At 44.8% G+C, this 72089-nt stretch overlaps 1 protein-coding gene and 1 pseudogene across 1 annotated transcript; one reads left to right on the top strand and one right to left on the bottom strand.

The window, feature by feature from the left end:
- The first annotated feature begins 15109 nt into the window (after positions 1-15109).
- On the top strand, positions 15110-21673 carry LOC127312200 (heat shock 70 kDa protein 16). The gene is given in 10 exon segments (XM_051342672.2): positions 15110-16368; positions 16459-16671; positions 17676-17768; positions 17850-17918; positions 18422-18622; positions 18696-18842; positions 20618-20746; positions 21099-21229; positions 21335-21363; positions 21366-21673. Coding segments are annotated over 10 exon segments (2202 nt in total). The 5' UTR covers positions 15110-15207; the 3' UTR covers positions 21395-21673.
- Positions 21674-39377: 17704 nt separating this feature from the next.
- Positions 39378-50011, bottom strand: LOC127315151 (protein ALP1-like; annotated as a pseudogene).
- Positions 50012-72089: the final 22078 nt, after the last annotated feature.

Genomic DNA, 72089 nt, shown 5'->3' with positions numbered 1-72089 from the left:
GACATCTAGATTACAAGCATCATCATATGAATCTCAATCATGTAAGGCAGCTCATGAGATTATTGTATTGAAGTACATAGGAGAGAGATGAACCACATAGCTACCGGTACAGCCCCGAGCCTCGATGGAGAACTACTCCCTCCTCATGGGAGACAACAGCGTTGATGAAGATGTCGGTGGTGTTGATGGAGAAGCCTTCCGGGGGCACTTCCCCGTCCCGGCGGCGTGCCGGAACAGAGACTCCTGTCCCCCAGATCTTGGCTTCGCGATGGCGGCGGCTCTGGAAGGTTTTCTCTGGTTTCGTCGAACGTGGCAGGGTTTTCGCGACGGAGACTTTAAGTAGGCGGAAAAGCGGCGTCAGGAGGGGTCTGGGGCCACCAGACACTAGGGCGGCGCGCCCCCCTCCTGGGCCGCGCCGCCACCATGTGTGGGCCCCCTGTGGCCCCTCTCTGGCGGCTCTCGGGTGTTCTGGAAGCTCCCGGGGATTCTAAGATGCTGGGCGTTGATTTCGTCCAATTCCGAGAATATTTCCTTACTAGGATTTCTGAAACCAAAAACAGCAGACAAAGAATCGGCCCTTCGGCATCTCGTCAATAGGTTAGTGCCGGAAAATGCATAAATACGACATAAAGTATGCATAAAACATGTAGATATCATCAATAATGTGGCATGGAACATAAGAAATTATCGATACGTCGGAGACGTATCAGGCAGCAGGGGGCCGCGAGGCGCGACGCCACAGCGAGGGGCGGAGGACGGCGGCGATCTCCGGGGTCCGGCATGGGGTCCTCCCTCCGGGACGGCCGTGCGAGAGCCCGAGAGGCATAGGAACTCGCCGCCCCCTTCATCGGCGGCGGACGGCTTAGCCGCCGGCGGCCTGATGTCTACGGGTGCTTCTATTCTTGTAGACAGTGTTGGGCCTCCAAGAGCAGAGGTTTGTAGAACAGCAGCAAGTTTCCCTTAAGTGGATCACCCAAGGTTTATCGAACTCGGGGAGGAAGAGGTCAAAGATATCCCTCTCATGCAACCCTGCAACCACAAAGCAAGAAGTCTCTTGTGTCCCCAACACACCTAATAGGTGCACTAGTTCGGCGAAGAGATAGTGAAATACAAGTGGTATGAATGAATATGAGCAGTAGTAACGAGCGCTTGAGAAAGTGCTTCTTTGGCGTGCGATTGATGGTAGTAATATTGCAGGAAGTAAAGATGCGGTAAAGAACAAGTAAACAAGCAGCGATAACAGTATTTAGGAACAAGGCCTAGGGATCATACTTTCACTAGTGGACACTCTCAACATTGATCACATAACAGAATAAATAGATAGATGCTAGACTCTACACCCTCTTGTTGGATGATGAACACCACTAACTGTGTAGGATTACACGAACCCTCAATGCCGGAGTTAACAAGCTCCACAATATTCAATGTTCATATTTAAATAACCTTAGAGTGCATAACAGATCAACATAACCAAACCAAGTACTAACATAGCATGCACACTGTCACCTTCACACTACGAAAGGAGGAATAGATCACATCAATACTATCATAGCAATAGTTAACTTCATAATCTACAAGAGATCACAATCATAGCCTACGCCAAGTACTACACGATGCACACACTGTCACCATTACACCGTGCAGGAGGAATAAACTACTTTAATAACATCACTAGAGTAGCACACAGATAAATTGTGATACAAAACACATTGCAATCATAAAGAGATATAAATAAGCACTTCAGTATGCTACTCTGAATTACTCTCTGGCAAGATAACGAACACTAATTCATCATGTAGGCAAACCTTAAAGATGCATTCCCAAGTACTAATGAACACCCCACGCTGTCACTTTGAGCATTCACAGGAGGTACTAACACACCACAATTTCATAGAGACATCCAACTCAAATCATAACTCAGTGAATAAGTATTCTGTGAAATATAGCCTAAGAGACCCACACGGTGCACACACTGTCACCTTTACACACGTGGGACAAGGAGTCTCCGGAGATCACATAAGTAAAACCCACTTGACTAGCATAATGAGATCTAGATTACAAGCATCATCATATGAATCTCAATCATGTAAGGCAGCTCATGAGATTATTGTATTGAAGTACATAGGAGAGAGATGAACCACATAGCTACCGGTACAGCCCTTAGCCTCGATGGAGAACTACTCCCTCCTCATGGGAGACAGCAGCGTTGATGAAGATGGCGGTGGTGTCGATGGAGAAGCCTTCCGGGGGCACTTCCCCGTCCCGGCGGCGTGCCGGAACAGAGACTCCTGTCCCCCAGATCTTGGCTTCGCGATGGCGGCGGCTCTGGAAGGTTTCTCGTACCGTGGCTTTTTTTCTCTCGAGGTTTTAGGTCAGGGACCTTTAAATAGGCGAAGAGGCGGAGTCGGAAGGGTTACGAGGCGACGACACAACAGGGGGGCGCGGGCCCCCCCTTGGCCGCGCCGGCCTACTGTTTGGTGGGCCTGTGGCCCCCCTCTGGCGGCTCTCGGGTGTTCTGGAAGCTTCATGCAATCCTAAGATGCTGGGCGTTGATTTCGTCCGATTCCGAGAATATTTCCTTACTAGGATTTCTGAAACCAAAAACAGCAGAAAACAGCAACTGGCCCTTCGGCATCTCGTCAATAGGTTAGTTCCGGAAAACGCATAAATATGACATAAAGTATGCATAAAACATGTAGATATCATCAATAATGTGGCATGGAACATAAGAAATTATCGATACGTCGGAGACGTATCAACATCCCCAAGCTTAGTTCCTGCTCGTCCCGAGCAGGTAAACGATAACAAAGATAATTTCTGGAGTGACATGCCATCATAACCTTGATCATACTATTGTAAGCATATGTAATGAATGCAGCGATCAAAAACAATGGTAATGACATGAGTAAACAAATGAATCATAAAGCAAAGACTTTTCATGAATAGTACTTCAAGACAAGCATCAATAAGTCTTGCATAAGAGTTAACTCATAAAGCAATAAATCAAAGTAAAGGTATTGAAACAACACAAAGGAAGATTAAGTTTCAGCGGTTGCTTTCAACTTATAACATGTATATCTCATGGATATTGTCAATGTAAAGTAATATAACAAGTGCAATATGCAAGTATGTAGGAATCAATGCACAGTTCACACAAGTGTTTGCTTCTTGAGGTGGAGAGAGATAGGTGAACTGACTCAACATAAAAGTAAAAGAAAGGTCCTTCAAAGAGGAAAGCATCGATTGCTATATTTGTGCTAGAGCTTTGGTTTTGAAAACATGAAACAATGTTGTCAACGGTAGTAATAAAGCATATGTATCATGTAAATTATATCTTACAAGTTGCAAGCCTCATGCATAGTGTACTAATAGTGCCCGCACCTTGTCCTAATTAGCTTGGGTTAACACTGATCATCATTGCATAACATATGTTTCAACCAAGTGTCACAAAGGGGTACCTCTATGCACTTTGTACAAGGGTCTAAGGAGAAAGTTCGCATTGGATTTCTCGCTTTTGATCATTCTTCAACTTAGACACCCATACCGGGACAACATAGACAACAAATAATGGACTCCTCTTTTAATGCTTAAGCATTCAACAACAGTTAATATTCTCATAAGAGATTGAGGTTTTATGTCCAAACTGAAACTTCCACCATGATTCATGGCTTTAGTTAGCGGCCCAATGTTCTTCTCTAACAGTATGCATACTCAAACCATTTGATTGTAAAAACCGCCCTTACTTCAAACAAGACAAACATGCATAGCAACTCACATGATATTCAACAAAGAGTTGATGGCGTCCCCAGGAGCATGGTTATCGCACAACAAGCAACTTAATAAGAGATAAAGTGCATAAGTACATATTCAATACCACAATAGTTTTTAAGGCTATTTTGTCCCATGAGCTATATATTGCAAAGGCGAATGATGGAAATTTAAAGGTAGCACTCAAGCAATTTACTTTGGAATGGCGGAGAAATACCATGTAGTAGGTAGGTATGGTGGACACAAATGGCATAGTGGTTGGCTCAAGGATTTTGGATGCATGAGAAGTATTCCCTCTCGATACAAGGTTTAGGCTAGCAAGGTTATTTGAAACAAACACAAGGATGAATCGGTGCAGCAAAACTCACATAAAAGACATATTGTAAACATTATAAGACTCTACACCGTCTTCCTTGTTGTTCAAAACTCAATACTAGAAATTATCTAGACTTTAGAGAGACCAAATATGCAAACCAAATTTAGCAAGCTCTAGGTGTTTCTTCATTAATGGGTGCAAAGTATATGATGCAAGAGCTTAAACATGAGCACAAAAATTGCCAAGTATCAAATTATTCAAGACATTTTAGAATTACTACATGTAGCATTTCCCAATTCCAATCATATAACAATTTAACGAAGAAGATTCAACCTTCGCCATGAATACTATGAGTAAAGCCTAAGGACATATTTGTCCATATGCAACAGCGGAGCGTGTCTCTCTCCCACACAATGAATGCTAGGATCCATTTTATTCAAACAAAACAAAAACAAAAACAAACCGACGCTCCAAGCAAAGCACATAAGATGTGACCGAATAAAAATATAGTTTCAAGGGAGGAACCTGATAAATTTGTCGATGAAGAAGGGGATGCCTTGGGCATCCCCAAGCTTAGATGCTTGAGTCTTCTTGAAATATGCAGGGATGAACCACCGGGGCATCCCCAAGCTTAGACTCTTCACTCTTCTTGATCATAGTATATCATCCTCCTCTCTTGACCCTTGAAAACTTCCTCCACACCAAACTCGAAACAAACTCATTAGAGGGTTAGTGCATAATCAAAAATTCACATGTTCAGAGGTGACATAATCATTTTTAACACTTCTGGACATTGCACAAAGCTACTGGAAGTTAATGGAACAAAGAAATCCATCCAACACAGCAAAAGAGGCAATGCGAAATAAAAGGCAGAATCTGTCAAAACAGAACAGTCCGTAAAGACGAATTTTAAAGTGGCACCAGACTTGCTCAGATGAAAATTCCCAAATTGAATGAAAGTTGCGTACATATCTGAGGATCATGCACGGAAATTGGCAGATTTTTCTGAGTTATCTACAGAGAATTCTGCCCAGATTCGTGACAGACAGAAATCTGTTTCTGCGCAGTAATCCAAATCTAGTATCAACCTTGCTATCAAAGACTTTACTTGGCACAACAATGCAATAAAATAAGATAAGGAGAGGTTGCTACAGTAGTAACAACTTCCAAGACACAAATATAAAACAAAGGTACTGTAGCAAAATAAACACATGGGTTATCTCCCAAGAAGTTCTTTCTTTATAGCCATTAAGATGGGCTCAGCAGTTTTAATGATGCTCGCGCAAGAAATAAGAGTTGAAGCAAAAGAGAGCATCAAAAAGCAAATTCAAAACACATTTAAGTCTAACATGCTTCCTATGCATATGAATCTTATAAATAAACAAGTTCATGAAGAGCAAAGTAACAAGCATAGGAAGATAGAACAAGTGTAGCTTCAAAAATTTCAGCATATAGAGAGGTGTTTTAGTAACATGAAAATTTCTACAACCATATTTTCCTCTCTCATAATAACTTTCAGAGGCATCATGAACAAACTCAATAATATAAGTATCACATAAAGCATTCTTATTCACATGCATAAAAGTATCATTACTCTCCACATAAGCATAATCAATTTTATTAGTTGTAGTGGGAGCAAATTCAATAAAGTAACTATCATTATTATTCTCATCAAGTGTAGGAGGCATAGTATCATCATAGTAAATTTTCTCCTCAATGCTTGGGGGACTAAAAATATCATGCTCATCAAAGCCAGCTTCCCCAAGCTTAGAATTTTCCATATCATTAGCAACAATGGTGTTCAAAGCGTTCATACTAATATGTTCCATAGGTTTTTTAATTTTCGCATCAAACCATCCATGTCTTAAATCAGGAAATAGAATAAGAAGCTCATTGTTGTCCATTATGCCTAACTAGTGTAAACAAGAAACAAAAAGATGCAATTGCAGGATCTAAAGGAAATAGCTTCGAGCACACACACAATGGCAACAGAAAAGTACTTTACCTGGGACCGAAGTATGAGAGCCTTTTACCTTTCCTCCCCGGCAACGGCGCCAGAAAAGTGCTTCGTTGCCGGGATCCGGTGTGTGTGTGCCGTTTACCTTTCCTCCCCGGCAACGGCGCCAGAAAATAGCTTGATGTCTACGGGTGCTTCTATTCTTGTAGACAGTGTTGGGCCTCCAAGAGCAGAGGTTTGTAGAACAGCAGCAAGTTTCCCTTAAGTGGATCACCCAAGGTTTATCAAACTCAGGGAGGAAGAGGTCAAAGATATCCCTCTCATGCAACCCTGCAACCACAAAGCAAGAAGTCTCTTGTGTCCCCAACACACCTAATAGGTGCACTAGTTCGGCGAAGAGATAGTGAAATACAAGTGGTATGAATGAATATGAGCAGTGGTAACGGCGCCAGAAAAGTGCTTGCTGGCGTGCAGTTGATGGTAGTAATATTGCAGGAAGTAAAGATGCAGTAAAACAGTAAAGAAACAGCGATAGCAGTATTTAGGAACAAGGCCTAGGGATCATACTTTCACTAGTGGACACTCTCAACATTGATCACATAACAGAATAAATAGATAGATGCTAGACTCTACACCCTCTTGTTGGATGATGAACACCACTAATGTGTAGGATTACACGAACCCTCAATCTTAGGAGTTAACAAGCTCCACAATATTCAATGTTCATATTTAAATAACCTTAGAGTGCATAACAGATCAACATAACCAAACCAAGTACTAACATAGCATGCACACTGTCACCTTCACACTACGAAAGGAGGAATAGATCACATCAATACTATCATAGCAATAGTTAACTTCATAATCTACAAGAGATCACAATCATAGCCTACGCCAAGTACTACACGATGCACACACTGTCACCATTACACCGTGCAGGAGGAATAAACTACTTTAATAACATCACTAGAGTAGCACACAGATAAATTGTGATACAAAACACATTGCAATCATAAAGAGATATAAATAAGCACTTCAGTATGCTACTCTGAATTACTCTCTGGCAAGATAACGAACACTAATTCATCATGTAGGCAAACCTTAAAGATGCATTCCCAAGTACTAATGAACACACCATATTTGTCACTTTGAGCATTCACAGGAGGTACTAACACACCACAATTTCATAGAGACATCCAACTCAAATCATAACTCAGTGAATAAGTATTCTGTGAAATATAGCCTAAGAGACCCACACGGTGCACACACTGTCACCTTTACACACGTGGGACAAGGAGTCTCCGGAGATCACATAAGTAAAACCCACTTGACTAGCATAATGACATCTAGATTACAAGCATCATCATATGAATCTCAATCATGTAAGGCAGCTCATGAGATTATTGTATTGAAGTACATAGGAGAGAGATGAACCACATAGCTACCGGTACAGCCCTTAGCCTCGATGGAGAACTACTCCCTCCTCATGGGAGACAGCAGCGTTAATGAAGATGGCGGTGGTGTCGATGGAGAAGCCTTCCGGGGGCACTTCCCCGTCCCGGCGGCGTGCCGGAACAGAGACTCCTGTCCCCCAGATCTTGGCTTCGCGATGGCGGTGGCTCTGGAAGGTTTCTCGTACCATGGCTTTTTTTTCTCGAGGTTTTAGGTCAGGGACCTTTAAATAGGCGAAGAGGCGGAGTCGGAAGGGTTACGAGGCGACGACACAACAGGGGGGCGCGGTCCCCCCCTTGGCCGCGCCGGCCTACTGTTTGGTGGGCCTGTGGCCCCCCTCTGGCGGCTCTCGGGTGTTCTGGAAGCTTCATGCAATCCTAAGATGCTGGGCGTTGATTTCGTCCGATTCCGAGAATATTTCCTTACTAGGATTTCTGAAACCAAAAACAGCGAAACAAAGAACTGGCCCTTCGGCATCTCGTCAATATGTTAGTTCCGGAAAACGCATAAATATGACATAAAGTATGCATAAAACATGTAGATATCATCAATAATGTGGCATGGAACATAAGAAATTATCGATACGTCGGAGACGTATCACGGCCTCGGGAGGTGATGCGTGTGGTTGGCACGTCCGTTGGGAACCCCAAGAGGAAGGTGTGATGCGCACAGCGGCAAGTTTCCCTCAGTAAGAAACCAAGGTTTAATCGGACCAGTAGGAGTCAAGAAGCACGTTGAAGGTTGATGGCGGCGAGATGTAGTGCGGCGCAACACCAGAGATTCCGGCGCCAACGTGGAACCTGCACAACACAACCAAAGTACTTTGCCCCAACGAAACAGTGAGGTTGTCAATCTCACCGGCTTGCTGTAACAAAGGATTAACCGTATTGTGTGGAAGATGATTGTTTGCAGAAAACAGTAGAACAAGTATTGCAGTAGATTGTATTTCAGTAAAGAGAATTGGACCGGGGTCCACAGTTCACTAGAGGTGTCTCTCCCATAAGATAAACAGCATGTTGGGTGAACAAATTACAGTTGGGCAATTGACAAATAAAGAGAGCATGACCATGCACATACATATCATGATGAGTATAGTGAGATTTAATTGGGCATTACGACAAAGTACATAGACCACCATCCAACTGCATCTATGCCTGAAAAGTCCACCTTCAGGTTATCATCCGAACCCCCTCCAGTATTAAGTTGAAAACAACAGACAATTGCATTAAGTATTGCGCGTAATGTAATCAATAACTACATCCTTAGACATAGCATCAATGTTTTATCCCTAGTGGCAACAGCACATCCATAATCTTAGAACTTTCTGTCACTGTCCCAGATTCACGGAGACATGAACCCACTATCGAGCATAAATACTCCCTCTTGGAGTTACTAGCATCAACTTGGCCAGAGCCTCTACTAATAACGGAGAGCATGCAAGATCATAAACAACACATAGGTAATAACTTGATAATTAACATAACATAGTATTCTCTATCCATCGGATCCCGACAAACACAACATATAGTATTACAGATAGATGATCTTGATCATGTTAGGCAGCTCACAAGATCCAACAATGAAGCACAATGAGGAGAAGACAACCATCTAGCTACTGCTATGGACCCATAGTCCAGGGGTAGACTACTCACTCATCACTCCGGAGGCGACCATGGCGGCGTAGAGTCCTCGGGAGATGAATCCCCTCTCCGGCAGGGTGCCGGAGGAGATCTCCAGAATCCCCCGAGATGGGATTGGCGGCGGCGGCGTCTCAGTAAGGTTTTCCGTATCGTGGCTCTCGGTACTGGGGGTTTCGCGACGGAGGCTATTTGTAGGCGGAAGGGCAGGTCAGGAGGCGGCACGAGGGGCCCACACCATAGGTCGGCGCGGCCAGGGCCTGGGCCACGCCGCCCTAGGGTGTGGCCACCTCGTGGCCCCACTTCGTCTCCTCTTCGGTCTTCTGGAAGCTTCGTGGCAAAATAGGACCCTGGGCGTTGATTTCATCCAATTCCGAGAATATTTCGTTACTAGGATTTCTGAAACCAAAAACAGCAGAAAACAGCAACTGGCACTTCGGCATCTTGTTAATAGGTTAGTCCAGAAAATGCACGAATATGACATAAAGTATGCATAAAACATGTAGATATCATCAATAATGTGGCATGGAACACAAGAAATTATCGATACGTCGGAGACGTATCAGCATCCCCAAGCTTAGTTCTGCTCGTCCCGAGCAGGTAAAACGATAACAAAGATAATTTCTGGAGTGACATGCCATCATAACCTTGATCATACTATTTGTAAACATATGTAATGAATGCAGCGATCAAAACAATGGAAATGACATGAGTAAACAAGTGAATCATATAGCAAAGACTTTTCATGAATAGTACTTCAAGACAAGCATCAATAAGTCTTGCATAAGAGTTAACTCATAAAGCAATAAATCAAAGTAAAGGTATTGAAGCAACACATAAGAAGATTAAGTTTCAGCGGTTGCTTTCAACTTATAACGTGTATATCTCATGGATAATTGTCAACATAGAGTAATATAATAAGTGCAATATGCAAGTATGTAGGAATCAATGCACAGTTCACACAAGTGTTTGCTTCTTGAGGTGGAGAGAAATAGGTGAACTGACTCAACATAAAAGTAAAAGAATGGTCCTTCATAGAGGAAAAGCATCGATTGCTATATTTGTGCTAGAGCTTTGATTTTGAAAACATGAAACAATTTTGTCAACGGTAGTAATAAAGCATATGAGTTATGTAAATTATATCTTACAAGTTGCAAGCCTCATGCATAGTATACTAATAGTGCCCGCACCTTGTCCTAATTAGCTTGGACTACCGGATCATCACAATACACATGTTTTAACCAAGTGTCACAATGGGGTACCTCCATGCCGCCTGTACAAAGGTCTAAGGAGAAAGCTCGCATTTTGGATTTCTCGCTTTTGATTATTTTCAACTTAGACATCCATACCGGGACAACATGGACAACAGATGATGGACTCCTCTTTAATGCATAAGCATGTGGCAACAATTATTATTCTCATATGAGATTGAGGATATATGTCCAAAACTGAAACTTCCACCATGGATCATGGCTTTAGTTAGCGGCCCAATGTTCTTCTCTAACAATATGCATGCTTAACCATAAGGTGGTAGATCTCCCTTACTTCAGACAAGACGAACATGCATAGCAACTCACATGATATTCAACAAAGAATAGTTGATGGCGTCCCCAGAAACATGGTTATCGCACAACAACCAACTTAATAAGAGATAAAGTGCATAAGTACATATTCAATACCACAATAGTTTTTAAGCTATTTGTCCCATGAGCTATATATTGCAAAGGTGAATGATGGGATTTTAAAGGTAGCACTTAAGCAATTTACTTTGGAATGGCGGAGAAATACCATGTAGTAGGTAGGTATGGTGGACACAAATGGCATAGTGGTTGGCTCAAGGATTTTGGATGCATGAGAAGTATTCCCTCTCGATACAAGGTTTAGGCTAGCAAGGCTATTTGAAACAAACACAAGGATGAAGCGGTGCAGCAAAACTCACATAAAAGACATATTGTAAACATTATAAGAATCTACACCGTCTTCCTTGTTGTTCAAAACTCAGTACTAGAAATTATCTAGACTTTAGAGAGACCAAATATGCAAACCAAATTTTAGCATGCTATATGTATTTCTTCATTAATGGGTGCAAAGTATATGATGCAAGAGCTTAAACATGAGCACAACAATTGCCAAGTATCACATTATCCAAGACATTATAGCAATTTACTACATGTATCATTTTCCAATTCCAACCATATAACAATTTAACGAAGAAGAAACTTCGCCATGAATATTATGAGTAAAGCCTAAGGACATACTTGTCCATATGCTACAGCGGAGCGTGTCTCTCTCCCATACAGTGAATGCTAGGATCCATTTTATTCAAACAAAACAAAAACAAAAACAAACCGACGCTCCAAGCAAAGCACATAAGATGTGACGGAATAAAAATATAGTTTCAGGGGAGGAACCTGATAATGTTGTCGATGAAGAAGGGGATGCCTTGGGCATCCCCAAGCTTAGACGCTTGAGTCTTCTTAGAATATGCAGGGGTGAACCACCGGGGCATCCCCAAGCTTAGAGCTTTCACTCTCCTTGATCATATTGCATCATACTCCTCTCTTGATCCTTGAAAACTTCCTCCACACCAAACTCGAAACAACTCATTAGAGGGTTAGTGCACAATAAAAATTAACATGTTCAGAGGTGACACAATCATTCTTAACAATTCTGGACATTGCATAAAGCTACTGGACATTAATGGATCAAAGAAATTCATCCAACATAGCAAAAGAGGCAATGCGAAATAAAAGGCAGAATCTGTCAAAACAGAACAGTTCGTATTGACGAATTTTAAAATGGCACCAGACTTGCTCAAATGAAAATGCCCAAATTGAATGAAAGTTGCGTACATATCTGAGGATCACGCACGTAAATTGGCTTAATTTTCTGAGCTACCTACAGGGAGGCAGGTCGAAATTCGTGACAGCAACGAAATCTGAAACTGCGCAGTAATCCAAATCTAGTATGAACTTTACTATCAAAGACTTTACTTAGCACAACAAAACATAAAACTAAGATAAGGAGAGGTTGCTACAGTAGTAAACAACTTCCAAGACATAAAATAAAAACAAAGTACTGTAGTAAAAACCATGGGTTGTCTCCCATAAGCGCTTTTCTTTAACGCCTTTCAGCTAGGCGCAGAAAGTGTGTATCAAGTATTATTAAGAGATGGTGAATCTTCAGCGGGGTTTGGATTTTTCTCAACCATGCATAGTATATTGGATACATAAGTTTCAGCGGCTCCCTTTTCATTAGTCTTGGGCTTGCTACTCTCATCAAACAAATTTTCAGGAACAAGCCAAGCATAGTTATTTTCTAGCGCTTCATTTATCGCTAGGAGCTTACATGGTATCGGCGCTTTGATCTCCCCACCATCATTAATATTATTAGTGTACTTTATTCTATCCATATCCATCTTTTCAAGGAGACTAACCAAATTGGTATAAGAACCAAGCATATTATATTTAGCAAAGACCTTTCTAGCCTCTCTTGCTATACCACCAAATTCTCTAAGGAGGGTTTCTAAAACAAAATCTTTCTTTTCCCCTTCTTCCATATCACCAAGTGTGAGAAACATGTGTTGGATTCTAGGATTGAGATTAACAAATTTAGTTTCCAACATGCGAACTAAAGCAGCAACAGCAATTTCATAAGTAGGAGCGAGGTCTACCAAGTGTCTATCCTCAAAATCGTCAATGGTACTAACATGGTTGAAAAATTCCTCTATATTATTTCTCCCAACTATAGACCCACGTCCTACCGGTATGTCTTTCGTGGTAAAATTAAAAGGAAACATGATGAATCAAGTAAAGTAAATGCAAGTAACTAATTTTTTTGTGTTTTTGATATAGCAAACAAGATAGCAAATAAAGTAAAACTAGCAACTAATTTTTTTGTATTTTGATTTAGTGCAGCAAACAAAGTAGTACATAAAATAAAGTAAGACAAAAACAAAGTAAAGAGATTGGGAAGTGGAGACTCCCCTTGCAGCGTGTCTTGATCTCCCCGGCAACGGCGCCAGAAATTTGCTTGATGCGTGTGGTTGGCACGTCCGTTGGGAACCCCAAGAGGAAGGTGTGATGCGCACAACGGCAAGTTTCCCTCAGTAAGAAACCAAGGTTTAATCGGACCAGTAGGAGTCAAGAAGCACGTTGAAGGTTGATGGCGGCGAGATGTAGTGCGGCGCAACACCAGAGATTCCGGCGCCAACGTGGAACCTGCACAACACAACCAAAGTACTTTGCCCCAACGAAACAGTGAGGTTGTCAATCTCACCGGCTTGCTGTAACAAAGGATTAACCGTATTGTGTGGAAGATGATTGTTTGCAGAAAGCAGTAGAACAAGTATTGCGATGATTGTATTTCAGTAAAGAGAATTGGACCGGGGTCCACAGTTCACTAGAGGTGTCTCTCCCATAAGATAAACAGCATGTTGGGTGAACAAATTACAGTTGGGCAATTGACAAATAAAGAGAGCATGACCATGCACATACATATCATGATGAGTATAGTGAGATTTAATTGGGCATTACAACAAAGTACATAGACCGCCATCCAACTGCATCTATGCCTGAAAAGTCCACCTTCAGGTTATCATCCGAACCCCCTCCAGTATTAAGTTGAAAACAACAGACAATTGCATTAAGTATTGCGCGTAATGTAATCAATAACTACATCCTTAGACATAGCATCAATGTTTTATCCCTAGTGGCAACAGCACATCCATAATCTTAGAACTTTACATCCTTTGTCCCGATTCACGGAGACATGAACCCACTATCGAGCATAAATACTCCCTCTTGGAGTTACTAGCATCAACTTGGCCAGAGCCTCTACTAATAACGGAGAGCATGCAAGATCATAAACAACACATAGGTAATAACTTGATAATTAACATAACATAGTATTCTCTATCCATCGGATCCCGACAAACACAACATATAGTATTACAGATAGATGATCTTGATCATGTTAGGCAGCTCACAAGATCCAACAATGAAGCACAATGAGGAGAAGACAACCATCTAGCTACTGCTATGGACCCATAGTCCAGGGGTAGACTACTCACTCATCACTCCGGAGGCGACCATGGCGGCGTAGAGTCCTCGGGAGATGAATCCCCTCTCCGGCAGGGTGCCGGAGGAGATCTCCAGAATCCCCCGAGATGGGATTGGCGGCGGCGGCGTCTCGAAGGTTTTCCGTATCGTGGCTCTCGATGACCGGGGGTTTCGCGACGGAGGCTATTTGTAGGCGGAAGGGCGGTCAGAGGCGGCACGAGGGGCCCACACCATAGGTCGGCGCGGCCGGGGCACAGGCCGCGCCGCCTAGGGTGTGGCCACCTCGTGGCCCCACTTCGTCTCCTCTTCGGTCTTACGGAAGCTTCGTGGCAAAATAGAACCCCGGGCGTTGATTTCGTCCAATTCCGAGAATATTTCGTTACTAGGATTTAGAAACCAAAAGCAATGAACAAAGAATCGGCACTTCGGCATCTTGTTAATAGGTTAGTTCCAGAAAATGCACGAATATGACATAAAGTATGCATAAAACATGTAGATATCATCAATAATGTGGCATGGAACACAAGAAATTATCGATACGTCGGAGACGTATCAGGAGGCGACGAGGGAGCAGGGAGGGGCAAGGAGGCGGCGGCGGCGGGCTGGGGTTGGGCTCCCCTGTCGCCTGGAGGAGGGGACCGAGGGGAGCGAGGTCAGTTCCGGAAGATACTCCAAATCTTGCTAGTAGCCTGATCCTGACCTACTGGAGATGCTCTTAGCAAGTGCATTTGGAGCATGCCATGTCCTAGCAAGGCAGGCAAATGCAGAAGCCCGGGCTGTCAGTGACAAGCTGACGACACTGCCCTGAGCCCCTGACAAGCCCGACCGCACCATCTCTGCTCCCCTCGCCCACCCCGCCGCGGCCGGCCCGTACCCTCCGCCGCTCCACCCACCCACACCCACACGCGCACGGACCTGTCCCCCCAAATCCCTTTCCCTCCCTCCCGACCCACCGCATCGATCGCCGAATCCCCCAATCACCACCACCGCCGCCGCCGTCGCCCTCCGGCCGCCGCGATGAGCGTCGTGGGCTTCGACGTCGGCAACGACACCCTGGTGGCGGCGGCGGCGCGGCAGCGCGGGATCGACGTGCTCCTCAACGCCGAGTCCAGCCGCGAGTCGCCCGCCGCCGTCGCCTTCTCCCACAACGCGCGCCTCCTGGGCGCCCACGCCTCCGCCGCCGCCTCCTCCCACGCCCCCTTCTCCAGCCCCAAGCGCCTCCTCCTCCTCGCCTCCCGCCCCGACCTCCACCCGCGCGACCTCCCGCGCCTCCCCTTCCCCATCCACACCCCCGGCGCCCTCGTCCACGCCGACCACCTCGGCCGCCGCATCCCGCTCACCCCAACCCACATCCTCGCCATGCTCCTCGCCTACCTCAAACACCTCGCCGAGGCCGACCTCGAGGCCCCCGTCGCCGACTGCGTGATCTCCATCCCCTGCTACTTCACGCAGGCGCAGCGCCGCGCGTACGCCGACGCGGCCGCTGTGGCGGGCCTCCGCCCGCTCCGCCTCATGCACGACCTCGCCGCCACGGCCCTCTGCTACGGCCTCTACCGCTCCGACCTCGGCGTCGCCGGCGGGCCACCCACCTACGTCGCCTTCGTCGACGTCGGCCACTCCGACACGCAGGCCGGCGTCGTCGCCTTCGACCCCGCGGGCATGAAGGTGCTCGCGCACGGCTTCGACGCCGACCTCGGCGGCCGCGACTTCGACGAGGCGCTCTTCGAGCACTTCGCGGCCGAGTTCAGGGACAGGTACGGGATCGACGTCCTGGGTAGCGTCAAGGCCAGCATGCGGCTCAGGGCCGCGTGCGAGAAGGCCAAGAAGGTGCTCAGCGCCAACGCCGAGGCTGTGCTCAACATTGAGTGCCTGATGGAGGAGAAGGATGTGAGGGGCGTGATCCGGAGGGAGGACTTCGAGAGGCTCTGCTCCGGGTTGCTGGAGAGAGTCGTCGAGCCGTGCAGGAGGGCGATGGCGGACTCAGGCATTGGGCTGGAGAAGCTGCAGTCAGTGGAGCTCGTCGGGTCAGGGTCTCGTGTTCCTGCTATTGCTAGGGTTTTGGCGGGATTCTTCAGAAGGGAGCCTAGTCGCACGATCAATGTCAGCGAGTGTGTGGCTCGGGGTTGTGCGCTGCAGTGCGCAATGCTTAGCCCCACATTCCGTGTTCGCGAGTATGAGGTATGCGTGCTTGCTCTCTGTCTTGTAGTATCTGATGAGTATAAAATCAGCTTAATGTGGTACTTGAAGCATGCTGTCGATGTATTTCAGGTGCAAGATGTAATTCCTGCCTCAATAGGATTTTGCACTGAAGAAGGCCCAGTATCAACAGCGTCAAGCAACGCGGTGTTCCGGAGAGGCCAGCCCCTTCCCAGTGTTAAGATCATCACGCTGCATAGGAGCAGCGGTTTTACTTTGGATGCGTTTTATGTGGATGAGAATGAATTGCCTCCCGGCACCTCAACACAAATCGGTAGTTTTCAGGTATGCTATTAACTCTTTTGACTGATTAAAGATGATCATGTTTTAACCTTTTGCTCCAGATGTCTCGTCTGTTTGATTTATGCCTGGAAAGTGTCAACCATCGTAAGCACAAGTTCTGGTTCTTTCACAAGACAATTGCAACTGTAGGATTACTAGTTTATATCAGAAACTGATTTTCTTCGGGAACTACCTGGCAACTTCATTCTATAAAGAAACCAGAACATTATTTGCAACAACGTATTATGATGTTCAGTTTTTTTCAGGCTCAATAGTTTTCCTGTCATTATTATTGTATTTTAAGTCGTCACATTCACAATGCTGCCAATGTCTCTTCATTTTGCGTGAAAGACTAACATGCCCTCTTAACAAATCTTAATATTCCGTCTTGTAAGAGCTCATCCAGTAACTTGATTGTCGCTGCAAATTATCAAGTTGCTTAGTTCCTGATCATCATTTTGGAAACCATTCCAGACAACTATTGTATTCCTAGCTATTAATTGACCTTAGTGCACTCAAAGATCAGGGTTGCGCTCTCTGGCATTTTATTTATTTTCTCCTGAAACTTCAGGATCCACAGTTTGAATCCATAACTTCTGAAGTTCTGATGGACTGATGGTAGCTCCATATTACTTTTCCATACATATTTGGGCATGGTTCAGTACAGAAGTTCTTTTTGAGTGGGTTGGTCAGGGGTTGTAAGGGCTGGTAGAGGAGGATGTAACACATGCATTTACCTACTGCATTACCTTCATAATTTATATATTGCACCGCATCTTTTGTATGCCCTCTGATCCATAATAACTGTCGTGGTTTTAGTTCAATTTTGAATTAAAACACGACACTTATTATGGCGGAGGGAGTAGCTATTACACGTTTATGCCAGTTGAACCGTGGCAAAAGAGTAATCTAGCCATGAATTGAACGAAGTTACACTTACTGTTAAATGTTGATGTTTTCCAGAATTCTTTATAATTACAATAAGTGTTGTTTCTTGTTTGTTGCAGATTGGCCCTTTCCAAGCACATAGTGAAAAATCTAAAGTCAAAGTAAAAATTCGGTTAAATCTCCATGGGCTGATTTCAGTGGAATCAGCTGTTGTAAGTGTCAACTTTCATAGTCACTACCATATTTTAATTATAAGCTGTTTAATGTTGTTTGTAACCTTTAAACTGTCTCAGTTGATTGACGATGATCAAAGGGATGCAAATTCTGCTGACTCTATGGAAGTTGATTCCAATGATGACATGGTAAGGGGTTGCCAGCTCTCCCTTAGCCTAGATTTGTCATTTGTGTGACATGTGCCGCTCTAACATGTAGCACGTTATGATGACCAAAGGGATGCAAATTCCACTATGTATGCAAATTCAGCTGACTTTCCCTAATACTGTAGTAAAATGAATGCTGTATGAGTATCATTAGCAGCTGGCGTTCTGTCTTGAAATAGGCAATAAACATGCTGTAATAACTCGCAAGCATACGGCCTCCTATATCTTTCATTTCATCCGTAGGCATATACGTAGTATATGATATTTTTCACTACTTAAGATTCTAAATTATGCGATAATATTTTCAATCCTTTGCCCATTGTGAGAAGGTACCTTAGGAGTTAGGATTAGTTGTAGGCCGAGAATTGGAAATGGGGTAGGAAAGTTCCTGCCAGATGCACACCATAAATACATTAAAGCTTTAACTAATCATCTTTCGTTCATATGCCTAACTAATTAGGTTTGTCAACTGTTATTATCTGCAGGATCACAAGTCAAGAAATGTACGGCAAATGCACCGGCAGGATTTGCCAATTGTTGAGTCCATTTATGGTGTAATGAGCAAGCAGGAATTGCTGGAAGCTCAAGAGCAAGAACAACAACTGGCCTATCAGGATAAACTTGTGGAGCGAACGAAAGAAAGGAAGAATGCATTAGAATCATATGTGTATGACATCCGTAATAAGGTGTCAATCTGACTACGTTTTTGCAATTCCTTTCCCAGCCTAAAGTTCTGTTCTCTGATGAATCACTTTCTAGCTTTCTGAGAGGTATCGGAGCTTTGCAACTGATTCTGAAAGGGAAGAAATATCAGTTAATCTACAGCAGACGGAAGAATGGCTTTATGAAGAAGGTGATGATGAGACTGAAGCAGTTTACACTAGTAAACTTGAGGAGCTCAAAAAGGTATAAATGGAACTTTCTGCTATTTTTTTTTTGTCTGTGTCCATGGTCCCTTGTACATCTTTCCTGGTATATGTTTGCTAAGGCCCTGTTTGGAACTGCAGTAACATTTCACACCTACAAACAGTTTGCACTGGTAAATTAGTTGGCACAAGAAATTCCGATCAAATGCAGTGGTAATTTATTCCCATGTGAATGGCGTTTGGATAGACACTTAGAAACTCTGCTGTCTGTTCTGAACACAAGAACGATGGCCGCTGTCACCTGCTACAAGAACAACATGGAATCTGGTGTTTGTTCGAAATCCGCAGTATGGGGCAACCCAACGGCTGCCGCCTCCAGCAAGAACGGCTATACAGTCTACAGGCTGGTAGCTCTGCCGCCAATAGAATAATTCAGCCATGGATCCTCCAGAGCCGCGGAAGAGATGGGCTACCGTTGAAGCCATAGGTTACTGTTGCTGATAAGATCCATGTTCGTCGTGCGGCGCAGAGCTAGGTACTTCGTAGCAGCATAACACTCCGGCATGTCGCTGCAAAAGAGCTGGCTGGCGTCACCTCACCCATGGCAGCGGGCGTCTCCCTCAACATCGTGTACCATGAATCATGCTCGCTGGAGGAGTCCGACTTTCCTTGGCTGCAGGATCTGGCACCGGGTGACTTTGAAAGCCTTCTACGTACACGGTGGCAGGCTGGAGGAGTGCACGGAAGTTGGAGTCACTCCCCTCGCGAGCAGTTGGCCATCTGCATCTGGGCCAACAGTGTTCGGCGGCTGGAGGGAATGCTGGGAGTGGTGTCTCCTTCCACCAAGGCGTCACCACTTTTCATCCCTGATATTCTCTTATTAGAAAACCGACCTCTGCAGCTGATTTTTTATTTCGCGGTGTAATCACCAAACCATTGGATTTGGACCAGCCCAAAACCAGGATTCCAAACAAAATTTTGGTTGCCTGAGTGATTTTTGAGGGTGCATAAATTACAGGTGTATCGTACTCAATATTGCTCTCCAGACGGGTCCTAAGCTATTTTCTTGTCCTTGCTACTATAGTATTTCATGATTTCTCACTTCCATCTTTTGGTTTAACTGGTCTTCCACTTGTATATGTTTTGTATACCTGTTCTTTTTTTGTCCATCGTCCACGTTAATGCACATTGTTATGCTAGTCTTCTGCTTCCATCAATAATGACGTGGTCACTATTTCTTGAAGGTCTATTGTTGCACCAAACTTAGTTTGGAAATATTCCATGTATTCGATGTACTTATACCATATTTAGTAATACGTTCTACTTTTACAGAAGTAAATTCTATATTTCAAAAGACCTCATGCTCTCATGGCAGCCCAACAGGCAACAGCCATCCCCCAACTTTGCATATGGGAAGTAGTAAACTAGATACGCCTAAGAGTAGGCTTTTTTTAATAATGTTTTTTACTCCCTCCGATGGATGTATCTAGACACATTGTAATTCTAGATACATCCATATTAGTGACAAGTAATATGTAATTCTAGACACGTTGTATTTTTCGACAACCTTGGTCAAACTTAAGATAGTTTGAATTAGGACAAACCTAGAACTTCAAATTTTTTTTTTTTGGAACAGAGGGAGAAGTTGCCGGAGGCAGTTGTGCTGTAGTTGGTGATAACTCCCTAGAACTTCAAATTGCTCTTCTGTTATTTACCAGATCCTGGTGTATCATCTGCTTCCAAACTCTAGTTTGTTTGTTTGTCATGCACCTGTTTGTTAGACTATTTTTCTTATGTTCCTGTTTATATATGAAGCTTGTAGATCCCATTGAAAATCGTTGTAAAGATGAGGAAATCAGAGCTGAGGCCACGAGGGAGCTGTTGAAAAGCATTGGTGAGAACAGAATGGCTGCCAAGTCATTATGTGCGCCTGAACAAGAAGCCGTAAGTTGTTTAATCATTAGTTTATCATTTGTGCACTTGTATCATCGACTATTTATGTGTGGTAACCTCAGCACTGCGGTAAGATGATGCACGTTGTAGAGTGAAATTGTTTATGTTCCTTGCAATATGTCAATTTACAAAAATCCCATTTCATTTTTTTTACAAAAATTGAATCCAACAAGAGAAAAGGAATGAAGTTTTTGAATTAATCCTAGGTTACTTAATAGTGAATACACAGTATTAATAATAGTTCAATTTAACTTGTTGGTATTTCTGTCTGCATACTGCATAGCATCGTGCTATACACAGTTCTGTAGCTACTTCTGATTCTGATGATGGGTTTGCCTGTCAGATTGATGATGAGTGCACTAAAGCTGAGCTGTGGCTGAGGGAGAGCTCACAACTACAGGGGTCCTTGCCCAAGAATGTTGACCCTGTAGTTTGGTCCCATGAAATCAAGAAGAAGGAAGAAGAGCTGGACAGGTATTTGACCTTTCTTCTCTTGAAGCCAATTTTTGGCATTTTGAGCTCTCCTAGAAAAAAATGATTGCTGTCCCAGATTATCTAACTGGCTGATTCCACTTGCAGGTCATGTAGCAACATAGTAACTAGTAAGGGGCGGGGCACTCCAGCGACGACGGATGCTAGCAGGGGGTTCAGATGAACTACATAAATCGGATAGAAATATTAGACCTTGCTGAGGTGACGCTGCTGAACTGCTGTGGCTAGGTCTGACATTTTGTAGAAATATAGAGACAGATGAATTTCATCTAACATCGCCATACGATCAACTCTGTACCACACTGCCCGCCATTGGGTCTGCATCTGAATATGCTTATGCGCAGTTTTCACTTGAGAACCTAGTCATGATTGTTGATACTTGTGAATTCTTTTCCCCATAATCAGATAAAGGTTATTTTCTGCTTATGTGTGCTCCCAACAAACAAGAGAAATTGAACATAGTTGTTGAATGGGTCCACTTTCCAAGTACTGTGAGTTGTAGATGCTGTATTAATTTTGTGTAAGATGTATGATGATCAATGAGCAGAGATCATCATGCTTTGAATGCTATGCTGCAGTGAGATTTTAATTTATGAAGAGTTTATTTTTCTTGCAACTTCACTCCCTAGATGAGAAGAAACTCAGAAGATACATCACGACAACCTTTTCTTTTCTTTTATTTGTGCATGTAAACATATGTTTTAATCAATTTGTTTTGTAAGTGCAGAAGCTCTAACTTGGATAAAGAAAAACGGAATGCACATGCAAGGGCAACTGCTTGAGTTTAGACTTTACCTGGTAACACATTTAAAAAGATTCTATTGAAAAATCATTGATGTGTGTCATGTTATAACAGACAACTTACAAAATTTCATGCAAAATCGAATTACGATCAAACTTGTCCTGTACAAAGAAAACATGTGGTTGTTACACTGTTTCAAATATAACTTGAAGATTTTATATTATTTTGTGCAGGGCATATCTGGTCATATTTTAGCACGAGCGTCTTGTGGATGCTCATGTACATTTTACACAGACCCAGGATCATATCGATGTGCATTTTATATATGAATGTTTTGAGAGTTTTTGAAGATGCATAATTAGGTAAACTCTAAACTAAGCACCCATCTTATACATTTTACACAGACCCAGGATCATATCGATGTGCACCTTTTCATTTCGATACCTTTCGTGCCAATTGATTAGGGCAGCAGTGGCCTTATCGCCCTCTTGATCGCTCGATACTCCATTAAACAATTCTCTAGATTGTTTCATATGATGGAAAAACTAAAAAAGAAGTCGACCAACTTACCCACAAATCTTTAATTGGTTCCACCACAATTACTCCCTCCCGCACAAAATATGTTGCATATAAAATTTGGTCAAAGTTAAACTTCATAAAGTTTAACCACATATATTGAAAGGAATATAAGCATACACACCACATTGATATTAATAGAATTATCACAAAATATACTTTCATATTATATCCATTTGATATACTAGTAGATGTTCATATTATTTTCTATGTTCTTCGCCTAGCTTTGCCATGTTGGACTTTTCCGAAATATTATACGCACCATATCATCATGGTTATGGCCTTATAGGCAGGAGGAAATATACTGTGGCATCACAAAAAGCTCTAGGGTTCAGCTGGATTCACATGACACTACCATCGACAGATTGGGGGGCCACAAGGCAGAAATGACTAGGGTGGTTCAAGCTTAAATGATTTTTTAAGAGAGAGAGAGAGAGAGAGAGAGAGAGAGAGAGAGAGAGAGCGAGGGAGGGAGGGAGGGAGGGAGTGAGAGCGGGAGGGAGGGAGGGAGGGAGGGAGAGAGAGAGAGAGAGAGAGAGAGAGAGAGAGGGAGGGAGGGAGGGAGGGAGGGAGGGAGGGAGAGGGAGAGATAGATAGAGAGAGAGAGAGGGGACCGGGTGGAGTCGGATCTATGGGGGACAAATAACTATGAATTAGAATCTTAGAGTTATATACGACAATTCCAAATGATTGGAGCAAAAGCGAAGTAGTCACAATTGAGAAACAAGAGGGAATCAACCAAATTGTATATGCACTTTGTGGTTCCATCAGACATAGTAGAAACATGCTAAAGACACACGCCGGTTTTTTTTTCTTTTGAAAAGGAAGTTGATATGCCTGGTAAAGGTATACATCATGTCATGCATTTATTTGTATCTTATTCAACAAAGAGCTGGTAAGATTATACAATAAAATAATCTGAAGCCACCACACAATACTTATATATCTAACAATGAGAGAAGAAAATATCATCAAGACATTATGCCCTAGAAACATAAAACAACACCCCACTAGCGGACTTCTTATTTTTCGGTGATTGATTTTTGTATCGACCCTCGTTGATCCATAATTTTTAAACATTAAATATTCAGGCTTTAATAAAAAGTTGTATGCATCAATCGATGCAGAGACCGGGATGAACCCCATTTCAAAAAACGAAGCTAAGCTACCGTGAGCAGCCGAGCATCATCTACACACTATGGCGAAAAGGAGCGACCAAGACCTGTGGTGCCAGGTAAATTAGCATCATCTAGTCACACTATCGCGGCCCACTGCTGATCTTGCTATACCCAAGAAGCGTAGAATCACCCGCGTTGGTCTCTATGTATAAACGTAGCTGGAGTACATGTGGCATCCTTGTGCATCCTAATACCTCCCATGCCAAATGAGCGACAAACTAATTAGTTGTTAAATGTATTAACTAACGAGAATTAAGAGTATTGGAAACTTGGAACGGGGAGGTACATCCAATTCGCGAGTGATGAGAAGGGGATGGGAAAGAAAATTGTGTGATACTAAAAACCTCGAAACTATTATAGCATCTCTCCTGGCATATACGTCCACAGATGAGTAGAAAGAAGTAGCAATATATATAGAGAGAGAGATGTGGGTAGCTGACGACATTATATTAAAAACTGCACAACATGGTACATAACGGAGGAGAAGAAGGGAAATGCACTTTGGCTCATAGGAGCATATGCTCCCACTATATGAATCCACATTTTAAAGTATTAAAAAAATTCTAAACTAAATTTTTACATGTATATCTAGACATTTTATGTTGGTACACAAGTTTTCAAAAGGAAAAACATTTTTCTATGCCTCATGTAAAAAAGATAAATTTTGATGTTGTAACACGACTACGTACAGGCCATTTTTTTGTCTTTTTTGTACACACCACACAAAATGTTGTTTTTCCACAAAATCTTGTGAACGAACATAGGATGTCACGATGTATACCAAAAAATTTATATCATATTTTTTTGACATTTTAAAAATTATTTTATTATTATTTTCTATAATAGGTGCATATGCACGCGTGTGCCAAAACGCCATCTCCGGAGAAGAACACACATAGTGTTTTGCCGGCAGGCACACTCGTGCCTTTTCTGTACTCCTCTCGCTTCTCCTTAACGGCCACATGACCTAGGACTTTCGAGAAGCCTGGGCACAAATAAATTAACAACCTAATATATTAAAAATCACCTATCTTCCTCTCTCCCCTCCCGGGTCGCACGAGCGGGTGACCCGGGGTGTGTGTGTGTGTGTGGGGGGGGGGGGGGGGGGACCGTAACCAGACGGTACCTTCCTCAGCCGCCCCCTGGTCGTTGAATGAAGCATGGATGAGGGAGGGCATGCCTAGACGGGCCTACGTCGCGCAGTTGCAGATGTCAACAGGTGGCACTGGAGGCGGGGTGTTGGACATGGCGAAGAGCCTTGGAGCGGAGCCAGAGCGGCGGAGGCCGGTGCTCATAAAGGTTCCGGGTGGGCGTCCTACTGGCGCCATGGGCCTACCCCTCGGGATGAGGTTCTGGTGGCGCCACGACCGCCGGCGACGGCTACTGGAGGCGGCGGAGGCGTAGAGGAGCTGGGGCCGGCAGCCATGGTGGTGGAGATGCGGGCCAGACCTAGGTCCAACAGGGTCCAAAAGGGCACAATTTGGGTCTTTGGGCCTATGCCGTTTCGTAGCTGTCCGGAGTGCGACAATTGCGGCGCGACAAACCCTTGACCTACAGGAGGTGGAAGATGGAGGAGGCCTGCGGGTGCTCGGCCATGTCGGAGGAGGAAAGGGGGTGCTCACGTCCGTGCGGGTTGCGGGTGTTCTCTGACACTTCGACCATGATGATGAGGTGCTGCGGTGGCATTGGTGTGAACAATGTGGACACTTGCCCCATTCCGGTGGATTGAGAAGGAGGTGTGCGGCGATACGGACAGAAGTCTTGCCCGTCTTCGGTCGGTGCAAGCGACAACTACGCCTGCGGGTGTCGTTCCCCTCCTTGGAGGCGACGACGGCACATGGCATTCTTCACGGCTCGACAGTGCAATGAAGACCTTTTCGACATTGCGATGAAGACCTCCAGCGACTCTTCGTCCTCCCGTGACGACTCGACAATAGGGTCGGACACCAGGTATGATGACGATAGGAACGACCTATGACCGGCCAGGAGGAGAGGCAGAAAGCGGAGTTGGCAGCGCCGCCTCCATCCTCGCTCTGAGTGCCTGCAATGCTTGGTAACTGGACACATACCTATGCCGGCGACCCATTGTTCCCATAGTTTTAAATAGCCCGCTATAGGATATAGCCGCGACCTGTGAAAAAGGCTATAGCCAGCTATAGCCACCTTTTAGCACGTGGACGCATTTAGCCGCACCTTGCTCCAAAGGCTATAGCCGGGCTATAGCGGGACTATAGCCGGCTATTTAAAACTTTCCTCTAATATTTTAGCCATTTTTGCAGGTATAAACTACCGGTGGCCCTCGCTGAATTTATAGACGATCCAGCGGTGGCTGGAAGGCAGCTAAATGGCGGGAAAAATTAGCTAGAAAGATAAAGGAAGCACGAAAAAATCACACACGGTTTGACTGAAAAATGAGTCTGCAAAGATAAATGGTACACACGACTTACACATGGCCAATCATTTGCGTTATGGGGCATACGGTTTACTCACATGTGACCCTGTGCGATCTCCTCACTGAGCGGGCTGGTGGCGGAGCGACAAACGATACGCTTTTTCGGTAGTCAGCGTTCGACCACACAACACACGGAAAGGGCATTATGTGTGCCACGAGGTCCTTCAAAGGCCGGCCCGATCTGTGCCGGTGTGAACAACTCGAGCTAGTACAATTTAATTATCTCCCAAAAGTTTGATAGAACTCAGCTGAAAAACCGTCCACACCCGAGGCTTTATTGTGTTGCATTTGGAAAACCGCTTTTTTTTTTTTACTTCCTCCTCAGCATAAGGTGCAGTAAGGTGGGTGTTTCCCTCGTTGGAGACTTGCGAATGTCATCCGTTCGGGATTCACCCATCAAGAAGTTACCTTCTTCGGGTTCCCCAAACAGGGTTTTTGTGGTATCTTATAATATAAGTTTTGAATTGATCATATCCTTCGATTGTACCCTCGTCTTCAACAAGAGAGTAAATAAGTTTCTTCTGCCATTAGCAACACCATGGTAATATCTTCAATCTCCTTCCAAAATTAAATTGGGATTTTGATCTTTGATACCATTTGAGATCCTCTTCGCGAAGAAGACCACGCATTGGATTTATTTTTATTTCAATCTCTTGCGTAGATGGCGGTTGGATTTCAGCAAATGCCTCTAATTCATCAATAATGGATGTTAAGCAAAGCTTGTTATCTTTATAGCTGCCCTACCATGTGCCTAGCCCATCCACCAATGTCTCTCGTATGTAGACTCTGGAAGGCTATTAGCCCAGGTGGACCGTGGACTGGGTTCCTATCATTGACACCTCTCTTAAATTAAGACTATCAATCACAATATTGAATAGATAAGCCAAAGGGTTGTCAAATCTACCTTTCTTTTCTCACGTGAGAATCTTAGCAAATTAAAATCTCCTCCTATAAGAATAGGATATGGATTATCTTTTGCCAAGTTAACCAACTCAATAAGGAATGCAACTTTATATTCATCATGGGCTGCTCCATCCACATCGACCAGGCTCCATGTGAAATTATCGACTTTGTTGCGGATATTGGGCTTTATATGAAAGTAGGCACCTCAACTAGCCAACACATCCATGGTGTCTTTTCTAACGCTTAGTAATAAGCCCCCGGATCTACCACATAGCGGGCAAGAAATCCATGTAAAATCCACACCACCGGAAAGGCGGTTTAGTGGATCACCGAGAAATCACGTCTTCGAGTTACCAAAATTGCCACAAATCCAACTTATGATCCGGAACATAATCACTAATATGTAAATGTTTATCCAAGTCACGAAGACCTCTTCTATTAAAAAAAACATGCCATTCATTGACAAATAATTGGAGATTTACACACTTTCGCCTTTTTGATTGTTTTTTAAGGAGGTAAATTTAGATTTTCGGCTGGACGCTTGACCTGAGATGAGCACCGTCTCATCAAAGCCAATCTCCGATACCTCGTCAACTAGATGTGAAAGAAGTTGACAATCAACGGTGGCATGCAACTCATCCTCATCCATGGGTGGTATCCAACTTACACTCTACGCTAATTTAAATTGTCAGGGCAAAAGTAAAGTAGTGAGAAACTACCGGGGAGCAGTAAAGACCAAAATTTACACGCATCGGTAGCTCGTGGTTCCGTCAGACATAACACATGTTAAAGGTCTGGGAAGGGAGTTAAATTAGTCGCGTAACCCACACTCTGCTGATCTTGCTGTACCCTACTGTATCTTTTTAAATAGAAGGCCTCAGGCTCGGCTTTATAAATAAAGCCCCACATGGCTGATCATTTTTGAGCCCTACTAGTGTGCACCGGAATGTATAAAATCACTCGTGCTGGTCCCAATGTATAAAATCACCAGGTACCCCTGTGCATCCCAATACATCCAATACCAAACGAACGACAAACTAATTCATAGCAAATGTATGAACTGGCGACAATTAAGAGTATTGGAAGTTTGAAACGGGGCCATGCATCCAATTCGCTAGTCAGGAGAAGAGGAACAGGAAGAAGATCCAGGGATATTAAAACCTTGAAATTGTTAAAGCATATCTCTCTTGGCATATAGTACGTGTTACCAAAAAAGTTAATGAATAAGTAGAAAGAAGTAGCAACATATAGAGGTTACAAGAGGGAGTGCCAATACTAGAGACGGTAAAAATAAAAAGAAAAAACTAAGAGCATCTCACCGGGGCGCTTCAAATAGGCGTAGGCACAATGCTATTGGCATCCGGTACCACTTCCTAGGTATAGGACCGCCGCCCCACACCGGTGAACTCAATTTAAAAAAATCTATTTCTTTTTACCAAATTACGATATTTCGCATAGTTTTAGACAACAATTCAAGCAATATTACATTGTTCAAACACATAAACAGTTCCACACAATAATCCAAACATATAAATTGAAGTATTGATACAAATAATTTAAATAAATTGCAATTCAACTTGTTCAAAAATCATGTGACATTTTATTTTCCTCTCCCACAAATGCTCGACTGGATCATTCTGCAGTTGAGTATGAACTTGTGCATCTCAGATTTCTTGATGTATAGCAATGAAAGAAGCTAACTCGGCTGGTACCTGATCAAGTTCGGCAAGTGGCCTTTGATGATCAAATGGATGGTCATCATCCACGGGTTTCGCCCACTCACACTTTATGATCATATTATGCATGATCACACGCCAGTTTACCACCTCCCACATCTCAGGCTCCAACTAAGTAAGATCAGGGTACCGAACAATGGAAAAATACTGTTAGAGCACACCAAAAACACACTCGACATCCTTCCGACATACCTCCTAGCATTGAGCAAAATAAGTTGTAGCAGGATCAGAAATTATCTTCACAAATGTAGCAGGCGGTCGATAGATACCATCCGCTACATAGTACTACTTGTTGTATGTGTGGATATTGATCTCATAGATGATGGTCGGAGCATGTCCCTCAGCAAGTCTTGTAAACATCGGAGAGTACTGCAACATTGTTGATATCATTATGACCAGCTTCAATTATCACACTGCACTCTTCTCTTTGCTAGTGCAAGTCAAGTTGGACTAGCAGTGTGGTACCAAAGGTAGGAGGGTCATCTTAGATTGCTGGGCAACAATGCGCATGGCAAATAATTTCAGCTATTTAACCATATATACCACGAACTTTCAAAAAACCTTAGTTTTCAAGTTTAAAATAATCCTCTCCTCATAGGCACATTCATCATTTCAAGTTGGGAAACTGATAACCTAATCATACCATCAGTCAATTACCCAAACTGAGACCAAAAGTTTGGCAGCTCAGCTTTACATCAATGTAGGGAAGGGAAGAAATTGATTTTGTTTGTTTGATATCCATGTAAAACAACTTTGCTTATTAGCTGCAGTTAGACAAAGACTTTTCCCTTTGTTGAAATATACTCAGAGAGACAGCATAAGATCTGATTTCTGTGCAACAATTCACGGACCGACACTGCACTAGCACTTACTCCCTCCATCCACAAATAAGTGGACATCTAGCCTTCTAAAGAAATCCATAAATAAGTGTCATCTACATTTCTTGGTATATTTTTTGGTTTAACCCCTAGTGCATGCCTTGATCCCAGCCCCCATTTAATTATTTTTGGTTTTTCAATGTTGTTTTATTGGTTACTAGCATGCATAATATTTATTAGCGCCTAAGTCAAATCATCTTCTTGGTTAATGAGCAGATTGATTGAATGAATGGGAGATTTTTTTACAAAAATATTAAGATCTCTTGAAAACAGCGTGCGTCCACTTGTGGACGGAGGAAGTAGTGGTAAACGAAGCAGATACATTTATAACAAGCGGAAATACGCACTGGCATCCGGGTTCCGGAGTACCCAAGTTACTGTAGCGGTACAAAATTCCTATTTCTAGCGTTTCAAAAAATTTGAATTTTTTTTTTACATGTAGAGGACACACGTATGTATGTGCGCGCCTTTTTTCATACTTAAATTCGAAATTATGTAGCTTAGGCGAAAATGACAAGTTTTAAATGAATAGTATGAAGGAAAACTCCTCCTCTCGAAATTTGTATAATTTAGTGATCGGGAAACTATGTAACTTAGTGGCGAAGTAAGTTTAATCGGATTTACCAGGTGCTTTAACAAGATTGTTTCTATGGATCATAGAAACTAGGATCTCACCGGGTAGATGCGAGGAGAGAACTACCAACGATACCAGGAAATGAAACAATATCGGTTCTGCCACCAAACAACTCTATACTCTAATGATTTTTTTTTTTTTGAAACAATACTTTAATGAAATTTCATCTTGACTGACATCATCTTTTCAACGGCTTTTTGTGTCTCTGGTCGGTGATCAGAATAAAGTACGAGATATTCGGTGGAAGGATAGGAACTGGTTCTTGCAATAACCACATCATCTAAACCAAGCACGGCCTGTTGAGCCGTAGTTTGAAGAAAAGGTGTGAACAGCAGCTTTGTCTATCCCAGTACCTCCCATGCCGAACAAAATGATCAGCTAGCAAGACGGTCAAAATAATGTAAGTATGTAACCGAAGAAAATAGCAACCTATACAAGTTGCATCTGTGTGCGCGTGCGTGCACGCTTGGTGTTTGTTTGACGCTGGAAGAGGAGGCGGCAGCGGTAGTGTACCATGCATGCTTGCAGTGAAGTAAAGTAGCTATGGTACCGTACTTTAAGTGATAGAGTGAATGAGAGAAAACTGAGTACTACTACCTCCTATCGCTTTTAATCAACAAGTCAAGGTCTGGATCTGATTCATGCCTCACTGGCGCAGCGGTGCAAGTACACTTGCGTATGTAGAACGAGGCACGGGCCAAAATTAGTCTGTTGTTTGGTAGGTCGGGTTGTATCGGCTGGGCCAAAAAGAACTTTCTGTTTGTTTTCCTGCAGCCAATCCCAATTCTCAATGGAGATGAGATTAGTCATACTTGGTACCATGCAAGCATGCCTAAGGTTACCTCTTCTCTACAACAGGTAGTCTTACCATGCTCTCACACTAGTAGAAAACCTCTCATCAATACCGGTTCCAGAGGGGCATTCGTACCGTTGTGCAACCGGTATAAATTATCCGGCACTAAAGGCCCCCCCTTTCGTACCGGTTGCTTACGAACCGGTATAAAAGGGGCCTCCACGTGGGCCACCAGGATAGCTCAGGGCCAAGGAGCTTTGGTACCGGTTGGTAATACGAACCGGTACCAAAGGTTCCCACCCGCAGCAGAGAATTTGCCCGAATCTCTGCCGCGGCAGAGAATTGAAGTTTTAGGGTTTTTGGAGGGGTTTAGGGATATCGGTTTGTTTCATATCGCGTCGATGCACCAGAAACGCGTTTGGGTTTAGGTAGTACATGAAGATCAAGATGATGCATAGCAAGTTGGTGCATATAATATAACACACATGTAATTGCATAAGATCGCAAATTAAGTAGCACTATGCATGAAGATCGATCTTCATGCATAGTGGTACTCTCCGAGGCGTACTCTATATATGTCTATTACATGTAGCATAGTGGTACTCTTCGAGTCAACTATATATGTAACATGTACATCTTCATTCATAGTGGAACTCTGCGAATGGTGGTATGACGTCTCGAAGGAAAAATCCCGCCAATTCCTCGCCTATTGCTATGAAGCGGTCATCGATTGAGAGCTTGTTCCGCTTTCTTGCCAATTATAAAAAAGAAGAGGGGCTCACCGAGGTGGTACCGTGCCGGCTAGGGGACGACGCTGGCGATCGACGGCGGTGAGGACGGGGATGATACTAATTAAAACCTACAAAACATACCATAATTTCAGCTCAAATTGCATATAAAAAAATAAAATCCCTAACTTAGGCATTTCATCGAACACCTTGCTAGCACTAGAAAAATAGTACGAGTTAAAACTACCAAAGAAATGAGCTAAATTAGGAACGCCGGAAGGAAGGATGATATTGCTAACCCTTGGATAGATGTATGCCGTTAATCTTGTTAAAATGGTGGAGAAAAATGAAGATTATTGGAGTGTGAGAGGTGCAAAATATTTGGAAATGTGAGAGAGGATGAGAAGGAAATGAGATGCAGGGAGCTCGGGCGGGGCAGCTGATGTCTACGCCCCCTCCTTTTCCTGTAGACAGTGTTGGGCCTCCAAGAGCAGAGGTTTGTAGAACAGCAGCAAGTTTCCCTTAAGTGGATCACCCAAGGTTTATCGATCTCAGGGAGGAAGAGGTCAAAGATATCCCTCTCATGCAACCCTGCAACCACAAAGCAAGAAGTCTCTTGTGTCCCCAACACACCTAATAGGTGCACTAGTTCGGCGAAGAGATAGTTAAATACAGGTGGTATGAATAAGTATGAGCAGTAGCAACGGCACCAGAAAAGTGCTTTGCCCAGGACAGTAAACAAGCAGTAGTAACGCAGCAGTAGTAACGCAGTAAAACAGTAAACAAGCAGCGATAGCAGTATTTAGGAACAAGGCCTAGGGATTAGACTTTCACTAGTGGACACTCTCAACTTTGATCACATAACAGAATAGATAAATGCATACTCTACACTCTTTTGTTGGATGATGAACACCATTGCGTAGGATTACACGAACCCTCAATGCCGGAGTTAACAAGCTCCACAATTCAATGTTCATATTTAAATAACCTTAGAGTGCATGAAAGATCAACACGACTAAACCAAGTACTAACATAGCATGCACACTGTCACCTTCACACTATGTAGGAGGAATAGATCACATCAATACCATCATAGCAATAGTTAACTTCATAATCTACAAGAGATCATAATCATAGCCTACGCCAAGTACTAACACGGATGCACACACTGTCACCATTACACCGTGCAGGAGGAATAAAACTACTTTAATAACATCACTAGAGTAGCACATAGATAAATTGTGATACAAAACACATTGCAATCATAAAGAGATATAAATAAGCACTTCACTATGCCATTCATAACAGTGAATAAGTATTCTGTGAAATATAGCCTAAGAGACCCACACGGTGCACACACTGTCACCTTTACACACGTGGGACAAGGAGTCTCCGGAGATCACATAAGTAAAATTCACTTGACTAGCATAACGACATCTAGATTACAAGTATCATCATATGAATCTCAATCATGTAAGGCAGCTCATGAGATTATTGTATTGAAGTACATAGGAGAGAGATGAACCACATAGCTACCGGTACAGCCCCGAGCCTCGATGGAGAACTACTCCCTCCTCATGGGAGACATCAGCGTTGATGAAGATGGCGGTGGAGATGGCAGCGGTGTCGATGGAGAAGCCTTCCGGGGGCACTTCCCCGTCCCGGTGACATGCCGGATTAGAGACTCCTGTCCCCCAGATCTTGGCTTCGCGATGGCGGCGGCTCTGGAAGGTTTCTCGTACCGTGGCTTTTGGTCTCGAGGTTTTAGGTCGAGGGGGCTTAAATAGGCGAAGAGGCGGCGTCAGAAGGTCAACGAGGCGACGACACCATAGGGGGGCGTGGGCCACCCCTAGGCCGCGCCGGCCTATGGTCTAGTGGGCCTGTGGCCCCCCTCTGGCGACTCTCGGGTGTTCTGGATGCTTCCGGGGATTCTAAGATCTTCGGCGTTGATTTCGTCCGATTCCGAGAATATTTCCTTACTAGGATTTCTGAAACCAAAAACAGCAGAAAACAGCAACTGGCCCTTCGGCATCTCGTCAATAGGTTAGTTCCGGAAAATGCACAAATATGACATAAAGTGTGCATAAAACATGTAGATATCATCAATAATGTGGCATGGAACATAAGAAATTATCGATACGTCAGAGACATATCAGCATCCCAAGCTTAGTTTCTGCTCGTCCCGAGCAGGTAAACGATAACAAAGATAATTTCTGGAGTGACATGCCATCATAACCTTGATCATACTATTTGTAAGCATATGTAGTGAATGCAGCGATCAAAACAATGTAAATGACATGAGTAAACAAGTGAATCATATAGCAAAGACTTTTCATGAATAGTACTTCAAGACAAGCATCAATAAGTCTTGCATAAGAGTTAACTCATAAAGCAATAATTCAAAGTAAAGGCATTGAAGCAACACAATGGAAGATTAAGTTTCAGCGGTTGCTTTCAACTTGTAACATGTATATCTCATGGATAGTTGTCAATGTAAAGTAATATAACAAGTGCAATATGCAAGTATGTAGGAATCAATGCACAGTTCACACAAGTGTTTACTTCTTGAGGTGGAGAGAAATAGGTGAACTAACTCAACATAAAAGTAAAAGAATGGTCCTTCAAAGAGGAAAGCACCGATTGCTATATTTGTGCTAGAGCTTTGATTTTGAAAACATAAAGAGAGCATAAAAATAAAGTTTTGAGAGGTGTTTGTTGTTGTCAACGAATGGTAGTGGGCACTCTAACCCCCTTGCCAGACAAACCTTCAAAGAGCGGCTCCCATTTTATTTTATTTTTGTGTGGCACTCCTTCCAACCTTTCTTTCACAAACCATGGCTAACCGAATCCTTCGGGTGCCTGCCAACAATCTCATACCATGAAGGAGTGCCTTTTTATTTTAGTTTTATTATGATGACACTCCTCCCCACCTTTGCTTTCTCAAGCCATGGCTAACCGAATCCTTCGGGTGCCGTCCAACAATCACATACCATGGAGGAGTGTCTATTTAGTTTAATTAATTCGGGACTGGGAATCCCATTGCCAGCTCTTTTTGCAAAATTATTGGATAAGCGGATGAAGCCACTAGTCCATTGGTGAAAGTTGCCCAACAAGATTGAAAGATAAACACCACATACTTCCTCATGAGCTATAAAACATTGACACAAATCAGAGGTAATAAATTTTGAATTGTTTAAAGGTAGCACTCAAGCAATTTACTTTGGAATGGCGGAGAAATACCATGTAGTAGGTAGGTATGGTGGACACAAATGGTATAGTGGTTGGCTCAAGGATTTTGGATACATGAGAAGTATTCCCTCTCGATACAAGGTTTAGGCTAGCAAGGTTTATTTGAAACAAACTCAAGGATGAACCGGCGCAGCAAAACTCACATAAAAGACATATTGTAAACATTATAAGACTCTACACCGTCTTCCTTGTTGTTCAAACTCTTTACTAGAAATTATCTAGACCTTAGAGAAACCAATTATGCAAACCAAATTTTAGCAAGCTCTATGTATTTCTTCACTAATAGGTGCAAAGTATATGATGCAAGAGCTTAAACATGAGCACAACAATTGCCAAGTATCACATTATCCAAGACATTATAGCAATTACTACATGTATCATTTTCTGATTCCAACCATATAACAAATTAACGAAGCAGTTTCAACCTTCGCCATGAAAATTAAAGGCTAAGAACACATGTGTTCATACGAACCAGCGGAGCGTGTCTCTCTCCCACACAAGCATTTATTCAAACAAAAACAAAAACAAAAGCACACAGACGCTCCAAGTAAAGTACATAAGGTGTGACCGAATAAAAATATAGTTTCAAGAGAAGGAACCTGATAATTTGTCGATGAAGAAGGGGATGCCTTGGGCATCCCCAAGCTTAGATGCTTGAGTCTTCTTGAAATATGCAGGGATGAACCACCGGGGCATCCCCAAGCTTAGACTTTTCACTCTTCTTGATCGTAGTATATCATCCTCCTCTCTTGACCCTTAAAAACTTCCTTCACACCAAACTCAAAACAACTCATTAGAGGGTTAGTGCATAATCAAAATTCACATGTTCAGAGGTGACACAAACATTCTTAACACTTCTGGACATTGCCCAAAGCTACTGGAAGTCAATGGAACAAAGAAATAATCTGTCAAAACAGAACAGTCCGTAAAGACGAATTTTATTGAGGCACCATAGTTGCTCAAATGAAAATGCTCAAATTGAATGAAAGTTGCGTACATATCTGTGGATCACTCACGTAAATTGGCATAATTTTCTGAGTTACCTACAGAGAATTTTGCCCAGATTCGTGACAGCAAGAAATCTGTTTCTGCGCAGTAATCCAAATCTAGTATGAACCTTACTATCAAAGACTTTACTTGGCACAACAAAACACAAAACTAAGATAAGGAGAGGTTGCTACAGTAGTAAACAACTTCCAAGACACAAATATAAAACAAAGTACTGTAGCAAAATAACACATGGGTTATCTCCCAAGAAGTTCTTTCTTTATAGCCATTAAGATGGGCTCAGCAGTTTTAATGATGCACTCACAAGAAATAGTATTGGAAGCAAAAGAGAGCATCAAGAGGCAAATTCAAAACACATTTAAGTCTAACATGCTTCCTATGAAAAGGAATCTTGTAAATAAACAAGTTCATGAAGAGTAAAGCGACAAGCATAGGAAGATAAAACAAGTGTAGCTTCAAAAATTTAAGCACATAGAGAGGCATTTTAGTAACATGAAAATTTCTACCACCATATTTTCCTCTCTCATAATAGCTTTCAGTAGTGTCATGAGCAAACTCAACAATATAACTATCACATAAAGCATTCTTATCATGCATAAAATTATTACTACTCCCAACATAAGCATAATCAATTTTATTAGTAATAGCGGGAGCAAATTCAACAAAGTAGCTATCAAATATAGGAGGCATATTGTAATCATAATCAAGTTCATCCTCCATAACAGGTGGCAACAAAAGACTACTATCATTATAATCATCATAAATAGGAGGTAAAGTATCATCAAAGTAAATTTTCTCCTCAATGCTTGGGGGACTAAAAAGATCATGCTCATCAAAACCAGCTTCCCCAAGCTTAGAATTTTCCATAGCATTAGCAACAATAGTGTTCAAAGCATTCATATTAATAACATTCCCATTAGCATGCATATAAAGTTCCATGGGTTTTTTAATTCTCTTTTCAAACACATCATGTCCCAATTCAAGATAAAGTTCATAAAGATCTCTCATATTTTTGTTGTTTTCCATTATGCCTTACTAGTGTAAACAAGAAACAAAAAGATGCAATTGCAGGATCTAAAGGAAATAGCTTCGAGCACAAACACAATGGCGCCAGAAAAGTACTTAACCTGGAACCGAAGTATGAGTGCCTTTTACCTTTCCTCCCCGGCAACGGCGCCAGAAAATAGCGTGATGTCTACGCCCCCTCCTTTTCCTGTAGACAGTGTTGGGCCTCCAAGAGCAGAGGTTTGTAGAACAGCAGCAAGTTTCCCTTAAGTGGATCACCCAAGGTTTATCGATCTCAGGGAGGAAGAGGTCAAAGATATCCCTCTCATGCAACCCTGCAACCACAAAGCAAGAAGTCTCTTGTGTCCCCAACACACCTAATAGGTGCACTAGTTCGGCGAAGAGATAGTGAAATACAGGTGGTATGAATAAGTATGAGCAGTAGCAACGGCACCAGAAAAGTGCTTTGCCCAGGACAGTAAACAAGCAGTAGTAACGCAGCAGTAGTAACGCAGTAAAACAGTAAACAAGCAGTGATAGCAGTATTTAGGAACAAGGCCTAGGGATTAGACTTTCACTAGTGGACACTCTCAACTTTGATCACATAACAGAATAGATAAATGCATACTCTACACTCTTTTGTTGGATGATGAACACCATTGCGTAGGATTACACGAACCCTCAATGCCGGAGTTAACAAGCTCCACAATTCAATGTTCATATTTAAATAACCTTAGAGTGCATGAAAGATCAACACGACTAAACCAAGTACTAACATAGCATGCACACTGTCACCTTCACACTATGTAGGAGGAATAGATCACATCAATACCATCATAGCAATAGTTAACTTCATAATCTACAAGAGATCATAATCATAGCCTACGCCAAGTACTAACACGGATGCACACACTGTCACCATTACACCGTGCAGGAGGAATAAAACTACTTTAATAACATCACTAGAGTAGCACATAGATAAATTGTGATACAAAACACATTGCAATCATAAAGAGATATAAATAAGCACTTCGCTATGCCATTCATAATAGTGAATAAGTATTCTGTGAAATATAGCCTAATAGACCCACACGGTGCACACACTGTTACCTTTACACACGTGGGACAAGGAGTCTCCGGAGATCACATAAGTAAAATTCACTTGACTAGCATAACGACATCTAGATTACAAGCATCATCATATGAATCTCAATCATGTAAGGCAGCTCATGAGATTATTGTATTGAAGTACATAGGAGAGAGATGAACCACATAGCTACCGGTACAGCCCCGAGCCTCGATGGAGAACTACTCCCTCCTCATGGGAGACATCAGCGTTGATGAAGATGGCGGTGGAGATGGCAGCGGTGTCGATGGAGAAGCCTTCCGGGGGCACTTCCCCGTCCCGGCGGCGTGCCGGAACAGAGACTCCTGTCCCCCAGATCTTGGCTTCGCGATGGCGGCGGCTCTGGAAGGTTTCTCATACCGTGGCTTTTCGTCTCGAGGTTTTAGGTCGAGGGGGCTTAAATAGGCGAAGAGGCGGCGTCAGAAGGTCAACGAGGCGACGACACCATATTTGGGCGCGGGCCACCCCTAGGTCGCGCCGGCCTATGGTCTGGTGGGCCTGTGGCCCCCCTCTGGCGACTCTCGGGTGTTCTGGATGCTTCCGGGGATTCTAAGATCTTCGGCGTTGATTTCGTCCGATTCCGAGAATATTTCCTTACTAGGATTTCTGAAACCAAAAACAGCAGAAAACAGCAACTGGCCCTTCGGCATCTCGTCAATAGGTTAGTTCCGGAAAATGCACAAATATGACATAAAGTGTGCATAAAACATGTAGATATCATCAATAATGTGGCATGGAACATAAGAAATTATCGATACGTCGGAGATGTATCAGCAGCGCGCGCTGATATAGCACAGACCCTTTAGTACCGGTTCCTTATATGAACCGGTACTAAAGGTACAGCCCTGGCCCCACCTCCGCCTGGAAAATGGGCTCAAACCCTTTCATACCGGTTCGTAACACGAACCGGTATAAAAGGGTCTTAACGAACCGGTATTGATGTCCCATGCATGGAACCGGTATTAATGCCGCCTTTAGTACCGGTTCGTAAGGGAACCGGTACTAAAGGCTTAGATGGATGCCCATTTTTCTACTAGTGTCACCTCCCATCACACATAAATCACAATTCATGACTGTTGCAAACTTACGAAGCATAGCAGTTCACGAAATCAGTCCTAGCTATTACGAATGGTAGTTCATAACACGATGCTCCCTGGCTACTACGAATGGCAGTTTATCATCATAGGGTAGTTTAACATATGTGGATCAAATTTGGGTTTGAGAAACAGGGGATCAAAGAGGGGTTCTTCTTCACTTCTTCTCAGATGGTGGTGTTGCCTCTGTCTTCCCACATTGCGTTTGCCCACTCTTGCCTCTTCACCTTCCATGCATCATTGTCATCTGCTTCCACGCCATGGCTGGTCTCTACTTTATCAAAATTGACAACCTCTTCGAAGAACTCATCCTCGTCCCAAGCTAGGATCCAGTTATGAAGAATACAACAAGCAAGGACCAGCTTTACTTGAGTGTCAAACGTGTGGAATGGTTTGGTCAAGGACCTTGAATCTGTTCTTCAATGCAGCAAATGCCATCTCAATGGTGACTCTAAGGCTTGAGTGTCTCAGATTGAACAACTCTCTTGCATTCAGAGGTCGGTGCTTCGCAGAGAACTCGTTGAGATGGTACCTTGTTTTCCTGAAGGGGGGTAGAATTCTAGATCGGCATGCATATCCAACATCTCCAAGGTAGAACTTACCGTCAGGGATTTGCAACCCATCAGGCCTTGACAACCTGTCGGCCAGGATGCTCGCATCATGAGCTGAACCCTCCCACCCAGCAAGCACGTAGGTGAATCTCATATCAAAATCCACAGCTGCTAGCACGTTATGACTGGTGTAGTGCTTCCTCCCGCGGAATGCTGCAGACATTGATCTCAGTACTTTTGCAGTGACATGAGTACCATCAATAGCCCTAATGCAATCCTGTAAAAAAAATAGCACAGTCATGTTTTTGACAGTACCACATATCTGATAGGTACAAGGAACATGATTTTGTACTCACCCTGAAATAGGGGAACCACCTATAGCTGTTACTGATCTTGGCTGGTGTGTTCGTTGATGCTGGCTTGATCATTTCACCTCTAAGCTCTCCAATTGCGTACATCACCTGCTGTAAGTACCGAGAGATAGTCTCCGTGGATCGCCTGAAAGTGCTATGGATGACTCTGAACCTCTGGTTATGACCCACGACATGAAAAAATATTGCGACTTGTTCTTCGACAGAGGTGTGGATGCTATTGATACGCGTACATCACGCGTCCGTTGGGAACCCCAAGAGGAAGGTGTGATGCGTACAGCGGCAAGTTTTCCCTCAGTATGAAACCAAGGTTTAATCGAACCAGTAGGAGTCAAGAAGCACGTTGAAGGTTGATGGCGGCGAGATGTAGTGCGGCGCAACACCAGGGATTCCGACGCCAACGTGGAACCTGCACAACACAAACCAAGTACTTTGCCCCAACGAAACAGTGAGGTTGTCAATCTCACCGGCTTGCTGTAACAAAGGATTAGATGTATAGTGTGGATGATGATTGTTTGCAGAAAACAGTAGAACAATTGCAGTAGATTGTATTTCAGTATAGAGAATTGGACCGGGGTCCACAGTTCACTAGTGGTGTCTCTCCCATAAGATAAATAGCATGTTGGGTGAACAAATTACAGTTGGGCAATTGACAAATAAAGAGGGCATGACCATGCACATACATATTATGATGAGTATTGTGAGATTTAATTGGGCATTACGACAAAGTACATAGACCGCTATCCAGCATGCATCTATGCCTAAAAAGTCCACCTTCAGGTTATCATCCGAACCCCCTCCAGTATTAAGTTGCTAACAACAGACAATTGCATTAAGTATTGCGCGTAATGTAATCAATAACTACATCCTCGGACATAGCATCAATGTTTTATCCCTAGTGGCAACAACACATCCATAACCTTAGAGGTTTCTGTCACTCCCCCAGATTCACGGAGACATGAGCCCACTATCGAGCATAAATACTCCCTCTTGGAGTTACTAGCAAAAACTTGGCCAGAGCCTCTACTAATAACGGAGAGCATGCAAGATCATAAACAACACATAGATATAAATTGATAATCAACATAACATAGTATTCTCTATTCATCGGATCCCAACAAACACAACATATAGCATTACAGATAGATGATCTTGATCATGTTTGGCAGCTCACAAGATCCGACAATGAAGCATAATGAGGAGAAGACAACCATCTAGCTACTGCTATGGACCCATAGTCCAGGGGTGAACTACTCACTCATCACTTCGGAGGCGACCATGGCGGTGTAGAGTCCTCCGGGAGATGAATCCCCTCTCCGGCAGGTGCGGAGGCGATCTCCTGAATCCCCCGAGATGGGATTGGCGGCGGCAGCGTCTCTGGAAGGTTTTCCGTATCGTGGCTCTCGGTACTGGGGGTTTCGCGACGAAGGCTATTTGTAGGCGGAAGGGCAGGTCAAGGGGCATCGCGAGGGGCCCAGGAGACAGGCCGGCGCGGCCAAGGCTTGGGCCGCGCCGCCCTACCTCCTGGCCACCTCGTGGCCCCACTTCGTTGACTCTTCGGTCTTCTGGAAGCTTCGTGTGAAAATAGGCCCCTGGGCGTTGATTTCGTCCAATTCCGAGAATATTTCATTACTAGGATTTCTGAAACCAAAAACAGCAGAAAACAGCAACTGGCTCTTCGGCATCTTGTTAATAGGTTAGTTCCAGAAAATGCATAAATATGATGTAAAGTATGCATAAAACATGTAGATATCATCAATAATGTGGCATAGAACATAAGAAATTATCGATACGTCGGAGACGTATCAACATCCCCAAGCTTAGTTTACGCTCGTCCCGAAGGTGTAAACGATAAAAAAGATAATTTCTGGAGTGACATGCCATCATAACCTTGATCATACTATTGTAAGCATATGTAATGAATGCAGCGATCAAAACAATGTAAATGACATGAGTAAACAACTGAATCATATAGCAAAGACTTTTTCATGAATAGTACTTCAAGACAAGCATCAATAAGTCTTGCATAAGAGTTAACTCATAAAGCAATAATTCAAAGTAAAGGTATTGAAGCAACACAAAGGAAGATGAAGTTTCAGCGGTTGCTTTCAACTTATAACATGTATATCTCATGGATATTTTCAACATAGAGTAATATAACAAGTGCAATATGCAAGTATGTAGAAATCAATGCACAGTTCACACAAGTGTTTGCTTCTTGAGGTGGAGAGAGATAGGTGAACTGACTCAACATAAAAGTAAAAGAATGGTCCTTCAAAGAGGAAAGCATCGATTGCTATATTTGTGCTAGAGCTTTGATTTTGAAAACATATAGAGAGCAATAAAAGTAAAATTTTGAGAGGTGTTTGTTGTTGTCAACGAATGGTAGTGGGTACTCTAACCCCCTTGCCAGACAAACCTTCAAAGAGCGGCTCCCATTTTATTTTATTTTTGTGTGGCACTCCTTCCAACCTTTCTTTCACAAACCATGGCTAACCGAATCCATCGGGTGCCTGCCAACAATCTCATACCATGAAGGAGTGCCTTTTTATTTTAGTTTTATTATGATGACACTCCTCCCCACCTTTGCTTTCTCAAGCCATGGCTAACCGAATCCTTCGGGTGCCGTCCAACAATCACATACCATGGAGGAGTGTCTATTTTTATTAATTAATTTGGGACTGGGAATCCCATTGCCAGCTCTTTTTGCAAACTTATTGGATAAGCGGATGAAGCCACTAGTCCATTGGTAAAAGTTGCCCAACAAGATTGAAAGGTAAACACCACATACTTCCTCATGAGCTATAAAACATTGACACAAATCAGAGGTAATAAATTTTGAATTGTTTAAAGGTAGCACTCAAGCAATTTACTTTGGAATGGCGGAGAAATACCATGTAGTAGGTAGGTATGGTGGACACAAATGGCGTAGTGGTTGGCTCAAGTATTTTCGATGCATGAGAAGTATTCCCTCTCGATACAAGGCTTAGGCTAGCAAGGCTATTTGAAACAAACACAAGGATGAAGCGGTGCAGCAAAACTCACATAAAAGACATATTGTAAATATTGTAAGACTCTACACCGTCTTCCTTGTTGTTCAAACTCAATACTAGAAATTATCTAGACCTTAGAGAGACCAAATATGCAAACCAAATTTTAGCATGCTCTATGTATTTCTTCATTAATAGGTGCAAAGTATATGATACAAGAGCTTAAACATAGGCACAACAATTGCCAAGTATCACATTATCCAAGACATTATAGCAAATTACTACATGTATCATTTTCCAATTCCAACCATATAACAATTTAACGAAGAAGAAACTTCGCCATGAATATTATGAGTAAAGCCTAAGGACATATTTGTCCATATGCAACAGCGGAGCGTGTCTCTCTCCCACACAATGAATGCTAGGATCCATTTTATTCAAACAAAACAAAAACAAAAACAAACCGACGCTCCAAGCAAAGCACATAAGATGTGACGGAATAAAAATATAGTTTCAGGGGAGGAACCTGATAATGTTGTCGATGAAGAAGGGGATGCCTTGGGCATACCCAAGCTTAGACGCTTGAGTCTTCTTGATATATGCAGGGGTGAACCACCGGGGCATCCCCAAGCTTAGAGCTTTCACTCTCCTTGATCATGTTGTATCATCTCCCTCTCTTGATCCTTGAAAACTTCCTCCACACCAAACTCAAAACAACTCATTAGAGAGTTAGTGCACAATCAAAATATACATGTTCAGAGGTGACATAATCATTCTTAACACTTCTGGACATTGCACAAAGCTACTGAAAGTCAATGGAATCGAAAAATTCATCGAACATATCAAAACAGGCAATGCGAAATAAAAGGCAGAATCTGTCAAAACAGAACAGTTCGTAAAGACGAATTTTATTGAGGCACCAGACTTGCTCAAATGAAAATGCTCAAATTGAATGAAAGTTGCGTACATATCTGAGGATCACTCACGTAAATTGGCATAATTTTCTGAGTTACCTACAGAGAATTTTGCCCAGATTCGTGACAGCAAAGAAATCTGTTTCTGCGCAGTAATCCAAATCTAGTATGAACCTTACTATCAACGACTTTACTTGGCACAACAAAGCAAAAAACTAAGATAAGGAGAGGTTGCTACAGTAGTAAAAAACTTCCAAGACTCAAAATAAAATAAAGGTACTGTAGTAAAAACATGGGTTGTCTCCCATAAGCGCTTTTCTTTAACGCCTTTCAGCTAGGCGCAGAAAGTGTATATCAAGTATTATCAAGAGACGAAGTGTCAACATCATAATTTGTTCTAATAATATAATCAAAAGGTAACTTTATTCTCTTTCTAGGGAAGTGTTCCATACCTTTCTTGAGAGGAAATTGATATTTAATATTACCTTCCTTCATATCAATGATAGCACCAACAGTTCGAAGAAAAGGTCTTCCCAATATAATGGGACAAGATGCATTGCATTCAATATCCAAGACAACAAAATCAATGGGGACAAGGTTATTGTTAACGGTAATGAGAACATTATCAACTCTCCCCAAAGGTTTCTTTGTAGAATGATCAGCAAGATTAACATCCAAATAACAATTTTTCAATGGTGGCAAGTCAAGCATATTATAGATTTTCTTAGGCATAACGGAAATACTTGCACCAAGATCACATAAAGTATTACAATCAAAGTCATTGACCTTCATATTAATGATGGGCTCCCAACCATCCTCTAGCTTCCTAGGAATAGAAGTTTCGCGTTCTAGTCTCTCTTCTCTAGCTTTTATGAGAGCATTTGTAATATGTTTTGTGAAAGCCAAGTTTATAGCACTAGCATTAGGACTTTTAGCAAGTTTTTGTAAGAACTTAATAACTTCAGAGATGTAGCAATCATAAAAATTCAAACCATTATAATCTAAAGCAATGGGATCATCATCCCCAATGTTGGAAAAATTTCAGCAGTTTTATCACAAGCAGTTTCAGCAGTTTTAGCAGTTTCAGGCAGTTTTTCGCGCTTTGCATTAGAAGTGGAAACATTACTAACACCAATTCTTTTACCATTATTAGTAGGAGGTGCAGCAACATGTGGATCATTAGCATTGCTAGTGGTGGTAATAGTCCAAACTTTAGCTATATTATCTTCTTTTTCATTTTCTTCTCTTTCCCACCTAGCACGCAATTCGGCCATCAATCTTATATTCTCATTAATTCTAACTTGGATGGCATTTGCTGTAGTAACAATTTTATGATTATGATTCTCATGAGGCATAACTTTCGATTTCAAAAGATCAACATCAGCAGCAAGACTATCGACTTTAGAAGCAAGTATATCAATTTTCCCAAGCTTTTCTTCAACAGATTTGTTAAAAGCAGTCTATGTACTAATAAATTCTTTAAGCATGGCTTCAAGTCCAGGGGGTGAATTCCTATTATTGTTGTAAGAATTCCCATAAGAATTACCATAGCCGTTGCCATTATTATAAGGATATGGCCTATAGTTCTTACTAGAATTGTTCCGGTAAGCATTGTTGTTGAAATTATTATTTTTAATGAAGTTTACATCAACATGTTCTTCTTGTGCAACCAATGAAGCTAACGGAACATTATTAGGATCAATATTTGTCCTATCATTCACAAGCATAGATATAATAGCATCAATCTTATCACTCAAGGAAGAGGTTTCCTCGACAGAATTTACCTTCTTACCTTGTGGAGCTCTTTTCGTGTGCCATTCAGAGTAATTAATCATCATATTATCAAGAAGCTTTGTTGCTTCACCAAGAGTGATGGACATAAAGGTACCTTCAGCAGCTGAATCCAATAGGTTCCGCGAAGAAAAGTTCAGTCCTGCATAAAAGGTTTGGATGATCATCCAAGTAGTCAGTCCATGGGTTGGGCAATTTTTAACCAAAGATTTCATTCTTTCCCAAGCTTGTGCAACATGCTCAGTATCCAATTGTTTAAAATTCATTATGCTACTCCTCAAAGATATAATTTTAGCAGGGGGATAATATCTACCAATAAAAGCATCCTTGCATTTAGTCCATGAATCAATACTATTCTTAGGCAGAGATAGCAACCAATCTTTAGCTCTTCCTCTTAATGAGAAAGGGAACAGTTTAATTTTATAATGTCACCATGTACATCTTTATACTTTTGCATTTCACATAGTTCAACAAAATTATTGAGATGGGCAGCAGCATCATCAGAACTAACACCAGAAAATTGCTCTCGCATAACAAGATTTAGTGAAGCAGGTTTAATTTCAAAGAATTCTGCTGTAGTAGTAGGTGGAGCAATAGGTGTGCATAAGAAATCATTATTATTTGTGGTTGTGAAGTCACACAACTTAGTATTTTCAGGAGTACCCATTTTAACAGTAGTAAATAAAGCAAACTAGATAAAGTAAATACAAGTAACTAATTTTTTTTGTGTTTTTGATATAGAGTGCAAGACAGTAAATAAAGTAAAACTAGCAACTAATTTTTTTTGTATTTTGATATAATGCAGCAAACAAAGTAGTAAATAAAATAAAGCAAGACAAAAACAAAGTAAAGAGATTGGGATGTGGAGACTCCCCTTGCAGCGTGTCTTGATTTCCCCGGCAACGGCGCCAGAAAAAGAGCTTGATACGTGTACAACACGCGTCCGTTGGGAACCCCACGAGGAAGGTGTGATGCGTACATCGGCAAGTTTTCCCTCAGTATGAAACCAAGGTTTAATCGAACCAGTAGGAGTCAAGAAGCACGTTGAAGGTTGATGGCGGCGAGATGTAGTGCGGCGCAACACCAGGGATTCCGACGCCAACGTGGAACCTGCACAACACAAACCAAGTACTTTGCCCCAACGAAACAGTGAGGTTGTCAATCTCACCGGCTTGCTGTAACAAAGGATTAGATGTATAGTGTGGATGATGATTGTTTGCAGAAAACAGTAGAACAGTTGCAGTAGATTGTATTTCAGTATAGAGAATTGGACCGGGGTCCACAGTTCACTAGTGGTGTCTCTCCCATAAGATAAATAGCATGTTGGGTGAACAAATTACAGTTGGACAATTGACAAATAAAGAGGGCATGACCATGCACATACATATTATGATGAGTATTGTGAGATTTAATTGGGCATTACGACAAAGTACATAGACCGCTATCCAGCATGCATCTATGCCTAAAAAGTCCACCTTCAGGTTATCATCCGAACCCTCTCCAGTATTAAGTTGCTAACAACAGACAATTGCATTAAGTATTGCGCGTAATGTAATCAATAACTACATCCTCAGACATAGCATCAATGTTTTATCCCTAGTGGCAACGGCACATCCATAACCTTAGAGGTTTCTGTCACTCCCCCAGATTCACGGAGACATGAACCCACTATCGAGCATAAATACTCCCTCTTGGAGTTACTAGCAAAAACTTGGCCAGAGCCTCTACTAATAACGGAGAGCATGCAAGATCATAAACAACACATAGATATAAATTGATAATCAATATAACATAGTATTCTCTATTCATCGGATCCCAACAAACACAACATATAGCATTACAGATAGATGATCTTGATCATGTTCGGCAGCTCACAAGATCCGACAATGAAGCATAATGAGGAGAAGACAACCATCTAGCTACTGCTATGGACCCATAGTCCAGGGGTGAACTACTCACTCATCACTCCGGAGGCGACCATGGCGGTGTAGAGTCCTCCGGGAGATGAATCCCCTCTCCGGCAGGGTGCCGGAGGCGATCTCCTGAATCCCCCGAGATGGGATTGGTGGCGGCGGCGTCTCTGGAAGGTTTTCCGTATCGTGGCTCTTGGTACTGGGGGTTTCGCGACGAAAGCTATTTGTAGGCGGAAGGGCAGGTCAAGGGTCGTCGCGAGGGGCCCAGGAGACAGGCCGGCGCGGCCAAGGCTTGGGCCGCGCCGCCCTACCTCCTGGCCACCTCGTGGCCCCACTTCGTTGACTCTTCGGTCTTCTGGAAGCTTCGTGTGAAAATAGGCCCCTGGGCGTTGATTTCGTCCAATTCCGAGAATATTTCCTTACTAGGATTTCTGAAACCAAAAACAGGCTTGAAAACAGCGGCTCTTCGGCATCTTGTTAATAGGTTAGTTCCAGAAAATGCATAAATATGATGTAAAGTATGCATAAAATATGTAGATATCATCAATAATGTGGCATGGAACATAAGAAATTATCGATACGTCGGAGACGTATCAGCTATCAACTAGCAGTTCTCTCTCGTTGAACGTTATAACAAGTGCATAGAAAGGGGCTCTTCTCATATGAAGCATCTGGATAGCCTCTACATCGTTGCAGTTGTAGATGTAGTTTAGGTTGGCAATCCTCTCCTGATCTCGTTGTAACATAGGACCGTAAGTCACACGAGGAAAAGCAGCATGCCTAACTGTTCTCTTGTGCACCATCAGGATCCATGATTGTATGCAAACGATGAGTGTTGCGGCGTGATGCACAAGCTGAAGATGGTCGATCTACTCAAACAAGATCTATGCATTATGAACGGTCTTATCGAACCCAACTAGTTCTACCAACATGAATTAAACACTAGAGTAGAGCAGAGGAGTTTCCCCTTACTTCCGTCATGGCGGATGACGGACACGGCCGAAAGCCGCCGCAGATGTGCGCAGGCTCCACCACGGCTGGAAAAGAGAACACTAGGCCGACGTCGGAGACCGAAGGGAGATGCGCGGTGCCAGATCTGAGTCGACGCCGCCGCCGCCAGTGCGAAAATTGGGGGAACGCAAAATTTGGGAGGGGGCTGGAGAGGGTAACCGAAGAGGGAGGTTACCCGTACCATTTCCACGCAACACCGCTGGGACTTCAGCTTCTCCCACCATGCCGAGACGAAGCTCCCGCGCGAACGGCGTTGTCGATTTTCGTCTCGCCAGGGCCTGGCCCTGGAGAAACTGTCAAACCGGGCGTTCCTCCGAGGCCTGTCCCAGAGGTGCTTTAAGACCCATGTTATACAAGAACGCGAGCTAGTCCAGGAAACCAAACGGCCTGAAAAATGCTGGGCCGATGCGAGCCAAGGAGCGTCCAGGCTACCAAACGTGCCCCAAATAGCCTATGCATGCATGTATGGTAGCGGTTGCCGGCGTCAATTAAAGTCAATCGGAGGGAGTAATTTGAAAGCACCCTCTGAAAGAGAGATAATAAATGAACTTCGAATACATGTTGCGATCAGTTGCAAGAAAATATTTCAAATGTCCTTTGAGATGCCTGAAACACACCACTACAGTGACGTCAGAGGTAGCGAGGTACAAATAATGCATGCCATCTGAGGTATAGGTGTGAGGACTGAGGTAAGATTGAGTGGTTGGCCTTTGATGCGCAATTTACTTTCGTGTTATAAAATCAGGGAGGTGGTGGTCCGCTGCAGTTGGAAATTTCTCCTGCATATGCACTTTACCGGTGCATGAGCATGCTTTCTATTTTCATCTAATGATAAAATTCTCAAGGCTAAGGCCCCAGAACTTAAATTTAGATCATTGATCTGATTTTTTTTCCAAAAAGTAGGAAATTTGTACAAAGAGATTTAGGATAGAATTATTTTTCCTGGTTTAATTACTTTAGGGCAAGGTGCCAACTTGGTTCAAAATGCTCCACCAGATCATCGCGAAGTTGAACATGAACTTTCTCGTCACAATTTCTTGATGCATGTCGATGAAAGCTCCAAACTCGGCCGCCACCTTGTGATCAACTTCAGCAAGAGACCCTTGACTCTTGAAGGTCATGTCCTATCCTCCAAATGAGTGCGCTCACTCTCGATGATCATTTTGTGCATGATCACGCATGCATTCATCACCTTCCACATATGAGAATTAGACAGTTAGAGCTGACAATAGCAAAACGAGCTTGCAACATATCAAATGCCCTCTCCACATACTTCCTACAAGCTTCTCAGTAAAGTGGGTGGAGATTGTCACGATAATATGCCATCGGTCAAGTAACATCCTTTGTTGTACATGTGGCCATTGATCTCATAGTTGACCGCAGGAGACTGACCTTCAGCAAGTCTACCAAACGCTAGTGAGCACTGGATCACATTGATGTCATTGTGCGATCTAGCTATGCAAAAAAAAAAGCATGCCAAATCCATATATCATAGTCACCCGCAGCTTCAAGCACGTCACTGCACTCTCCAGTGTGAACCTTGTACATCCGCTGCTAACCAAACGAGCATTTCTTTCAACCCAATGCATGTAGTCGATGATACCAAGCATACCTGGAAATCTCCTCGCTGCATTTTGAGCCAATATTCGAGTTTTGTCCACTTCATTGGGTGCCCTGAGATAGTGCGGCACAAACACTGCCACCAACGCCCATCAAAACCTGTGCATGGTCTCAAAGGCCTTGGACTCAGTCATGCGTATGTAATCATCTTGCGCATCTGCTGGAGATGTGAAACCATATAATTAGGTGCAATCTTTATTGCATAGGATATGGGTATCATAATGCCACACACCTTGCATAATCTTTCGGAATGTTCCTTTCTTCATTCGAAAGCGGCGCCGAAAGTTTTGGGGCCATGTGTCACGCCGTCCTTGAAATAGTCATCTTCAAGCATCTCGTCTCCGGCCATCCAGTGGTGGTCCATGTTCTTTCTCTTCCCCTTGACTGAATCGCCGCTGCGAGGCGGCAACAACTTTGCCCGTAGGCGAAGAAGAGAGACAAGGATTAGAAGGCATTTCTTCCTCTCGGTTGCCGCCTCGGCCTCATCTTGCATCAGTTGTTCAACCATCATCTCGTCGCCGCTATCAATTTCTACACATCACATAAAAACTAATAAATATTTGAACACTAGCTAATTTATTGGTAATAATTAGGAAGAAAACACTCACATGGTCAATGCAATGGCCACCTTGTGCGCGCGTCGACTGTGAGGTGGTGTCAGCCCGATTCTTGTGGTGGAGGCCTCAGAAAACAAACCGAAGGCGGGTGCTCCTTCCAGTGACGCAGTCCTGCCGGGGTGGCGACAACTGTGGTGCTTGGTGGTAGTCTTGGGGGACGGGCGGTATGCACGATTCCGCAACAACCACCGGCGGGAGACGTCCCAGGTGGGGGTGCGGCAGGCATGGAGAGACTTGCGGTAGAGGCTACGGCTGGAGAGCGCCTTTTCTGCGTAGCCTTCGCGAGAGCTATCACCGTTGATGCGGGGAGGAGACGGGCGAGCTTCACGGGGCGGAAAGGAACCGCTTCTTGCGGAGAGGAGGGGGCAGGCTGGATGGTGTTGTGTAGCTGCCAGGACGACCCTACAAGGCTTTTCCCGCATCTCGCGCGTTGACGGCACCCATGTTCGACCCCTACGCTACGGGGCCAGCACGGTGGTGTCGATCTAGTTGTTGGGCTGGAGTTCGCGCCGGCAACGTTTTGCCATTTCAGGGACCTTTGGGTGCAGCGGTGGGGATGCTCTAACTCCGCGCCGCTGCAAAAGCCATGCCCCTTGTGTTGTCTGCATGCACCTATTGCCTCTCTAGATTTCCCTGCTATCTTTACCTTTGGTGCCAATTTTTTGCACCGTTTAATTCTCTCCCACACTTGTGATTATAGTTTGATCGGATTATTCTAATTGCTGATATTTTGTCTCCCTTAATTTTCTAAAGCTGATATCAATCCAAGTGTCGGATACCTGTTCTGGTCAAATTATTCGGGGAATTCTTGGAGTATTACTTAGGAATATTCTACATGATTTTTTATAGAAGAAGACAAACAATTAATTATGCATTTTGGGAACAAACCTAAACTATGAGGAGTATGCAGCTGTAAATTTGCCGTGCATTGTTTCCCTCTTCTTTTTGTTTCACAACCTTAAAGTTTATTAGAATCCGTCTCGCGTTGATCAATGGCTCAAACATGCATAACTGTGTTTCGGGGCCGAGAACGAGAGGAAAGGGACACACGATGAACCCTTTTGGGTCGCTCGCGCGAGGGCGGTTCCAGAGGCTCCCACAAACCCGTCCACCCCAGATCCCGATCCTGCCCCGCCGGCTGCTTCCGCAGCCGCCGCAGACGGCCACGCCTGGTTGACGAATGGCGGCGGGAAGGGATGGCGCGGGCCGTCTAGCTCTCTTCCCTTGGGGGCTCCACATCAGGGCAGCGCAAGTGGAGACCAGGCAACGGGGCGGCGACGCTTGCCGACGAGCGACAGGGAAGGCGCAGAGACAAAGATGGGTGCTTGAAGTAGCGCATCTACGGCGTCGCGGGTCCAGGGACAATGACGCTCCTGCGAGTGTTTATTCCTGCCTCTAGGTGTGAAAGTGCATGGAGGCCCCATGTGTGGTTTTGGTAATTAATGACAATCCCTATGGACTAATGTTTGCATTGAGTTATATTTGTAGGAGTTGTCCATAGGCAATTCTTGAACCATTTGTTGGCTTCAAGGTTGTAATAAGAAGAAATTGATAAAGGATATCAAGTGTCAAGTATGTCTTGAAGATAAAGATGAAGTGAGCCCTCAAGTTACTTCAAGACATCAATATGATGAGGAATGAAGAATGAAGTGCAAGTTCAAGATGAGCCATCTCGAAGAGATCCTTTGCTTGAGTCTTGCCATCCATATGGTGATCATGGATATGTGAAGATGCGCCGAAGAAGAAGCTCTCCCATGGTGGATTATGGGGGAGCAATCCACATGGTGGTCATGGTTATGTGAAGATGCGCCGAAGAAGAAGCTCTCCCATGGTGGATTATGGGGGAGCAATCCACAAGACTTCGTCAAGCAAGCACAAGCAAGAAAGGCGTTCCATCTTGTTGAGGTCAAGATCGTCGTCATCGAGCTCAAGTGGAATGCGCAAGTATAAGGTTTGCTCTTGATAGGGTTTCTTTCTCACCGGTCTCATAGTGTAGTTGGAGACCGGTTTATAGTTTAGTTGCCGTACTATCAAGAGGGCTCTCGAGTGAGTAACTCGATCGTATCGTTCGGAGAGAGCTCAAACCTTTGCATCCTTGCATCATCTTTCTTGGTTGTTATTTGGACCTTATCCATGTGATGTTTTAGAGCTTGTGCTTATTCTCATGACAAGCTCTAGTTCATCGAAAACGGATTTCGCATAGATCACTTGTTGCGTTTTCGAGTTTGGTTCATCATCTTTCTTGGTTTTATTTGGATCTTATCCATGTTATGTTTCAGAGCTTGTGCTTATTCTCATGACAAGCTCTAGTTCATCGAAAATGGTTTTTGCATGGGCAACTTGTTGCATTTTCAAGATTGGAGGTTTTACTGGTATGTCTTTTTTAGATAGGTCAAACCTTTCATCATTTGTTTCTATCCTCCCTTGTTGGACTATGATGGTTTCCTGCATGATCTTGTAGAGCTTGTTCCTAGCTTTAAAACAAGCCCAAGATCATCAAAATCGGAGTCCGGATGCTAAAGTTATGCCCGTTTCAGTTTGATGTTTCTGCCAGTTTTCAGGGGGGCGGATATTCCGGCCCAAGTTTGGGGCGGATAATCCGGCCCCCCCCCCCCGAAAAATCCGGTTTTTGGGAAAATCCGGCCAAATATCCGGCCAAATGTCCGGCCCCCTTACTGCGAGCAGTTTTCTCAAGTCCTTAGCCGATTTTCGAGGCCCGGATATTTTGCAAATATCCGCCCCGGAAAATCCGGCCTGAGCTGTCCCAAACGGTCATATTTCGATGGGAGGGGGTATTTAAGACCCCCTTCTTCCTCCTTGGGCAGCTACCTCTTCCCCTTTGTGCTCTCCACCATTGTTGACCTTGAGAGCTTTCCTTTCCCTCTACTCCTCCTATGCTTCTTGAATCTTTTTGAGGGAAAAGGAAGAGGAGATCTAGATCTACATTCCTACCAATCAAATCCCTCTCTTTGTGAGGGGAATCCACTAGATCTAGATCTTGGAGAAATTTGGTGTTCCTCCTCTTATTTGTTCTTCCTCTCTTATTCCCCCAATAGCTTTTGTAGCTTTGTTGGAATTTGGGAGAGAAGGACTTGAGCATCTTTGTGGTGTTCTTGCCATTGCATTTGGTGCATCGGTTTGAGTTCTCCACGGTGATTCGTGGTGGTGAAAACAAGAAGGTTGTTACTCTTGGGTTCTTGGAACCCTAGACGGATTCTAGGCCTTTGTGGCGGTTTGCTGGGAGCCTCCAATTAAGTTGTGGATGTGTGCCCCAATCTTTGTGTAAGGCCCGGTTTCCGCCTCGAAGGAAATCCCTTAGTGGAACCGTGACCTAGGCCTTTGTGGCGAGGGTCACCGGAGATTTAGGTGAGGCGCCTTCGTGGCGTTCGGTGTGTGGTGTGAGTACCGCATCTTGGGGTGAGGCCTTTGTGGCGTTGGTGTGCATCGAGCAACCACACCTCAAGGTGAGCCTCTTGTGGCGTTCGGGAGCACTAAGCCACCGCACCTCTCCAACGGAGATTAGCACTATGTGATGTGAACTTCGGGATAAATCTTAGTCTCCCGCGTGCCTCGGTTATCTCTATACCCGAGCTATTTACTTATGCACTTTACCTTGTGATAGCCATCGTGCTTGAAGTTATATATATCTTGCTATCACATAAGTTGCTTGCATTGCTTAGAATAAGTTGTTGCTGCACATAGGTGAACCATAGTATATAGGCTTTGGGCTTGACAAAGTAAACACTAGTTTTATTCCGCATTTGTTAAGCCCATCTCGTAAAAGTTTTAAATCGCCTATTCACCCCCCTCTAGGCGACATCCGTGTCCTTTCAATTGGTATCAGAGCAAGGTCTCTCATTCTTAGGCTTCACCGCTTTGAGAGTAAAGATGTCGGTTAGGGGATTAGCGCTCAATAACTTGTTTATATTTGATGGCACAAATTATGATCTATGGAAAATTTATGTGCTTAAAATCTTACGGGGTATGTCCCCGGACATGGAGCGATTTCTTGGCATGGGTTTTTCTTCTCCTAAGGATCCTCAAAATTTATCTCTTAAGGAGGAGAAAAACTCTTGCCTCGATTCTCTTGCTTCTCATGTGTTTTCCATTGTTGTGAGCAATGTAGTTACTTCGTCAATCATGCCTTTTGGGAGCTCTCATGAATTATGGACAGAGCTTCAAGACAAATATGATGTGTCCAATATTATTAAGGATGATTGTATTGCTTCCACTTCTGGCCGTGATGAGTTCTCATCTTCATCCACTTCACCAATGTGTGGCAAGACACAAAGTAATGATATGGTGAGTGGTGATGGAAATTGCAATGTTGGTATTGAGCTTACTATTGATGATCTTTCATCTATATCTCATTGCAATTGTTCATCTTTGGACTTAAACACATCTAGCACTAGAAATGATTTACATGCTTGTGTTGATAGTCCTTGCATATCATGTGTAAGTTGCTTGAATAAATCTAATGATGATATGCTTGCATTGTCTTGTGGCCATGATAAAAATGCTTCTATTTCCTCTAGTTGTTGTGTGTCTAACAATGTAGAGGAAACCAAAGATTCTATTGGTCAAGGCAAGATCTTGAAAGGAGCCTCAAGTAACTCCTCATCTTTATCTCACGGTCCTCATGTATGCCTTATGGCCAAGGGTTCCACAGTACCTCCTACCATGGAACCTAATATGTCTCGTGGTGATATGGATGAGGATGAATATGAAGAAGATAATTGGGTTGTCTCTCTATGCGATAAGGGTAAGAGTGTATTCATGGTTCTTTGCAAAGATAAAATTGCTAGCACTCACTTCTTTGAAATCTTGACTACCGCTATTGAGAGCCAAAAACTTATTTGGATGCATGAGAACACCATTGATAAAATGGGTGCTCTTGAACGTGAGTACGCCAATGATGTGGCATCTCTAAAGGATGAACTTGAAGAAGAACAAACCACCAAGGAAGCTCTTGAGGAAACCTTTGCTCTAGAATTATCTAGAGAAAAGGAAAACCATGATAGAGATCTTGAGATGGCAAATGAACTAAAGCTAAAAAATGATAAGCTTGTGTTTGTTAATGCTAAACTCCTTGAGGATTTTGAGCAACTCAAAAAGGGCTCAAGGGTTAATGAGAGTGCGCTCACCAAACTCACCGAGTCGCATGAGCAACTTAAAGCTTCTTATCTAAAAGAGCATGACAACTTGCCTTCTCCCATTGCTATTAATAATGATGCTTGTGCTACTAACTCTACTTCTTGTGAAGCATCTATCTTGAAGGAGAATGTTGAGCTAAGGGCTCAACTTAAATTGCTAACTAGCAATTATGGGAAATTGGAAGAAAATCATGGAAAGCTTTCTAGCTCCCATGAGGATCTTCTAGCCTCCCATGATAGGCTAAAGTTAGCTCATGAGGCTATCATATCGAAGGCAACACCTTGTGAGCCTCATATGGATACTAGCACTACTACCCAAAATGCTATATTGCCATGTGCTAGTCCTAGTAATTCATCCACTCATAGTATTGCTAAATCTTGTGATGAATTATCTTCCTTGCCTTGTTGCTCTAACAATGAAGGTTCTACTTCCTCTAGTACTTGTGTTGTTACTAACCATGTAGAGGAAATCAAAGAGCTCAAGGCCCAAGTCACTTCTTTGAAGACCGACTTGGTAAAGAGTCATCAAGGGAAATGCAAACTTGACACGATGTTAAGTGTGCAACAATCCCCCAATGACAAGAGTGGACTTGGATTCAAATCCAACAACAAGAACAAGTCCAAGAACAACAACAACAACAACAACAACAACAACAACAACAAGGGCCAATTACAAGTCAAAGACCCGGCCAAGATTGTTTGCTTCAAGTGCAAAATTGAAGGGCATCATGTTAGATCTTGCCCTTTGAAGAAGAAGCAAAAAGGGAAGCGGACTCAAGCTCAAACTCATATTCAACCTCAAGTTGAAGAAATGCCACTTCCCAAGAAGAATCAAGCCAATGCTCCCATTGTGGAGAAATCTAGTGAGAAGAAGGAGAAGAAAAGAACTTGCTACATATGCCGTGAGAAGGGCCACATCTCCTCCTTTTGCACTATTGGTACCTCATCCAACTCTATCACCATTGATGATGTTTATTCTCTTCGTATGGATGAGGGTGGCAATGTGTTTGCCAAATATGTTGGTGCTCAAAGTGGTGTCAAGAAAAGAACCATTTGGGTTGCCAAGCCTATTGTGACTAACCTCTTAGGACCCAACTTAGTTGGGGACCAACAATCCAAAACTTGATCAATAGGTGCTTGTTGGAGGGCATTGGAGACTTGGCTACATCATGAAGAATTAAGGGATCTTCATCATTTATATTATCTCAAGCCAAGTCTTTTGGTTATCTTGCTTCTATCATATATTCAATGTTCCTCCTTGCGGTAACATGTTCTCAACTCATTTATATTGAAAGTTACTCGCCCCTTTGCATGTGTTAGTTTTGTTCCTAACATGTATTTGTATATGTTGTGCTTCCTACTTGCTTCTCTTGAGAAATCAAGTCTATGAATATTGGGTTGCACACCATGTATTTGCGTTTGTGTTGGAGCCACTTTGCATCTTGTTGTATCTTATATGGCTCTTATGAGCGATTAATGGACTATCCCATTTTGGGGGAGTGATATTCCTTTGGGAATTTCATGATCCTAAACAATGTTTGTACACATGAGGAATATCACTTAGAATTGATATTGCAATATTATCTAGTCTCTATGTGGTATGTCATCTTCATGAGAAATTCAAATTCTAATGTCCATTAATATCTCTAGTTGGATCTTATTTGCCTCTTGTGAAACTAAATTCCTTATCACATTATGGGGGAGTAATAAGTTTTGTGCATATTACAAGCCTAGAAAATGTGAACATTTGAGGTTGTGTCATATAGAATTGATACCGTAATTTATCTCTCTCCTATGTGGCATGTTTGCTCAAACAAGTTCCAATTTGCTTAAATAGGCTTCATTGCTAATATCTTTGTGGATTTTATTTGTGAAAGCTTTTCTTGGCATGGTTTTTCACAACATGTACCTCAATATACTTTTGGGAAACCATGTGCTTCAAGTCATTCTATTGATTGCTTTGCATGTTGGCATGAATGCTATTAATTGCTTTGCATGTTGGTATGACTAATTGAAGCTATCAAGAAACTCTCTTTGCATGATGGTTAACTCTTATCTTTTACCATATGCGTTATTTGTTGTAAATATGATCTTTCGTATACTTACAAACTTCCACCAGGAAACATTTCCTAATATCTCTTGTCCAAGGACAATTGGTAATCTATTATGAGGTAGATTTTTATTGATCATATTTACATTGGCTCTTGTGTTCAAATTGCCTTATTTGTTGCCATGAATTTGTTTTGCTTTGGCTCCCATGTGTCTTCCTTGCATCTTATGGATCTAATTTGTCTATTCAAACTTTCTTAGCTTTTTAGTAGATATAGGTAGTGTGATGATCCTAGTGTTTGTGCATCTTGTATTTATATGAAAAATCCTAGATCATGCACTAATCTTGGGGGAGCTCTTCTATATTTGTTAGAATTCTTAACATCTCTTGATCATTATCAAAAATTTGGTTTTGGGAGACATAAAATTTTCCTTTTGGTACTTTGTGCCATCATAAAAAAAGGTGTTGAGGGTTTGGTTTATTTGTTGGAACCTTGCTCTCTTGGGAGTTGGTTATCTCATTCCTTGTGTTTAGGTTTAATTAGCTTCTTATAATGAGATAAGTAGACGCGGTGGCTGCCAAACTCGATGGTGCGGCCGTTCTTGGGGAAGACGCCGCCGTTGGCGAAGCAGCCCGCGTTGTCGTTGATGAAGTCCATGTCGTAGATGCGCTGCACGAGCGCGGACACCGTACGCTCGCCGGCGACCTCAAGGATGCCCGCCCGAATATGAACTCCTGCAAGCGCCACTTCAGGCCCCACGGTGGGCGCCAACTGTCGTCGTGGTGAACAGACAGATGCCATGGGATGGCTTAAATTGGGGCCGAATGGACGCTAGAGGATTCAGGGGAGGGTTTGCGATCAGATGGGATGAACTTCCGGATGGTTTCCTCAGGAACTTAGCCGAGGCTAGAGGTTGAAGAAGAAAGACACAAGGAAGAACTCGCTCTAGATCACTTTCTTCATTGATTCTCACAGGTTACAGGTTTGTATTTCGTGCGTTTGTGTATCGCTACCTCCGTGCCCGTGAGGAGGGCTGCCCCCTCTCCTTATATAGGGGAGAGGGTGGCTTACAAGGCAAGAAACCCTAATGGTATCTTTGACTAAACAAACTACTTTACAAAGCTACTTTAACCATAGATGACACCGGGGGTCCTCTTTAATCAGGGAGGCTGACGTCCTCCGGCTTCTTTCTTCGTCATCCTTATCTTTATCGTCAGCCCTTCGTTTAAAGTTACTTTGCTTAGCTCATCTTTGTCTTCTAGCTCTGGAGAGGATCTTTGACCAGTCCTGCCGACATGCTCTTCTTTCCGGTTGCCCGGTATCTTTTCTATCCGGTTCTGGTATACCTCTCCTGAGGATACCGGCTTAGCCCCGCTCAGCCAAACGCCTATCTTGTGCTCCGGTATAAACATTAAACCGGTATCTCGATGGTTCAAACCATCTGGTTTGGCATGCCTTTGGCATACCGGGGGTCATCCCCCCAACATTAGTCCCCGAAGCTGGTATAGTCTGGCGGATTCTATCCAACAGACCATGCCAGGTTCTCACGTCTTTGGATACCGGTTTAATCTATCTGGTACTGGGCTCGGATCCGGCATCTTTGCCCGGATCTTTGTTATCTCTACTTGCAAGACATTTTCCGGTATCTTATCCTCCGGCATCTTAGTCATTAAACACCTCCTCGGCGAAGTCGAGAATATCTAGGGCCCCGCGCCTGTCAGAGACATGCGCACTGTGACTGACGCGCCAGTGTCAGGGGTCACTTCCCTTCGGCTTCTGCGCCAGCATTTATGGCGCCACACCGGATCCTCGCGGCCGTTCCGGATCCGTGTGGCCTTCCAGTGACATGTTGTTTTCTACACATGAATTTGCGCGCCACGTGGTGGCCCGTGGAGCGAACCGTCGCGGCCCACGATCCGAACCACCGAGGCCCAGCGGTTTTCTGGCCCACTTCTCCCTCCACCCTTATAAGGCGAAACCGCTCCTTCTTCTTCCTCTTCTCGCATTCTCCACTTCCTCGCGCTTAGTGCTTTTGCCCTCTGCGCCTCCGCCTCTCCGTTCGCCGTCCAAGCTCCGCCGCCCGGCGAACTTCCGCTGCTGCTCCGCCGGACGCCGCTGAACTTCACCGCGTGAAGAACCTCTGCGGCACTCCTGTCGCAGTTGCGGCCTTGGCGCTTCGTCGAGTTCTTCCTCACCTCGCCGTCGACGGACCTCCTCGCCGGCCGTAGGCTCACCATCCCTTCGGCAAACCCCTTCTTCTGCAACTTCGCCGCCTCAGGTTAGGCCCGATGCGCCTCTACCTCTTTTCTTCTTGCTTTCCAGATCTTGGGGCGGTAGAGTATTTATCCCCTCTTTATTTTGCTTTTTCTCTTACTCGTAGATCTTCGCGCGAGGGTCTTTCTGGGGAAAACTGTTTTTCGGTAGATTCCGGCGTCGCCTAGATCTATATGTCTAGCGAAGAGTCTCTCCCCACCGCCTCCTCTAGTAACCAAGGCAGTAGTACTTCTGACGGGCTAACTGAAGATCTCGCCCGGATGGAAATGGAGTCCAGCAAAGATCAAGAGGCCGGCACATCCAGCCGGGCCCCCGGAAAGGATCTTTCCGGTATCACACGCGGAGCCTGGAGGGGTTCCGACGTGACTCAATACGAGATCGACTGGCTTTACCGGTCCAGGAGAATACCGGAAGGAGTCTCCTGCCGGCTTCCTCGTGACGAGATCGAACCGGTGCTTGAACCTGGTGAGGTCGTTGTTTTCCTTGCTCACTTTGAGCGTGGCTTCGGCCTTCCTGCCTCCGATTTCTTCCGCCAATTCCTTGATTTCTATCGACTCCAACCTCACCACCTTCCCGGCAATGCCGTTTTTTATCTTTCTTGTTTTGTGGCCTTCATGGAAGGCTACATCGGCATCCGTCCCGCTCGCGAGACGTTTGCCCGCTTCTTTTCTCTCCGGATCAACTCGGTCCAGGGCAAGGACATTCCCAAGCCCAAACCCCCCGTACAATGCGGGTCTTGTATCATTGGCTCCCGCCAAGGGAGCCCCTTTTTCAAGTTCAACGGCCTCGAGTCTTGCCGGTTGTGGCAGACAACGTTCTTCTACGTGAAGAACAAGAGCGCCACTGACCTCATCAACTTGTCGGCGTTCAACCCGGCGCCGCCCGCCAAGATCAACTGGAACTACAACCCTGGTACGGATCACATAGAGACGAACCGGGTGGTACGCTTCATGTTGAAGCTGATGAAGAACACCAACATTTGCTCCGACGATATTATCCGCACCTTCATCTGCCGCCGGGTGCTTCCCCTTAAGCGCCGCGCTCACAAGATAAGCGAGATGTACGGCCTTGGTGATCCCACCAAGATCACCGGCCTGCCCTTGAGCAAGGCGGATGTGGTCCTGAAGGCTAATACATAATGCCAAACGGACATGCCGGATGTCTGGGAGTGGGGCCTCTGCCCTCTCAGCTCCAAAAATCCTCCGTCCCAAGAAGTAAGAAATTATGCGGCTCGGGTCGTTTTACCGGTAACTTTCATACTTGCGACTAACCCCTTTTTTCTTTTGTTTTCAGGCCAGGGACCGCTTCCCCCGTATTGACTCAGATCAGCGAGGCCCTTGCCAGAAGCGGCCTTTGGATAAGTTCGACCCGGACCCTTTCATTCACTGGCAGGATCTGAAGATGGGCCGGACTCCAGCCTCGCGCCTCGGCAAGTCTCCGCCGGAACCAGCTGGTTCGTCTGACGACCTGACCTTGCTTGAGGTAGCTCTTCTGTTTGATCTCTCATATTCTTTTGTTATTGTTGTTCTGTAGACATTCCCTCAGCCAACATCAACCCACAGGTCCATGAGCATGTGGCTCCCCTGCAGGCCGAGGTCGGGGATGAGTTCCTGGACAAACTTATGGCCCAAGGCCAGAAGAATAATGCTCCGGCTGCTGGCGCCGGCCCTAGCCAAGCTCCTCCTGCCAAACGCCCTCGGACTGAAGTCCTTGGTGGGAAGCAGGTAAGCACGGAGCGCTACAAGCATAAGCGGATGCCGGTTTCTTCCGGGTAAGTTCTTCATTTCCTTGTTGTGTTTTCTTCGTATTTACCAAGTTCCTTTCCGGTTGCTTTTTTCCAATTCGTCCTTTTTTCTCTCTTTCAGCCCTGCGCTTGAGCTTGGCTCCAAGCCGGAGGGCTCTGCCGGCTCCGCAAGGACCTCAACTCCTCCTCCTCACTCAAGTCCGGCACCATCTGGTGCCGGGAACACCTCTGCCTCCCCTCCGGGAGGCACGACAAGTTCGGGGTGCGCGGCCCCTACACCTCCTGATCACCGCGCGGAGGAGGATTTCACCTCCCCTCCTGAAACCCAGGGCACCGGCGGCAGCGACACCGGCGCCGATGACAGAGATGCCGGGCAGGCGGAACCTCTGGTTGCTCCTTCCCCGAAGAAGAAAAAGAAGAAGCAGCCAAGGTCTTCCCCCACCGAAACCGCGCCGGATACTTCCGCGCCGGTCTCTTCTGCACCTCAACCGGAAGCTCTTACCGTCGAGCCTACCGGGACCACTCCGACACCGTTGCCAAGCCAAGGGCCTTCCGCGGCCAAGCCAATGCCGCCGCCAGAAACCCCCAAGATCACCAAGTTCCTCAATGCCGGGGCTTCTCGGGGCAAGGCCGCGGAGGGCGGCGCCTCAGCCGGCTCGCGGTCTCTAGCGCTGCACGTCGGCCCTGCTGCTGCTACTGTCCAAGAAAAACCTTCCGGCCTCCTGGGCCGGATCGTTGAGCTGAAGCGTGAGGGCAAGGACCTGGGGCACCTTCTCCCCTACGCCCAAAAGTGGAATGATGCGGACATCTCTGCATCTACCCGCGGCCTGGGGAAGGACCGTCTTCCAGCGCCAGACCCTGCTGGGCCCCGGTCCACTGAAGAACACTTCATGCGGCTTAAACGCGCCGCGAAGGAGTTCGACAGTGCGTGGTACGATGCCACCAGCAACGTGGTGGTAAGTTTCGCCAACCCTCTTGTAATTTTTGTTGATGCCGGTTTCTTTCTTTCCGGATCTTGTCTATCCTCCCAGTCCCCGAGTTTCGTGTTGAGAGCGTAGCTCTTAGCGCGAAACTTAACCAGAAACGCGCGAAACCGGCATAGCCAGTCCCCGAGTTTCGGGCTAAGATCTTTGTTTCTTTCTTTCTCATAATTATCTTCCTTTGAACAGAGCACCGCGGATGCCCGGAAGCAGCTCTTCGAGGAGCTTCTGTGGGAGCATCGGGACCTTGCCGAGGCCCACAGCCACTGCCAAGGTTTGTCTCCTTTCTTTTCCTCCAGCATCTTTTCACCGGAATGTTTTCTTCTTTGATATTTATGCATCTTTTGTTCAACAGCTGTTCCGGAAGCTACCATCGAGGCCCTCAAGGCCCAGGTTGCCACGCTTCAAGGTATCACTCTTTCTTTTCCGGTTAACCCATTCTTTTTTTCATTTTATCGATTGCCACTTGCTAACACCCTTCTTTCCGGTATCTAGGCGAGAAAGAGCAGCTCATCAAGGAGCATCACGAGGCACTGGACGTCCAGAAGACCGCCTCGAGGGAGCTGAAGGAACAGGCTATGCAAGCCGCGCTCCAACATGAGCAAGCTCTGAAGGATGCCCGGGTTGCAGCCGAGGCCAGGCTGGCGGAGGTCGTGGAGGACTCCACGAACTCCAACACGATGCTGAAGGCAGAGCTGGAGGAGGAAAGGAAGGCGCGGAAGGCAGTGGAGCGCCTTATTGAGGTCATGACCACTGATCATAAAGAATATGATCGGCTGGTTATGCAGATTGATGCGCTGGCTTTCCGTAAGTTCTTGCCTTGTCTCTTCTTTTGTTTATAAGCTTTCTCCTTCTGAAAATGTATCCGTGTTCCTTTTCCTTCCGGCATACTGTTTTCCGGTATCTTGTGCTTATGCTTTTCCCTTCCTCCTGTAGAACATTTCCCGGACTCCCAGGCACACGCCGTGAAAAAGGTGATGGAGGATCGGGTGGCGCGGAAATTTCCCAATATGGACGCGCACTGGGACGGGTACGACTATCTGGTCGCCCTCTCCGCTCGAGTCCAACACATGCGCTCAGTGGACCGGCTCCTTGGCGATCTACCGGACGCCGCCATCCAACTTTTCAAGGTGCTGTGGCCTGAAGAAGAGATGCCGGCAAACATCACTCTTACCGCCCACCGGCTCAAGGAGGCAGGGCGCCGGATTCGTGAGTGGCAGTGCTCCGCGGCTCGTGCCGGAGCTGACACGGCGCTGCGCTCCGCATGCTCCTGATATCCGGACTTGGATCTGGATGCACTCCAAGGCGTACGCCAAGATGCTCCTACCGATATGGATCCGGTTCTTACCGCAAAGCGGCAGGATCGGGCCTACCGGCTTGCTGAGTATGCCGAGGTCCGCACCTTCATCCCTCCCCCTCCTGATGTCAAGGACTACCTCAGCGATGAGGAAGAAGAAGAGGGAGATGAAGATGAGGCTGCCGAGGATGTGCCGCCGGAAGCTCCCGAGGCCAGCGCTGCTCCCCCTGAAGACACCGAGACCGGTGCTGCTCCACCTGACGCCTTCGTTGCCTGCATAACTTTTCTGCTCCTGCTCGCTTGATAATAGAACTCGTTAAATTCGACCCCGGTATGCCGGGGTGTATGATGTAAGATAAAACTTGTCCTTGTGGTTTGTTGTGCAACATTTTATGCCGGTGTCTTGCACACCGGTAACTTATTAAGTTATGTTGGTTCGCTACTTAGCACTTTGCCTATCGTTTCGATTTTTGTCTTGCACTGCAATTATTCCGAAACTGTTTCCGCATCCAATTTGATGCACGCCTGGCTCTTTTGCTTTGGCTCTGCCTACCTTCTCTGGGCGTTTTTGGCGTATGAGCACAAAGTTCTTTCACCAAGCAAGCATTTTCTTGAACTTAGAAATAACCCGAAATTTTTGCAAAAAACCGGTATAACCGGGGTTAGTTAAACTTTCCGGATTGTTCTTTCCTGCTCTCCCTCTTCGCAGTTCATGTGCTTATCCCCTACCGGTTTATCTTGCTTGCCATGAAGCCGGGTTGCGGACAGCAGCAGAGTCGAAGACTCCGGTAGGGTTTAGCACACTACTAAACCGGAAAGAAAAAACGTTCAATAAGCAACCGGTAAACTGAAAAAATAAACAAGTTACATGCAACCTTAGTGGGGTAGTCCCCGAGATTCATTCCGGCATCTTTTATTCATAGCAATTAAGGTACAAAAAGGAACTTCTTACACCACAACTTCAAGAGTAGAAAGGACGCAACAGAGCTACATTCCACGGTCGTTTGGTCTCTTCTCCGGATTTGTCCGCCTTTCCTTTCTTCCATTCCTGCGCATCAATTAAGTAATAGGCATCATTGTGGAGAGCCTTGCTCACAATGAAGGGTCCTTCCCATGGGGGGGGACAGCTTGTGCCGGCCTTCAGTGCGCTGCACTAGGCGTAGCACTAGGTCTCCTTCCCGAAATACTCTCGGGTTAGCCTTCCGGCTGTGATAGCGTCTGAGGTTTTGTTGGTAAATGGCTGTTCTTGCCAATGCTAATTCTCTTGCTTCTTCTAGCAAGTCCACATCATCTTCTCGGGCCTCCTTTACCTCTTCTTCGGTATAGAGTTGCACCCTTGGCGAATCATGGAGAATGTCGGTTGGTATGACCGCTTCTCCTCCATAAACCATGAAGAATGGAGTGTATCCGGTAGACCGGTTTGGAGTTGTTCTTATACTCCATAGTACTGATGGTAGCTCATCGAGCCAACACCCCGGTGATTTTTCCACCGCATCAATGAGTCTTGGTTTGATACCGGAAAGTACCAAAGCGTTTGTTCTTTCAACTTGGCCATTGCCTTGCGGATGCGCTACTGAGCACAAATCCAACCGGATGTTGTTGTCTTCACAAAATCTTTTGAACTCACCTTGAGCAAAATTTGTGCCATTGTCAGTGATAATGCTATGCGGGTAGCCATACCGCAAGATAACATCTTTTAAGAACTTGACCGCTGTGTGCCCATCACACTTTGCAATGGGTTTCACCTCTAGCCACTTGGTGAATTTGTCCACCATAACCAAGATGTGGGTCATGTTTCCCCTTGCGGTTTTGAACGGGCCAACCATGTCTAGGCACCAAACGGCAAACGGCCAAGTTAGCGGTATTGTCTTTAAACCGGATGCTGGGGTATGGTTTTGCTTGGCGTACCTCTGGCACCCGTTGCATTTTCTTACCATATCCTCCGTGTTTTGCAAAGCCATTGGCCAATAGAACCCATGCCGGAATACTTTTGCCACCAGCGCCCTTGATGACGCGTGATGCCCACATTCTCCTCGGTGAATCTCCTCAAGCATTTCCTTTCCCTCTTCCGGTTCCACACACCTTTGGAGGACACCGGTAACACTTCTCTTGTATACCTCGCCATTGATGATGGTGTAAGCTTTGGACCTTCTCTGGATCCTTCTAGACTCATTTTCGTCAACCGGCAAGGTGCCGTTGACCAGGAATTCCTTAATAGGTTTAACCCATGATGGTGTCTCCCGGACTATGAACACCGGTAGGTCTACGTCCATGCTATCCACCAGCATTGCTTCTTCCGGTATGGGCACAGCAGTCCCCGAGCTTACCGGAGCAGTCCCCGGGTTTCCTTCGTCGATGTCCATTGGTGCAACATGTGACTCCGGTACAAAAATTGATTCCGATTCCGGACTCGGTTTGATCGAAGGTACTCTTAAGTGAGCTAAAGCTATTCCGGGAGGAATTTCTTGCCTAGATGAGCCCAGCTTGAACAAAGCATCCGCGGCTTCATTTTCTGCGCACAGCACATGGTGAAACTCACACCCTTCGAAGAATCCGGCAATCTTTTGCACATGAAACCGGTACGAGGCCATGTTGGCATCTTTTGCATCCCAATCTCCGGAACACTGCTGTACCACAAGATCTGAATCTCCGTAGCAAATGATCCGGTGTGCACCGATTTCTTTTGCGACCTTAAGCCCATGGATCAAAGCTTCGTATTCAGCGACATTGTTTGATGCCCTGAAATGCACTTGTAAAACATACCGAAGATGGTCTCCCTTTGGTGAGGTGAGCACCACACCGGCACCTAGACCCTCTTTGAGTTTGGATCCGTCAAAGTGCATCTTCCAGTACTCTACCCTCTGGTTTGAGGGCTTGTATTGCATTTCCGCCCAATCAACCAAGAAATCAGCTAAAGCTTGTGATTTTATGGCATCCCTTCTTTCATATACCGGCACATATGGTGACAACTGAATTGCCCATTTTGCAATCCGGCCACTGGCGTCTTTATTGCACATGATATCGGAGATGGGTGCCTCACTCACCACCTTCATGGGGTGCTCCTCAAAGTAGTGCTTGAGCTTCGTGGCGGCCATGAACACGCCATAAGTCATCTTCTGGAAGTGCGGGTAGTTTTGCTTCGAGGAGGAGAGCACTTCGCTCAGGTAGTATACCGGCCTCTGCACGGTTTTTCCTTCCTCTTCTCATTCTACCACAACTACAACACTAACCACCCGGTTTGTTGCTGCTACGTAAAGCAACATGGGTTCCCTTTCTAAGGGTGAGGCCAATATTGGGGCCGCTGCAAGCATGGTTTTTAGCTCTTTAAACGCCGCGTCTGCCTGAGGGGTCTAGACAAACGTATCGGATTTTTTCATTAGAGCGTATAATGGCAAAGCTTTCTCTCCTAGCCTGCTTATGAACCGGCTTAGCGATGCCAAGCTTCCGGTAAATTTTTGCACATCTTTTAGTTCTCGTGGGATATCCATTCTTTCTATTGCCCGGATTTTTACCGGATTGACTTCAATGCCCCGGCTTGACACAAGGAAACCGAGCAGCTTGCCGGCAGGGACACCGAAAGTGCATTTTGCCGGATTAAGCTTCATCCGGAACCGTCTTAGGTTATCGAATGTTTGCCGGATGTCATCGATTAAGGTGTTCTTTGCCTTAGTTTTTATCACAATGTCGTCTACATAGACTTGCACATTCTTTCCGATTTGATCAAACAAGCATTTTTGCATACAGCGTTGGTACGTTGCACCAGCGTTGCGCAAACCAAAGGGCATAGTGACATAGCAATAAGCCCCATGCGGGGTAATGAACGCAGTTTTTATTTGATCTTCCTTTTTCAAGGGAATTTGGTGGAAACCGGAATACGCATCCAGAAAGGACAACAACTCACACCCAGCAGTTGAATCAATCACTTGATCGATCCGCGGCAAAGGGAAAGGATCTCTTGGGCAAGCCTTGTTTAGGTTGGTGTAGTCGATGCACATGCGCCATACCCTTGGAGCTTTTGCCTCCAGGTTCTCATCTTTTTTCTTTTCGACCATTACCGGATTGGCCAGCCACTCTGTGTGCGTGACCTCCACAATGAATCCGGCAACGAGTAGTTTGGTCACTTCTTCTCCAATAATCTTCCTCCTATCTTCAGCGAACCGGCGCAAGGGTTGCCGCACCGGCTTAGCGTCTTTCCGGACATTTGAAGAGTGCTCAGCCAGCTCCCTCGGAACACCCACCAAGTCATCAGTTGACCAGGCAAAGATATTCCGATTCTCACGGAGGAAGCTGACGAGCGCGTTTTCCTATGCTTGATTGAGTCCGGCACCGATGCGAACGGTGCGCTCTGGGTAAGCCGGATCCAGCACAATGTCCTTTGTTTCATTTGTCGGCTTAAATGCCGGTGAGCCCAAGCTTCCACTCATTGCCGCTAAGCTCAACTGTGAGGACTGAGCCAGCGCAACCGTGGTTTGCATTCTTCTTTTTTCTTCCGCGATCACCAGCGATTCCGCTAGGTTCGATCCGACAGATGCTGTTTCCAGTGAGACCTTATAGTTCCCCACCACAGTTAAGGGTCCACGAGGTGCCGGCATCTTCATCTTGAGGTAAGCTGTATGAGTCATAGCCATGAAAGCTGCCAACGCTGGTCTTCCCAGCAACGCATGGTAAGGACTGTCTAGGTCCACCACCTCAAACTCAACATTTTCAACCCGGCAATTGTCACGTCCTCCAAACGCTACGTCCACCCGAACTTTTCCTACCGGAGCACAAGACAAGCCCGGAACAATTCCGTGGAACGTTGTACGCGTTGGCTGAAGCATGTTTTCTGTTATGCCCAGCGTATGCATGGTATGCTTGTACATGATGTTTATGCTGCTGCCGTTGTCTATCAGCACCTTGCTGAATTTTACTCGGGTTTGCGGCCCTTTCATGATTGGGTCCACAACAAGAGCGTATCCACCCGGATTCGGCATGATTTTGGGGTAATCCTTAAATGACCAGGTAATTTCCTGATCTGACCACAGCATGTATCTGGGAACTGCCGGCATCACGGCGTTTACCTCCATGGAGCGGCGATGCACACTTTGCATGTCTGTCGGCTCAGTGACAAAGACAACACAGCACAGATGCGGGCCCTCGTAAACATTCCGGCCTAAAGGTGCCGGTGGAGGTGGTTGATCATCGTTTTGCTCCACCCGGTTAACTTGCTGGTATTGTTGCCTATTTGGCTGATGCTGTACCGGTAAAGCATTTGCTCCGGTGAGTGGTGGCGGTGGTGGTAGTTGTTGCTGATTCAGCATATCTTGCGATGGCGGCAACACTGTTGAGCACCCTTGTGCTTGCGCGTCCTTTACCGCTCCCTTTTGCATCAAGTACTTGGTCCAAGAACAATCCTTCGTCAGGTGATTTGACGGGTGATCCGGGTTTGGCGTGTGCCACCGGCAAGGTTGATCCATGGCGGCTTCCATGGTGTATTTTACGGGTTCCTGCCAATTCTTTTTCTGGCCCCAGGGCTTCTTTTCGACCCACTGCTTTTTTGGACCCGCCCATGGCTGCGATCCGGTTTTTTGCCTTTGGCTGCCGCCGGCATCATAATTTTCTTGCACGGCAGCAACGTGCTGCGGAGCGTACCTTCGATCCGGGAAATCTTCCCTTCTCTTGTTGTTCCGGTTGTCCCGGTATTGTTCCTATCGCTGCTGAAGCGGGTTTGACTGCTCCGGCTCAGCTTGTACTGCTGGTTGCAATGGGTCTTCCAATGCATAGCTATCCGCCACACGTATCATTTCTGCCAAGGTCGCTGGCATGCTTCTCTGCAGCTTTTGCCACAGTGGTGATCCTCTCCGGCACCCTTGACTGAACCAAGCAATTGCTTGTGCTTCAATCACTCCTTCACACGTGTTTCTTGTTGAGTTCCATCGGGTAAGATAATCCCTGTCTGTCTCACCGGCACGTTGCTGGCACAAAGCGAGCTGTTGGGGCCGGTTTGGCCTCTTGTAAGTGCTACTGAAGTTGTTCACGAAGGCTTCCTCAAAGTCCAGCCATCCGTTAATGCTTCCTGCCGGCAAGTTGTTAAGCCAAATCCGTGCAGGGCCTACCAGGTAGGACGGTATGATTCTCACCGCCCAACGCCGGTTTACTCCACCACCAGCTACATAAACAGCTGTGACATAGTCCGCCAGCCAATCTTCCGGCTTGGTCGTGCCATCATACGTTTTTGTGTCTCGGGGCAGCTGGAAATTGCGTACCGGTGGCTCTTCTCCCATGATCCGTGGGCCAAAACATTTCGGGCCAGGGGGACCCTCAGACTCGATCATTTCGGAAAGATGTACTCTGTCCAGCCTGTGCCTCGCATCCTGGTCTGGCAAACATCTTTCCCCCAGGCGATCCCCCAAGGGGTTCCGGTAGACTCTTGTTCGTTCTACTTCGGAATCTCCCTCTTCGTATCTCTCCGGTTCCGCGGCTCTTGCCTGCCGGTACCTTGGTGGTGGCATCTCCTCATACGCTGCCCTTGCAGCTCGGTAATTTTGCCCGGTTTCATATCTACCAGCATGATTGTTTCCGGCATAGCCTCCTCTGGCGTTTTCTCGACCTGCCCCTTGGCTTTTTCTACCGGCATCGTGTTGCCCGGCTTGTTGTTTTCCGGCAAGAACCGGATCGTACACAGTCATCTGCTGTGCGTTCATCTCTTTTTCTCTTCTTCTGTCCGGATGGGGGGACGATGCCTGCCCATGGGACTTGCTTCCGGCATTCTTTGTTGAACGCGTGGATTTCGAGGCCGCGGCCTTGTTCAGTTTAGCCAGCTGTTCAGCATTCTGCTGCTCAATAGTTTCCAGCAGCTCTCTAATACGCTCTTGCTGTTTTGCCAAAGCATCTCCGGAAAGCGATTCACATAGCTCTACTGCAGCTTTAGCAGCTTTTATAGTTTTATCCGGGCTACTGTACTTAGGTTTTTCCACGATGCTAACAGATGCAGAGGTACTTTTGCCGGCAAGAACTTCTTTGCGCAAATCCTGATCTAGGTTGCGAGCTTTTAGCCGGTTCTCCGGTATCCTAGCAGCATGAGCGCTAACAGAAGCAAAGCCATGAGCAGCGTTATACTCACGTAGGGTTAGGTTCAGCTCGCGCTGCGCCCGGACGATGTCGGCGCCGTTGGCGAGCAGCTTCTGGCGTTGCGCCTCCAGCTCCGCCTGAGCTGCTGCCGGGTCGATGTTCTACGCGATGGGCGTTGCCAGCACGTTCATCGCCGCTTGGAGTGGCGTTGCCGGTGGTGCTGATGACGTTCCCGCAGCGCCAGCGTCTCGCTCCAGCGGCGGTTTGGCCGCACGGGTCGAAACCGCACGACCAGCACCTTCATCCACAGCTTCCTTGCCTGCACCAACCGCACCGGTCATCATTACCTCGACGCTGCCGGCAGCGCGGCCAGCACAGAGCCATCTTGGCGGGTCCGGTGCCACCAGCACCGG

This window comes from Lolium perenne, chromosome 7, assembly GCF_019359855.2.
Source record: "Lolium perenne isolate Kyuss_39 chromosome 7, Kyuss_2.0, whole genome shotgun sequence".
Taxonomy (NCBI): Eukaryota; Viridiplantae; Streptophyta; class Magnoliopsida; order Poales; family Poaceae; genus Lolium; species Lolium perenne.
Note: the sequence above shows the minus strand (reverse complement) of the source record. Positions and strands in the feature narration are given on the sequence as shown.